We start from the raw sequence: 58,201 nt of genomic DNA on the forward strand, positions 1-58,201 counted from the left end.
TTCTCGAATACACGTAGTAGTCATCCACAATTAAGTGTAGCCGTGTAGGACATATGTACTAGGTACCTTTAGTATACATATAGTTATACTTGTGTAGTTTATCTTTTATAAAGATTTTAAAGTGATCGTCGACCATCGTAAAATTAAATATGTTCTATAAACATTTTTACACATTCCACGCGTGCAATTTTTCAATATTTTGTGACTTATGTGTTATGTCATTTCTCAAATAAGTACCGAATATCTATGACGAAACAACGTTTATTTTTGTTGAAATATATGTTTACAGTATAGTACTTACCTTGTAATGTCCATTATATAAATAGACTAATTATTTATCGACACAACTTGTATTACATTTTTTTTCGCCTGGACACAACTCATGCGTATCTCACAAAATTAACCGGTCAAAACTCGTGTAGGTAAGTAGTTAACTCAAAATATCTACCAGACACAACTCGTGTAACCTGAAAAAACCCGAGGGACACAATTCCGAGTTTGGGACACAGCGAGTTTCCAGATATTAGGCTCACTCGGAAGTCGGAACACAATTTAATGTAGCTAATCATCATAAATGAACGATCATACAATCTTCAAAATTTTTGAGGCTAGAATAGTTTCTTAAAATATAAGACAGAATATATTACAACGATAAATTGTTCATAATAAAACAAAGGTTTTTACTTTTTGTATTTTATTTTTTTTATTATATTAATTAAACGGTTATAATAAACACAAATTATAATCCGTTAGACGTTTTCAATATCGTATAAAGCATAAACAATACTTAGTAAATAATTAGGTACTCCAATTAAACTTTTAAACACCATTCAGTAGTTTTAAATTTCAATATAAAAATACTTTACTAAAAAAAATACCAATGGATCTAATATAATTATATAAATACCTACGAAACAAAAACATTTTTGTTATTAATTAAAGTTCAAAATAATACAGTATATTATACTTAAGCTTAACATTAAAATTTAAAAAATGCACATTATTTAGCTGCATAATGTTGAATAAATCTTGCAGATGGATCTTTTACTTGAGTCCACATGGGCATCCAAAAGTAAGGCATGAATTTAGTAGATAGTCCTTCGTAGTATTTTTCGAACATATCCCTAAAAATAAGACGTTTAAATTAATTTAATGCGTTCAGTTTGTTTAAAAATGCATATAGGTAAGGTACCTCGTGTAATGCTCATTGACGCATTGGTTATTCATTATAAACAGTCCGCAGGGTAAAAGTGCAGATAGTTTACAGTTTAAAATTAACTAAATTAATATAATTTCGAATGTACGTTGTACATTAATTATATATTTATATAATACAAACATGCAGTACGTATATTAATATCATATTATTTTATTAGAAACATAAACTCAATATGATGTAATTAACGTAATAAGGATCATTACAAAAATCAAAGTTCTTAACTTTGATGCAGGAATTTCCTTGGTCAATTTGTTTTATCATATTTATATAACTAGTAATAAAGAATTAATTCAATTTGAACATAATATATTAATATGTATAACTTAAAAAATGCAACATAATAATAATTTTAAACATGTAATTTGGCTATGATAAAATGAGCCCCTTTCAAATATGTGAATTACATGCCTACATAATATGATAATGACTAATAAAGTAATAAGAGTATTTTATTTATATAATTATACTATCGGAGGACGGATTGGCCGAGCGGACTAAGGCGTCGGTTCGAACTCGGCTACGGGCGGCATTTTTCTTCAGGCAGTCACGGTGTCCGGGGAGAGAGGCCACCATCCCCCACCCAGACAGGGCAGATATCTGCGGGTGCCCACTTAAAAATTCTGCCAAAACAAACACACACGTGTTTAAAACCTACAATACCCTCCCCCACAGTTCAATAGGCTATTGACCTCAGTCGAAGCCTCAACCAAAAAAAAAAAATTATATTATGTTTTAAATGGTACAATATTATATATTGTGTAGAGTGTTGACCATAGTATCTATTTTGTACACATAAACATAATACATATATTATTGGTACATACCTATAGTACAGTGACTCTTTTGAATTCGGAGGGCAATGTTGGTATTTTATTGCTGCTTGTTTTAAATCTTCATCCGTGTATTTCGGGTCAATCCATTCTTGGATAATATTGAACAATGATTTTTTGATTGTTGTAACTCCATCACTGTAACCATATATTTTAAGTTCATTAATTATTTTAACAGGAATAAAAAAAAACTTGTTCCCATTCAATTTAAGTTATACCGGATGATTCTTTTATCATTGAACACTCGTCACTCATTATTTGAAAAAGTATAAATGTCTTTGAAAAATAAAATTGTCATGGTTTTTAGTTGTAATTTAACAAGTTTAGTAAATATTATGTTTTACAATTTAAATACATGTGAACAAAAAATACGCAATTACTTGAATCTTAATTCACGTTCAAATTTTAGAGCTCTAGTTCAGAGTGAAAGATACAGAGTTATATGTATTTAAATTTTAAAGTTTAGAATGTTTAGATGCACGGAGTGGAATGGTACGCGGTCACCCCGCAAAATGTCGGTCCACTACTTCGCTCATCAAAACATTAAATACTTAAAAGTTATAACTCATCAGCTAGTGAAAAACTACTAGTCCTAAATTCGATTTTTATAAATTAAAATTCTCAGAAAATACTTTGTTGTATGTGGCGATTCAAAAAATTAAAAACTTAATTGTGCAACAAATTGCAAGTTGCAACTATGTAGAAAAAAATATTTTCAAAAACAATAATACTTTTTGAATAATGAGTGTCCTATACGTTAAATGAATCACCGGTATAAGGTATAACTAGGTCATCTATATAGAAAAAATCGAGTTACTTTTTATGGAATAAAAATCGTATATATATATATAGGTACCGGGTACATATTTATGTAAGTTCGGAACAATATGAGGGGCAACAAAGTAAAAATATTATTTTATGAGCTCAACTTTAAATACCATATTAAAGAATAAATATTATTTCACCCTCAATTTATTATGCATGACGCGACGTGGATATAAGGTCAATAATAAAAAATGTATTTTATTTAAGTGTATAGGTAGCCAGGTTGACTTGGTAGTCAGGTAGGTATACCTATTAATTTAGTTTACTATACTGCAGTATATATATATCAAGTATAATAGACACGCTCTTCTGATGGTAAATTATCTACTTAGGTACATTGTTTAAACATCGATGGTCAATGAATATCGATTACGTAATAGCTATAGTGTTGTGTTGATATGATATATAGGCACATTTTTTATAATACTCGTAGTTAGTAGACCGTAATCTATATGGCTGGCTTAAACAAACATTGTAAAAAACTTTTAAAAAAAAACTCAATGACTTGATGCCCGTAACCGGGCGTGACCTATAGGCTATGCACTACCTAATGCCTATATTTATAATATCGAAGCATCGAAGTAAAATAATGTAGTATTTAACATGATATATATCAGTGGTGAATTTGAAGTGTTGATGGATGGATCACCACACCCTCTTGGGAGTTATTTCTTACCTTTTATGTATTTATAATTATATTGATCTATAGTAATACAATTCTAAAATATCCATTTAGCCATCCGGAAACCGTGTTATAGGTACAATTGGGCCTATACGGCTATACCCAATGGCCATGACTCAGACAATGATTGATGCCATTACGATCCACATCTAGACATTTCGAACAGGAATAGTGCCACCGCCGCCCACCGGGTCGTCAGTTATGCAATTCGATAAAAAATGTTATGACATCTTCATATTTCTCTCTTAAAGACTTTATATGTAGTTTATACAGTCTATAACGAATTTATTTTACTTACCAACACTTTATAACTGTAGTATTTTTTTAAGCGTAGACGCCTATATTTTTAAATAAATTCTAACCTATTGACTAAATAGGACAAGCAGTCTGGTAGTCTGCATTCGAATTGCATGCCATCTCTTAGAGTGTCTGTTTTTTTGACTTAAAAAAAACCTATATGACTACGTCCTACAAAAGTATGTATAATAAATTAGGTAATATTATATTATACCTGAAAGCTTCTTTATGCCTCCACAACACTTCGTTCGGCAACAGACCTGTGCCGTCAAACGCCGAACGGAGGAGGTGTTTTTCAACTTGGTTTTGCGGCTGTCTCATCGTCTTGGGGAGGCTCAGGAAATACTGCGTAAAGCGCAAATCTAAGAAAGGCACTCTCAATTCGAGTCTGAAAATCCAATCGGCAGATGAGTCATTGACTCATTTGATAATTTTTTTTTTTTAAAGGTATATTATAGTTTACAGATAACTGATAAGTACTTATAATAATAATATTAAATGAAATATGTATCTAGCAGATATTACGAACCCGTGTGCGGCCGTTGTTCTGTCAGCGCGTAAACCGTCGTACATGAATATATCGCCCAGCAACCTGAGACTCTCATTGTGCGCGTGGTCTGGCGTGGGCGCGTCCCTGAAGTAAATATAACCCTGTGCCACCTCGTCGGCACCTTCACCACTACACAGGACCACCGTGTCCGTATTTTGACTTATGTACCGTGACACCAAGTACATCCCTGTAAGAATCAATTTAAGTATATTATATTGTGATGTCGTGTAGCGCATGTCATCATCAAGGATATGTACGTGTTATCCATGGGTAAGCTATATAGGTCGGTGCCAACTATATGGATACGATGGCTCAAGGGTGAATCCAGTGGGAGGGGGGTTTATAGACCCCTGTTGTTGTCGAAGCCGAAAAATAGAAAGGTTTAACCAATTTTCATTTTGACCCCCCCCCCCCTAATAATATTTTCTGGATCCTCGCCTGTAATGGGTGATTACTGATTAATTATTTAATTATTATTTTATTAGTACCACACGATGCTCTGATTGTTGTAATGTCGGCAGTTTCCAACGTGTATATCACTTTGTCAAGTACGCTCAGCACATCTTCAGCGGTAAAGAGCACTTCGTGGTGTTCCGAACCTATATGTTTGGCCACTTGTCTTGCCGCCAATATATCTGGACTGTCCGCCATCCCGACCGAAAATGTCTATCCTCAACAAGTTATTATGAGTATATTATACATAATTATCTTGAGTTCTAATTTAAATTATTTTATCATTTACCTGAATCGGGTACGGGAGACCTTTTTCTTTGGACAACTTAACCAATATGGAAGCTATTAAACTGGAATCCAACCCTCCGGACAATAGGCAACCAATACGACGATTCGACATCATTCTCTTTTCAACAGCTTGTGTCAGTAAATTACGAATATTAGCATGAACAATTTCTTCAGTCAAGCCTGTAGTAGAATCTTATATTAGCATCAAATCAAAATAGGCAACAAAAAATATTTTTTAAACGTGCCTTCTTCCAAAGGTACTGGCGGCAATATAGGTTCCTCAATTTTAAAAAACCGATTCATTGAGATCAACTCCAGTTTTCCGCCAGGCAAAATATTATACTCGGCCATGTGACCTGGGGGGAAAGGCTTCATTTCCCATTCGGTAAGTCCAAGTTCATCGACCAAACATGTCAAACCTGCGTATAAGTATTGAATTTTTATTGTAATATTATATTAAATACTATAATGCTGGGTTGCATGAACAATCACTAAATATATAATGAATCAATAGTGAGCTCATGTAGTAATCCTTTCAACATGATTTAGTGGCCCTTGATTGGTCAATTCAATTTTAGTGAACCATTATATTAATACATTTTTTATGCAACCCAGCATAAGTATACTAAAAAAAAAGGTGGGTAAGTGGATGTCGCTCTGCTGTACAGTAGGTTACAAGTGGGTCACTGTAACGGATGGTGTTTAATTTGAATTCAATGATATAATATCATTGTATAAGAAAAACGATTCTGAGCGAAAACGGTCAGTCAGCCTAATGATATTACCAAGTATATTTGATAATATTATTGTGAGTAAAGTAATTTATATATTTACTTATTTACGTGGAGCCTTGTTTTAAATTTTCAATCCTTAGCTATAAAAGTTGAACTTTTTATAAATTTTTAACTACAATAAATAATTATTAAATTATAAATTTGATAAATTTTGTCAAAATTTGAACTTTAAATGCTTATAAAAAAAAATTGTGCTTATGTATTTTTAATATTTTTCAACTGCTATTGGAACGATATATCAGGAGCCTTGTATTAAATTTTCACGCTTTTTTACCCGAAAAAAAAAATTATATTGATATTTATAGAAAAAATAACTAAACAAATTGAAAACTGACAATGCCCTAAACAGCTCAAAAAGAGTCAAATTATTTTCAAAATTTTATTGTGTATAGAAAATGCTAAATTAAAAATACTTTAATTACAACAAAATGAGAAAATCGTTACATGAGAAATCGAGTAAATATCAAATGTGAAAATATGAACCTATGAATTCTCAACTCAAAATAATTTGTTAATTTTCGTGATTTTTCCGTATTTTTTCAAGTTTTAAACTTTAAATGCTTATAAATAAAAACTGTGACTAAGGATTTTTAATATTTTTCAAATATCATTGTAACAATATAGTAGAAGCCTTGTATTCAATTTTCAAGCTTTTTTAACCAACAAATAAAGTTTTATAACATCTATAGAAAATATACTAATAGAATTAGAAACTAAAAATGTTCCTAAACAGTTCAAAACAAATCAAAATATTTTTTAAAATTTTATCGTGTATAGAAATTGCAAATATAAACAACCAGTGAAAATTTCATGTATATACGTTCTTTTGTTGTGAAGTTACACCAAAAACCAAAATCGATTTTCTCGAAAACAGATTTTGCTTAAAAATTCCCGTTTTTCCTTAATTTTTCTTTTGTTTTTAACGGCGCTTTTGAAAACTACTTGAAAATTTTTAATTTTGACCCCTTAAAGTACCAACTAAATTCACTTTCCTATCATAAAAGATACTGTTGAAGAAAATCCAAGCACTTTAACTAAAAGGTGACGATAGACACAAAAAAAAACACACATCATTGTAAAATCAATACATTCATCGTTCCACTTAGAATCTAAAACTTTTCCGTTATTTAAATCAAATGTTACTAACAAATCAATTAATTATCCAAACGCATAAAAAATAATTTAAATGTTATGAAAAATTGTGAAATGCAGAGAAATGGGATTGGAATTTTGTAATTACCTACTAATTTTAATCATACAATATTAGTACACTGAAGTGTACTGTGAAACTTTCTTAACTAACATTTAACGATTAGCAGAGAGCAGAGATAAACATATAAGGTACACTTATATATATACATAGGTTAGGTATAGGTATACAATTATACATTATACATATTACCTTGTTTCTTATATAATAATTAATAAGCTAATCTTCAACAGCGTATCTATGTGTAGATGTTATACTGTTATATACAATAATACATAATATAGTATTGTATAATACATAATATATCAGTAAAACATAAGTGAAAAAAATTTAAGAAAACGGCCTTTTGAAAATTAATTTTATAATTTAAATTATTTTGTTTTGCAAAGCATTTTACAGTTTTATTTATTGCTAAAATTTAGTTTTTTTAGCAATATTTTTGTATGTACTTAAAACCTTAACACTGCAATATCTTAAATGTAATGTAGTAAAATTATTGTTTATTAATTGTTAATATTTAAACATAGTAAACTATTATAATTGGTGATAATTAATCACAATTATTAAAGAAAGAATAAATTAATAGGAAAATGGATGAGATAAATAAGATTTACTGACCTTTGAGTGTTATAGGTTATTGCTTATTAATAGTATAGCGATTTCACTTTGAAAGAATTAATTTTCAAGAATGATTCTCAATAACTAGGTGAGTCTCATTAAAAGAACGATTGATAAAGTTAACATAATAGCTTTATATAGATGTACCTATTACTTTACAACAAAATTATATTAATTTTTGTTTCGACATAAAAAAAGTGATGAAATAATGATCTGGATTGAAAATCTTTACCGATATTACTAATTGTATTTATAACGTTATTCTTAAACTTTAAAATAAGTGTGTGAATATACCTTTGAGTAGGCACTAATTAAATAATTTTATTTGCTAGTGTTTTTATCGGATATATAGAGTTAGTCTTAAGCATTATAATAATCAGTATTTTATATCATTAATAGTTAAATCTGCATACACAATACTATCTGTAATTTCATATTTTTTTTTATATTTTTGAGTATTCCAATGTATAAAATATTTCAAATTAAATTAAAATAGCTACTGGTCTAATAAATTCGTTTTAAGTATACCTACATAATATATTTTTGTAAGTAATACATTTGTTCATCACTATAAAAATCATACCTTAAAAAATTGTTAATCGACAATCTTTTTTTACACATATTATAACAAACCAACAAAATAAATAAAATTTTTCATATAATATATGTGCTTAAATTTTAAAATTTAAATACCAAACAGCGCAGGACGATTTTTAAATATTTAAATAAACTAAATCATTGACGGTTACCTTTTGCTTCAGAAGATATTCCCAAAATACCATTGCTGGACGCCAAGTAAAATAATGGCCTCACACCGTATGGATCTCTAGCAACGAATACTTTTTTCTTTAGAGAATCAATCAAACAGAACGAATACTCTGCATCTAATTGTTTTAATGTTTCATCAATACCGAAACTTCCATAAAGTTGTAGCACACTCTCTACATCACATTGAGTTTCGTAATTGAAACCGTGTTTTTCTCCTAGCTATATAAATTACACGTAAATAAAATGTATTATGTAAAAAATATATTGTAATTTATATAACAAAACCCGGAAGTTCAAACACTTAAACTATAAAGGTAACTACACTAAGGTCTTAGGTATTATCATAATAGTTATAGTTATTTCGCATATTCAATTTTTAAACGTCAAAAATGGTGAAAAATATCAATAAAAAAAATATTGTAATAAAATAATAATAATTTGTGTCAGCTATTTATTTTTACTAGTTTAGGGTTTTTTTTAAATTATTGACCTTTGTAAACTTAAAGAGATTTATAATATACAAATATAAATAATTTAACTAAATATTAGCTTGTACTTTGTTTTGGTTAAATTATAACGATTACAAATGATAATTATAGACTTACGGTTAAACAACCAAGTAAATAGGTAGATACCTACATTTAACGACAGTTTTAATATTTTGCAGATTATTAATACTAATTTTTAATTAAATTAAACGAAAAAAAAAATGTCGACCACTTTTACTTACTTAAAAATTTAAAAAATAAAATAAATAGAGGTACTCGTAACATAAACATTTTAAAAATTAAAAATTAAATATTGGTATACTGTATAGGTAATATACTAATATACTATGATAGTAAAGTAAATAAAATTAAAATTTTGCATGCTCAAGTTTATTATTTTTCAATGTCTTCTAAACTATTAAATTATTTACTGGTACTTATTTACCTGTTTCCAATTGAAAATTTCTCCGTTGCAAATCATAGAAACAAATGGAAATTTGTGCAATTTCATTGGTTGCATTCCGTAAAGGCTGTCAATAATCGCGAGACGATGAAATCCAAGACAGACATTCTGGAAAAATACATTTCAAAAAATTTCAATAATAAATGTATATTGTTTTAATATCTATAAGTTTTTTTTTCTATAATTACTTTCACTTTCAAATCATATTCCAATCTCCATGCGTCTGGGCCTCTGTGTTGAATCTTTGAAAAAGTCTTGTCATATTTAGAAATTGAATGCACGTCGACACCGAAAAGTGCCCAAATTCCACACATATTTAAACCTTTAATAAATATAACACCAAGGAATTTATTTTTTATTTTTCTTCTCTCGCGAATGTTCCCTGCCAACAGAAACTAAGCGAGTGACTGCCGGATCGTCTTATATTTAGTTCACTCGCGCTCAGTCAGCAATAGATGTGAACGAAATCATGTGGCATTGACATTGAACACAACTCTAAATAAAACGCACACTCTTTTTTTAATTGGCTCTTTTATTTTACAACAGTTTAGATATCAAACATTTTTTTTTTAACATATATATCCAATCAATATAATATTATGTAAATAATATGGTAATTAATTATTATATACACATAATATATTATGTTATTAACATTTAAATAACACATTTTTTTATTCCTATTCCTATCATAGTTGTTTGTTTTTTATTTCATTTTTTTATAAACAACAAAAATTTAATACAATTAAATTTGTACATAATAAATAGGTATTCAATAAATGTTATATATACGTCATATATTTAACAATCATACATTTTTAATGCTTAGTATACGAAAACAAAGTTGATGTCAATAACACAGAAATACAGAATAACACTTTATAATATGCAAAACAGATAGGCTGTTGAATACTGCGTAGTGCGTGTAAATTATTTCTGGATGTTGACATTAAGTAAACAATAAAATTATACTAATATGACAGCCGCCAGCACTAAGATACTAATGCAGTCATATATACTATTAAATTTATACCCCACTCAACAAAATATATTTTTCTTTTAATTTCTTTAAATTTCTGAACTAGAACTTACTTGGTTTATACCTACGATCATTTTTATTGTAGATGCTCAATAATTCAATATGTATAGGTACTTACTAATGTTATACATTTTACTAATATTTACCTAGCTACTCATAATAATATACATAATATATAGGTATAATATACTATTTACTTAGTTATTGCCTTAAAATAATTGATTAGAAAACATGGTCAACATGGTTTTATTCGCATAGTATTTTTATAAATATTAGTTATTGATTTTATAATCAACATGTTCCATAATAAAAAATATACTTTTGAGTGTGGTGGATTTTAAACGGACGGAGGGAAGGGTAGATTAGTAATTTTTTGTTACAAGGAAAAATTTAAAGAGCCCACCAAATAAAAACAAATGTGCATATTATACATACATTTGATATGTTGTATTGAACTTAAAACTAAAATATTACTATAAGAGTATATAACAATAATGAATAATACAAATCATTTTCGATTAAGATATAAGAAGACGAGATATCAAAATTATACTTGGAGAAACCACTCTCACAGGCCACAGCTTACTAGACTACACGAGTAACTGAAAGAGTTACAAGTAACAATTGTAGTGATTTTAAGAAAGCAGGACTAAGCATTAGTTTATATAAATTATACTTTCCTAAGGAATAAAAAACATTAGACACTACACACTAGTTCACTAGTGCATTACACAAATACACAATACTTTCCACTATAGCCGTAGTATGGATGTCCGTAAAGTTGGCATCCCGGCATTATCCGATTCAAAAAATGTGCCAATGTTTTAAAATTAAATTCAAATAATTGCAAATATCGTTTTAGAATTAGGAAATAAATTGTTTTTTTTTACGTAATGTATTGGACATCACTATTGGGTCCACTGGGGGTGGAGCGGACTGCATTAATTTGGCAGACGGACTAAAATTTGGAAAAAATGGTTAATGAATGTATTAATATTACAATGATGTGTTTTTTTATGTCTGTCATTACCTTTTGGGGCAGTAAGACTTCATAGATTTTCTTCAACAGTATCTTGTTCGATGGGAAAGTGAAACTATAGTTGGCGCAATCGGGAGATCAATATTTAAAATTCCCAATAGTAGTATTAACTTATTACTAACTATTTATATATTAACTATTGAGTAACCAAGAATAACAGTTTTAGTTATTTTGTTATAATTCAAAAATATTATTCTTTGATACTTAAAATTTCTCAAGTATATTATTACATAAAATATTGAAATATGATTATACGTAAATAATATTAATTCAACTTACCAGCTAGTAGCTAAATATAACGATTTAAATATTATATGTAATATCCTAGGCTGACTAACCGTCTCCATTCAGAATCGTTTTTCGTATACAAAGAATGATATTATATCATTGAGTTCAAATTTAACAGCATTCATTACAGTAACTCACTTGTAACCTACTGTACAGCAGAGCAACACCCACTTACCCGCTTTCTTTGTAAATAAATTTGTTCAATACAATGCAATTTTAAGTAAATACTAAAATACTTTTAAATAATAAAAATAAGCCAAATAATTAACAAAATAGTTCATAGTAAGCATACAGTAATATTGATTCATTTCAATTTCTACAATGTTGAATGACAATAGTTCGTATTAATTAAATGTACGAATAACATAATGCTAAGTAGGTACGTCGACAAATTTATATTTTTTGTAATAGGTACATATAAAAATAATATTTGTATAATATTTACAATTTTTCTAACGATATTTAAATTCTAAAACTATATTATTTTTAAAATGTTATACTTACCAGACAGAATTTACCGACTAAAACAAAAATGTTATGAGCTCATGCAGTTGGACATTTCACGGTCACGGGAGTAAGTATACTACCTATAAAATAGTAATCATGAACTTCGTTCAATAAATTTAGGGTAGAACATATATTTACTTAACATATGGATACCTTATGGCAAAACTAGTCACTTCGACCCTTCCCTATGCCATGTACTAACCATGAAACAACGTTTAGAGTATTGTGTATATACTATAGTATATATGCTGTATATAGTAATTTACTCATTTGTCACTGCAGTGCAGTATATACAAACAAAAATGAGTCACTATAAAAATGAATCAAAACATTCATCTGATATTCTAATGTGCACATTCCGTTAATTTTCTATATGTTTCCAATATTTGATATTATGATGAACTCGGTCATGTACAGTAATGATTGTAACACAGTTATTATTTTAATTTTCTATAATATTGTATGAAATCGTATTATTTAAATAAATTGTATTAAACTTGAAATTTTTCTGAAGAGATGTTATGGGATTGGGTAACATTTTAATCATTTAATGCGGAAAAAGTAGCTATTACCGAAGACGGATCAGCAACTGCATAAGAGCGTTATTAAGATACCTATAGATGTCCAGAAGTAGTTGTCAGTTGATAAAGATTGCATAATTTATATGGTTTGAGGACGAAAATGACCCTTCTCCCCCTGGGAATTTTTAACTTAATTTACTATTGTCACCATCACTATAACTATTATTAGATTGTAAGTAATTCTTATATCTTGCCCCGGGTGGGATTTTATCCTGCGGACGAGCTTGACCTGTTGTTTTTTTTAGAATTATTATAGTTTATTACTTTGTATTAAAATACGTTTAGAAACAGGAAATTTAGCATGCTCGCAGAGTGAGCTTTTCTATCTTCTTTAAATAAAGACCTCAATTTAAAAAAAATTGAATATCAATTAGATAGAGTAGAATAATATTATTCAGTTTTATGGAATATTTATTATATGTATATAATTAATTCAAAATCATTATAATTTAAGGTTTCCAAGCACGTTTTATTAAGAATAAAAATCGTTGTATTTTTTTTACTACTTTTTATAATATTTTACGACTCTCATCAATTATTATTATAATTTATAACTATATTATTTATAAAAATTCATAACAACTGTACAATATGTAAATTATGCAAATTATGCAAATTAATTCAAGTGCAATAATATTAAAACTTGAAAAAAAACGAGTAAGCAACTATTTTGCTTAAAAACCAGTTCTGAAAGTAAAATTAATAAATATTAGTGCCTTACTATATAATGGCAAAAAAGTATGCATTATTTCGTTATATCAAGTTTGAATAAAACATTTATTTCTGGATTATAAAATATAATAATATCATAATTTTTAGATCCTTGTCTGTCCTTTTACATATTTAAAATGACAATTAATAATACTTATGTACATATTTTTGTTGAGATATATACTTGTTTTTTGGGGAATTTTGAAAAATACTTCAAGGCCTACTACATAATAGCATTAGGGTGACGGAGTCGACGCATATTGTGACGCGTCTCTCTCTCTCTCTCTCTCTCTCTCTCTCTAATCCATTACCGCCCATCTTCAGTTCTGGTGTTTTCGTTGACCTCCTTGATGCAATGTATTTATTATTTATCAGGTCCGAGGTTACCTTAAATGATGTATGGAACCTTTATCGCTATTTATATATCAGTTAGTTTATCACTCCTTTATTTATAATAACAATTATTGTGTTGTATTCGTCTTCGTCTTATTCCAAAAGTAAAGGACATTTTCGTTCCAATTTTGTATTGTTGGCTTCAATATTAGAGTACATTGAGATAATATTATAAAACTTAAAAATAAGAACGTTATTTATATATGTAATTTGATTAGGTTTCGATCATTCGTGATTTGGTCATGATATTTTTAAACTACTTTATAACCATATATAGGTAAGATAAACTTAAGAAGAATCTTATTTGAAATGTACAAATTGTTTGACCAAGCTATAGCCATTTTATCAATATTAAATGTATAAAAAAAAATTTAAAGCAATTAAAAAATTGCTAAAAAAAAGCTAAAAATTATTAGTCTAAATATTTAAAAATTTATATGTGTATAGGAATAATATAATTTAAGTAATAGTGGAAATGTTTTAAGTTCCTACGATTAATATTTTTGAATGATAATAAAAAGCGTTTGATCGTTTGCGGATAAACCGTTGTTATACATTTGAGTATCCAATGTCGTCAAAATTCAAAATTCAACTGCTATTATATGTAAATAATATGTAATATTCATTATTTTACATGATTAATTTTATTACGTATTAGCAATATGGTAAGTTAATTTTTACATTACACTTATATTATGTTATTAGGATATAGGTATTTATTATTGTTAACTTTTGAGTCAATACCGATCAACTTACCGTAGAGTGGCGTACCTAAATAAGTTCGTGGTATAAAATATAGACAATTGCTTAAAATTAATCGAAATATCATTGTGCAGATGTGTGTCAAAATATAATAATATATGTAAAAGTTTCAAATCCTCACGAAAAATAATTGCAAATTACTACAAAATAACTAAAATTGTTATTCTTCATTTAGGTATCTAATTTTGTCCAAATTTGAAATTCAAATGTATACAAGAAAAAAAATCTTATAGTTATATGTATCATTAATATTTTTAAAAAAACTTTAATAAAAACTTAAAGGAACCTTGAATTAAATTTTCAAGCTTTTTAATCAAGCAAAAAAAAGTTGATCGATATTTATAAAAAAAAAACTAAAAATAGGATAAAATGTAAAATGCTTATAAATACCTAAAGGCTCAGACCGTCAAAATATTTTGATCAAAACATATTTAATTATACCATGTCTAGAAAATGCTGATATAAATATTTGTTGAAAATGTAAAGTATCTACTGTTAGTTGTTTTTGAATTACAACAAAATAAGAAATTATATTGTCAAAAACTAGTAGGTACTATGAATTTTTAATACCAACTACTTTCACTTTCCTACCAGAAAAGATACTGGAGTTGAAAATCAAAGCATTTTTTCTACTATAAACCAAGTTCACAAATACAAAAAACCACACATCATTAAATCAAAATCAATACATTTGTCGATCCGCTCAGAATCTAAAACTGCAGTATTGGAAAGAAATATCCTTTGCTAAAATATCCAAGTAAAATATCCAATGGATAAAAATCCAGGGTTAAGAAAACCAGCAAACAGGACAAAAAACTATACAAAACAATTTATTTAGAAAATATTATCTTTTTTAGAAAAAGATTAATAATATTAACATTATTTAAATAAATTATAAATAGCTATGAAAAAATAATTGAATTATTCAAGTTCAAAACATTATATATATATATATATATGTATATTGTATTTGATCAAAATATGACGCCATCATTCAAATTCCAAAATCGCCAAATATTCACTATAACCCATTCGTTAAAAATAACGAGTTACGCATGTTATATATGTGGATAAATGGATAACAATAAGTATAGGTACCTGTAGGTATATGTACTTATTCTTGTTCAATTATTCTCATTTACTACTTATCAACTAATATTATAATCGTGTTGCTCTTCATAACACCATTACAATAATAATATGTTTTGATCTTTTCAAACAGGATGAGTATTCGATTAATGAATAATGAGCCTAATAGCCTTTAAATATTTTTACCGACTATCACTAATAATTGTTAATCGAATTCAGTATAAAAAAAAACAATATTTTCATTAAACTGAGTAGTGAGTTCTGACGTATATATCTAACGTACGTGTATACGTGTATATCTACTGAAAATGCACAACAAATTGAAATGTCAACTGTACCTATAGGTAATAAAATAGTGTAGGTATAGGTGAGCTATACCTATACCTACATTATTTTTGTAGGACAATTATATTATTTACGTTATTTTGTTAACCTTATAGATTATTTTGAACGTCAGAAATTAATAAATATTTTTTAGTATTGTCGCTATGACGTAGGTACCTATTTAATTTTGAACGTCAGAAATTAATAAATATTTTTTAATATTGTCGCTATGACGTAGGTACCTATTTAATAGTTATAAAATAAATGATTTAGATACGTCATTATCGTAGAACGGTGTGATTATTTTCTTTAACTTAAACACAATTATGAATTAAACATTGACGTTTATTATTATTTAAAACTGTTAATAATATTATGTATCAAAATACCGAGGTTATAATGTTTTATCCGTGTCCTGATTATGTTAACATAATAACATGTGTCATGTGCATATTATAATTACGAAAGTGATTAATTAGTCGAGATGATTATGACTATTATTATTTGTGGCGTTAGTTGAACTATGATTTCTATTGTAATTAATTAGGTAATCAATATATTTTAACGTTCGTTGAATTAAGAGGATGTCAGCGCACTATTTGTTTTCTCTCTCTGGCCCACGCACAACATAGTCAAAACGCATTAACGCAGAATTATTTTTTCTATGTTTTTAAGTAATCTTAGAGTAAAATTACCCATTACAAAAAAGATAGAGAATAACATTTTTGAGGGAATGACATATCGATTTTCATAATCGATTCTTCAACATGTTTAGGTAAGTTATAAGATATTTATACTAATTCAGTGGCGTAATTAGGTATTGGTTCTGGGCTGGGATATAAGTTTTTATAATTATATGCTATGTGCCTATGCCCCCCACGACCCCCTTGTTCGTTAACTTTCATACGTCATAATATTTATTATTATAAATTAAATAAGGTAAATGGTAATTCAAAGATAATAACATTTATCAAATTTATAATTTATTAATTATTTTGTAGTTAAAAATGTATAAAATGTTTAACTTTTATGGCTAAGGATTTAAAATTTAAAACAAGGCTCCGCGTAAATAGGTTATATATAAATTACTTTATTCATAATAATATCATCAAATATACTTGGTAATATCATAGGCTGACTGACCGTTTTCGCTCAGAATCGTTTTTTTTATACAATGATATTATATCATTGAATTCAAATTTAACACCATCCATTACAGTGACCCACTTGTAACCTACTGTACAGCAGAGCGACATCCACTTATCCACCTTTTTATTGCTATTTTTATGAGAATAATCAAAGCGTTACGCAATATCGGCTAGAAAAAAATCGGTAAGAAAAAAGTTGTATCCAGCCAAAATAAAAAATGTTAATAATAAAAATATTATATTCAGCCAAAAAACTCGAAAATATAGTAGAAGATCCCACATAAGTTTTTTTTAACAATTTTAAAATATTAAAAATACATGAGTATCTATTTTTTTTTTATAGATAGTATTGTTTACTAAATTAGATATTTAAACAAAGCATAACGATTTTAAATATTTTTTATTGTAATTCTAAAAATATTATTTGTAGGAACTTGAAACTTTTTGTTACTAAACGTAGGTAATTATTTATTATAAACAATAACATTTTCAAAATATTTAAATTAATTTTAAGCAAACCATCAGCCTATTCACACCGGTCTACGGAACCTACGAGCTACGTCAGCTGTAATAGGTATAAATTGTCCTTTACTTTATAACGTAATTACTAACGTAATATTATATTAAATAATATGTTCATATACGTATTAGCTATTATAATATTAGGTAGAATGCATGAAATTTGTTTTTGGCAAAGTTAGTTCAACTTACAAAAAACTAAATTACTAATATCAATATAAATATTAAATATAATATAATAAAATGTCTTTAGAAATATAGGCCATCATCGCATAGAATCATTTTTCATAAAAATATAGGTACAATGATTTATATTTATCATCGAATTCAAATTTAATACATCTAATTTTCAATGAAGTGCCTACTCAGTATAGTTAGATATATTATGCAACAGCGTGACTTTCCCGGTTCTTCATTTATAATGTTAAATGAGAATTTATTTATATTTGTTATTTGTTATTAGTAATATTGTTAGATAATTATAATATATTTGCACTAAATTAAAATAAAGTATTTTTTAAAATACATTTTTTTTTTATGTGGCTGTGTTTTTATATAATATGTATAATGACTTATATACATATATCTGTAGTAATAGCTATATATAATTTTAGAAAATACTCTTTCCCACCAACTACTAAAATCATAAATAACTTTCTGCTTCTTATAATGTTATTTTTATTTAACGTAATAATTTAAATTTTTCACCCATCAATTTGGCAAAATGTTATATTTGCGTCATGTAAACGTTGGGAATAGTATTGAAATTAAAAATAATTATTAAATTCAGTTGTTTAACAAAAAAAGTAAATACTTGGTATAGTTAGTTTTATGTTACCAATCTAATGCCTAAATGACTAATGATCTATTGTAATTTCAAATTTCAACTAATTTGCAAACATTTGTAGTGAACATTTACTCACCTAATATACGTTATACAATACAATTACTTTATCGGAGATAACAGATCATAATACCTACCTTATTATAAAAGAAAACAACGTCCAATAACAATTTTATAATAAAACTAACAAAACACAAACAAAAATATTGGCATAATTTAAACGATATGCTGGGATCATCATCACCATTCAATACTTAGAAATTAACTACATGCCTACATTATTAGTTTAGTCTATATACATATTAATGTACTTTATAGGTACCTTTTTTTTATATTTCTTATAAGGAATAAATGTTATTGGTAAATTTTTGTTTTACATTGGTACTCACCTGTATTATTCTCTAAAGCATGTACAAAAATTGTTTTGCATATTTATGTAAATATTACTACATAATATAACACACAATATCTTTTTATCTTTTTAAATTATTTCCACGCATAGATTTCGTACATATAGTTAAAAATCAAAATTTAAATGCATATTTTTTACATTGTTAGTGTTTTAAATATTGCATAATTTTGCATATTTTGGTGTTTCTAGAGCCTATTTTGTAAATTTTGAATGCATATCTAATAGTCTTCTAGTTCTTAAATTAAATTCATAGCTTTTTCGACATAATAATCATAATTAACTAATAATACTCACAGGTCAGTAAATCACAATACATTAATTATTTTGGCATTGAATGTAAAAGAAATAAAATATAATCTAAATAATTGATGAATGTGGAAACATATTTTGTGCCTATGAAAATGCCTATTTAAAAATTACAAACTTATTTAAATTTGTATTGATTTGAGATTCTGTAGAATTTTCACCAAATATTTATAATAGCATTTTCCAAAACTTGCAAATTATTTTTCAGTTATAATTTCATAAAAGTTTTTCTTTTCATAAATAACATTAGACATTTTCTATCAAAAATAAACCTCGATCAAAGAGAAAAAGTTATCGGAAATTTATAGCCATAAAATATTTTCGATTTTTATGAATTTTTTTTTTAACTATTTTTACTAGGCTGATACAACATCTCCATTCTCCGCTCAGAATCGTTTTTCGTATACAATGATTTATCATTGAATTCAAATATAACACATCTATTACACCGCCTACGTGCTCGACAACTACTATAGTTGTTCAACAGAGTCAAAAGTAAAAAATACCCGTAATCAAAAGCGTCAAGAAAAATAAACAAAAAATTAAGAAAAAATAATTTAATTTTTTAGTTGACTTAAAAAAAATAACAGAATATAGACGAAATTTTCACTTAATTTTTGTGTTAGCAGTTTCTATACACCATAACATTTTCGAAATATTTCAATGCTTTTTGAGCTATTTATAATAACAACATTAGTTCATAGTCCGAGTTTCAGTAGTTTTTTTTTAAATTATTGTCGATACAAGATTTTTTGGTCAGTCATAAAATTTGAAAATGAATACCTACAACGTTTCTCATAAGTTAATGTTAGTGGAAATAAAAAGTTGAGCGTAATCCACAGTAATTTTTATGGGCGTCTGAAGTTAAAATTTGACAAAATGTATCAAAAAACGAAAATTGGAAAACTATTTTGAGGTAAAAATTCATAAAAATATTTCTATTTATATATAAAAGCTTTGAAAAATTAATATAAGATTCCCGTTAAGTGTCCCTACATTCAAAAAAAAAAAGTTGTTGATAAGTCGAATTAATTTTTACGAGCTTTTGAAGCTAGTATTGGCAGTTTTGGTATTTTTAGAAGCCGTAAATAATTTGTTAATTATTAACAAATTCTAATTTACAATTTTAAAATAGGTACTCATAACTCGCTTTAAAATTAAAATATAATAAAAAGCCTGAGAGTCCCCTAGATAATAATCTTACCTTTAAATTTTATAAGAGTTAATTTCACTCTAATTTTAGAAATTATTATGAATATAATCATTATTGTGAACGGATAATGTTCTATGTTGGGCGTGGGTCAGAGAGAGGAAATAAATCGGGCGCTGACATTACAATTAGTGCCCAACGAATGTCACTGATCTTACAACGAACATCTTGTTATTATATTAAACATCCATACTATCATGCGAATGCTCTAGCTCAGTAGGTAGTTCACTAGTATTATGAACTTGAACTGAATAAAGCAATGTAGGTATTACATATTTACATAATATTATAATGTACTCATGTTTGATGTTTTTATAATAGTTTCTATGGAAAATTCCCTAGATATCAATGAATAAATAAACTCGAAACATACTGAGTATCCTTGTATATGCATATAATATGAGATACTCATTGAGGCTCAATACGAAATTGGCAAGTGTAAGTAAAATATGAAGGACAATAATTTTGAGAATTGACGTGTATCGCACATGATACACAAAACAGTAACTTGCTAAATAATATTATGTATAGGTATTTTTTATTAGATTTAAAGAGTAGATAAACGGAATAAAAATTCCCGACCCTTGAGGAAAAATCCTTGGACTACAAAAATTACTCAAAACCACTTGAAAATTATCGAACAAATTTAATATTTTTTAAACCTTAATTACCACATTAATACATTATTAATGTTTAATTTCAAATATATAGATAGATATATATAGCCAGGTAGACGGGCATTACGTTTCCTAATATTTTGACGATAGTCGATAATGTATAACACATAATGATAATAATATAAGAACTTCAAATGTTTCCTATTGGCTATTGATGTGTACGGTGTAATGTAACTTATATTGATAAAAATTAACAAAATTCAATTCAATTGTTTACAGAGTAATACATAATAGGTATCGTAGCAATGTAGGATGTAGCATAGAACAAAATATTGTTATTTATGAATGTTTGTAAATTATCATAATATAAATTATAATATAATAGACTGTAAAATATTATATTCAATATTTATTTTAAACTGAACATAGGTTGGTTCTTTAATTTAATGATTCTTTAATACTTGATTTTAAATTTGTTTATAATATTTAAACTCAGGTACGTACACAAAAAAAATGATATTATTATTATTGTTCATTAAATAATAAGTATACCTACCTCCTGGCTACCTATTTGTAAATAATTAATTAAATTAATTAAATATTTATAATGTATTATGTAGCAATATTAGCGTTTAAAAATATTTTTTTAATCATTTTCATGAGGTTGTATCACTGTATCAGTTGTGAAGTAATTTTGTTGTCTAAGGATTTTTTTTCCTAGGTTGGTGGATTTTTTTTCAGGGATTTTTTTCCTGGGAATCTAATAATTTGTTATCACTTATCAGGTGCTTTATCAAACAATATCATTATCGCTTAATGCTTACCATTAATTTTTCTGTTTAGAACTGTATTCTGTGTTTGAACCATGAACTGGAAGAAGATAGTGACTAAGATGGTTTGAATTTCAACGTGACTTAATAACTGAAACTGCTGCCTGCGGGTTTTACTCCAAAGTCCAGCCGCTCTTCAATTTTGTTGTTGATCGACAAGTGAGAACCGTTAATTAAATAAATGTATTTATTGGCTTGCTAGATTTTGTTTATCATCGAAAAATTATATGTCACTTATTCGTGAAATGGAAGACGAGGTTGAAATGTAAGAAAATTAAAGATACCTAAAGTATTACTTGTGCATTTATTTTGTTATTATTAAACTTTGGCTTTAAATCTAGACGCAAGCTCCAGGGGTTAGAACTAATATTGAAATCAATAAATTGTGAACAATATATATCCAAATTCGAAAATCATGGAATTAATGAACGCACGTTAATTCTTTTAACAGCGGATGATCTCAGGAGTCTGGATGTTGATAATAAGGACATTTATACTATATTGAGTGCAATAAATATACTCAATAAATCATTGAAGCACAGTGAAATAAGATTATCGTAAGTTTATTGATTATTGATTCAAAACAGAAACATTTAATTATTATTTTTTTTTTTAATGTATGCTATTTTATCAAACATACAATATCCTTATTGACATACAAATTTTTTTCATAGAAATGATGAAATTCAACAAATACAATCCAGCATTTGTGGGCAACTTGGATATATTGTTTTAGCTTTAAGTCATGTACATAATTCAATCACTAGCGATAAAAATAATTTAAGTGACATGTTAATCGATAACCATATATCAGCAATTGATGCTGCTTTAATGTTAAAGCCGTATATGAGAGCAGAAGAAAAAAACATTGAGAATACATTAAAAAATGTTTTTAAGGTAATACAAATGTTAATTTATTAGTTTTAAGTTAAAAATGTATGTATTATGCCACAGAATCTGAATTTTTAATTTTTGCTCTATCTCTAGCTTTATATTTTATAAAAAGATAACAAAAGAATAAAAAATATATTTTTTTAAAAACCTTAGTAATCTCAATAAAACTATCTAAAAATAATATTTTTGTTTTATAATTACACACCTATACCTATTATGCTTTTAACATGAATATAATAAAACTATCAAATAATGACCATTGTAATTCAATTGTAAGTTGTAGGTACTTACATACAATAATTCTTAGCAAGTTAAGAATATAGTCATTGACTCTTAAATATGAACAGTACATTGTTCTTCATCACCACCCCCTTTTGGGGAACTTTATTTTGTTAATTACGTTTATTACACAATAAATAATTTAAAAAAAATAAAAATAAAGTTTTTTTTAATTTGTTATTGTTTTTCAGATCTGTTGGTATAAATGCCTATGTAGAAAAACCGAACATTTTTTTAAATATTTTCAGACTCAGTACCTTAACACACATTTTAAAAACATAATAATAAAAATTGAATAATGAGCACAGCACATTTTTTCCACAAATTGAATTATCTAAAATTAAATAGTACAAGAAAAAACAATATTTTGAATTTACATAAAAAATTATACTTATTTGTCATTATTTGTGTTTAATTTTCTTACTTATTAATTGATTGTGTATTTTAGATTACAAGAAGAAGAAAAACTATCATGATTACTACAACAATGTGTATGGTCCTTGTATTTGGTCTTACATTTCGACGTCTAAATTATTCATTAAACTTAAATAATATTTTCTTAAAAGTAAAGAATATTTTATAAATCTGTTAACTTAATTCAATTTTTGTTTGTATCAAAAGTTTAACTATTAAATTGTACATTTAAGTTTCTGTCCATGAAAATTTAATAATAATAAATAATCTTGTTCTTAAAATATTTTTCTCAATCCTCCCCTTTTGGGTCTATACAAAAATTAATCAGAAAATGACAGGTTACTGAGGTTTGATATTTGGTACTTGTTTTATCTTAGTAAACAATAAGATGTACTGGTGTATTATTTTAATTTTTAAATAATAAATTGTTGCATTTAAAAATATTAATCTGAGTGGCACTGTGAAACCATTAGCTGGAATTGCTCTATAATCTTTCGATGACTAGATTGTTCTTTCTTAAAAATAGGAGTCTTCATTCTATCTTAAATAATGATAAATTATAAATGAAAAAACAAAGTATACAACTTAATTTAGAAACAAATATTTAACAGTTTACTTATGTACTGTACTAACATTTAAGTATTTGTAAGCAAAAATTTTAGATTTTTGTAATAAGTTAATGACCCTAGTAATAAAGTGTAACCTTTTTTTTAATACATTATAGTTTAATTATTTGTTATTTGTATTACGTTATTATAATATAAGGTTTTATAAATTGATTTATTTAGGCTGATTTTTCTGATCCAACTAAATTTTAAAATATCAGAATCTGCTGATTTTTATAGATTATTTAATATTATTATAAAGATCATATTTTATGACACATCCAAATAACTACTCTAAATTCCAAGATTTTTTTGTCAAAGATCTTTTTATACATTCATGTTTGGTTATAATCCATTTATTATGTCTTTCAACTCTTGATGAATATTGAGATTATTGTCACCTTTAATTTTACATCCTCCTCTTACAGAAAACACCTTCAGGCTTCAATCGCTTCTCTAATAAATTATGTTTACTTGAATACTTCTAATATTCCTTATATTATTGTATACTACTTTTATTAGCTTTCACTTTTTCATTAAAATGTGTTGTTATGTATTTGTAAAGCTCTATTACATTATGACGTACAAGTAAACAAATTAATTAGATAGACGATAATACCTACACTTCAATGAATGGAGATAATATCAAGAAAATATTTTAGTCAACAATGTTTGTTCAAATACTCAGCATCAGCAGTCAGTCATCTAGTGAATCTACTAACTGTATGAAAAGTACCCATACAATTAAAATATAATTTCATAATTAAAAACTAATAATTATGATATTTTAATAACTAAGGAGTGTTGCAATGTTGAAAATATCCTTCTATTATAATTTATTTTAAAATGATGCAATCACAATTTTTATATTACATGAAATTATACATTCTGTACCTTGAGGCACAATAAGCATATAAATTTGAACAATTTTGAAAAAGTAGCTGACCACTGATGATATAAATCGCTAGGTAAGTAAGATTGTTAGGTCATATATACTTAGACCCAAGTTGTTCTTAAAAATTATATAATTAGCAGTTAGCACAAAATAGTTTTTATTCGCTGAATGAAATCTGATATTTATGGGTACCTATAGGCCATAGAGTATAGTCGTATAGACATATAGTTTATTCATGTAGGATTTTTTTCCATACATTGAAATATTATACATGATAACTGTCAATATTAAAAGGTTGTAAGCTAGCCAAAATGTTTCTTGTTTGGTATGAAATTGCTTATAGTATTTTTCACACCTTATGAAAGACAAATATGATGACATCTGTATGCGTTATAGATTTACATAATTACATATACCCCCTGTCAAGATGTAAAATATAATATTAACACAAGACCCCCAGCTAGGAGACCACATTGAGTCCATATGGCAATGGCATATTATTAACATATAAGTATAAACGTTATTTAAAAACAAAACGAGATGCATTATTATTATTATTATCTGTTAGTATGTATACAATCGTTTCTGTTCATCATTTAGTTATGAACGTACAATCGTTCCGGATTTACTGGATAATCTCTCGACGAAGACTGAAATAGGTATCATTTCTGAATATAACCTGATAGTCGTGAATGGCATAGTATCTTTCCGTATCTAATTAATTAATACTAAAATTTGTTTTCACGTCAGAATTCGTGCAATGAAACACATGTTTAATAGCAATAACATGCTAGACAACAATGATGAAGATTCGTCGTGCTATTGCAAGTAATAATTTTTAGATTTTAATTTAATTAAAGAAACATTACAACTAAAATTGGTATTCCACATTATAAACTATTTTGGACATAATATTGATTTGCATAATAATGATTTTTATAGTACCTAATTAATTAATTGCAAATAATAACATTAATAGTGAAGTATCTGAGTATCTGGTACCTATAATCTCACTAGTTCACTAACCATAGTACTATTGTCTATTATACTAGTCTGCAGTACGTTTACAGTTTATATACCTACACGTAGATGGATACTTTTGGTTAAAATAAAAACTTATTTCTTTGTAACATGCTTTATTATTAGATTCTGAGTGTATTTTTAATTCATATTGATTAAGAATAACATTATTTTATGAAAGCATAAAAAATAAAATAAAGATATAAAACTAAGAAAGTACATATTGTTTAAAATTTTATAAGCTGGCACTTGTTAGTTAAAATCAAATATGGCTACAATTCATTTGCGCACAATTTACGAACAATTGAGACCTTTATTCAAAGAAATTTAAAAACGTATATATAAGGTGTACATAACCTACTTAGCTCCAAATTTTCGAATTACCTAGTAATAATTACCTATGATGGAAAATTATTATACCCATACAAAATTTGGCATTTCCCTTCACCCTTTTAAGGCTTAGGACTTTCTGCCTAATTATATTCTGCCATTCTTGTTCATAAACTGGCGGGCTTAAAAATGTTTGAAATATTTAATTTGGCTTTTTATTTATTACTATCATTATTCTGAACTTTGTTTATTAAAAAAAAAAAAAATTTATAAATCTAAAAGCCTATCCCCACGACTCGTGTTCTTTATAGCAACCACAGTAATCATGAATCGCGATTATAACATGACCAATCGATGCGATAACCGATGGGAAACCACGACTGAAAATAATCGTTATCTATAGTATGTCTATTGTCCGCAATTGGTGAGTGCTGTCAGTCACCGGTTAATGTCGTCGTATACCTAAGTCGTTGGCAAATAGATTAAATTTGTACTGTTTATAACATTAACTAGTGAATGTCGACATTTATATAACGATATTGGTGAATGTCGGTGATGATGATATTATTTAATCTGATATTCTGATCTAATCATACTATCTAGTATTCTAGTACATATCGATACAGTAAAAGGGCGATTGTAAACTCTGCCAGAATACCGGTCAAGATAAAAAGGTAATAATAGGTCTATGGTAAACTCGGCCAGTTTTATTTTCTTACCTATAATGGGTATATGTTAACTCCGCCAATTTTATTTTCTTACCTGGTCAGAGCTCACATTGCCACGTGCCTTCTCACATTAAATACGTTGACATCTATTGCGATGATATACGTAAAAATTGATAAAATATTGTCAAGGTTAGATCGATTCATTAATAATTATTAATAATTTTATCTTCATATTATCTGAAATTAGGATTTCCAATGATGATATCGGCAGTAGGTGAGGTAGACGTATACTTTGACGAGCATAATCATTCGTAGTCTGCGTGTCTCCGTGTATATTTCCGAACAAAATTTTGTAATTTCCGATACTTCCGATATTTGTATATGTCCGAACGAAATATGTCGCAAGAAAGTAATAATATAAAATTAATTACTGGTCAACGAGGCAATTTATTGGTTGTATTTAAAAATTATAAGTATAATAAAAATATAAAATACGCGTCTGGTGAAATAAAATGGAGGTGCAATAACAAAAATGAATATATATTACCTATGTTATATCAATTGTATACTCTTAGCTGTTAGATTAGTAATTTTTATATATATTTTGGCTTGATTTTGACATATTTTATTTTTTTTTACGTAACGATTATATTTTAATGTGAACGATTATTAAAATTATGAATTTTTTTTTAATAATATATTATATTCATTTTATAGTGCTACTTAATTTTCTTCAATGGCGGAGTTTACATGAACCTAATTTTACCTGTGTTTTTTTCTGGCGGAGTTTACACTAAAAAAAGGTACTCGTGGCGGAGTTTACATGCGCCCCAGTAAAGGTATTGTACAAGTCACGAATTAAGATGTATCTTAATTCAAGGTACAAGTTGATAATTTCGATGAAATGTTTCATTACCTTACCCAACTAGGTACTCTTATTATATCTGGATAACCGACATGTTATGCTGCTATTTAATATGACATTGTCATTCAACATAGTTATAGGTACCTATATTTTATTGTATACGATTAATTTGCAAAATAACTAAAACATTTTGACCGTAATAAAATGGATCCCCAAAATGTTTTAGATGTAGTAGATAATGGCTTTTATAAACTAGCTAGGTATCAAAAATGGTGTTACAAATCAATTATACACCAGAAACCAGTTTTCAGTGTATAAAGAAAATGTAATATCAATCACTAATGTACGAAGAGATCAACAAATTTCCTTAAGGCAAGCTTCTTCATCAAATTCATCAATTAGTTGGCAAGGGTATATGCGATGTAATTTCAAAACAAAGTACCTACACCACAGAAATGTTGGCATTTTATGTAGTACAAAATGGCATGACAGTTTGCCATGTTGCAATACGTAGAATATTTTTCCCAGTTTTTTTTTTTAAATCATAATTTTTATGGTAAAGTAATCATAATTTAAATTAATAATACAAGTTTAATGTTGTTTAATAATAATGAATTATAATTAACAAAATTAATTGCTTCTATTTTATATTATTTTAGATTCTGAGTGAAACGATGAATGTATTGATTTTACAATGATGTGTGTTTTTTTTTTTATTTTTTTTTTTATTTTTTTATTTTTGTGTCTGTGTACACGATAAGTAGTCGAAATAATGCTTCGATTTTCGACTTCAGTATCTTGTTCGATGGGAAAGTGAATATCGTTGGTGCATTGGGGAGGTCAAAATTTTAATTTCCCAGTAGTTTTCAAAAGCGATGTGAAAAACAAAAGAAAAATTAAGGAAAAACGGGAATTTTTACGCAAAATCGATTTTTAACAAAATCGATTTTGGTTATTGGTGTAACTCTAAAACAAATGACCGTAGATGCATGAAATTTTCACTGGTTGTTTATATTTGCATTTTCTATACACAATACAATTTTGAAAATAATTTGACTTTTTTTGAACTGTTTACGGACATTGTCAGTTTTCAGTTTTTTTAAATTTTTTTTCTATAAATATCAATAAAATTTTATTTGTTGGGTAAAAAAGCTTGAAAATTTAATAGAAGGCTCCTAGGTTATTGTTTCAAAGGCAGATGAAAAAAATTAAAAATCCTTAGTCACAGTTTTTTTTTATACACGTTTAAAGTTCAAATCTTGAAAAAATACGGAAAAATCACGAAAATTTGCAAATTATTTTGAGTTAGAAATTCATAAAAAATTTTCTTTTTAAATCTAAGATTTTAAAATCTAATACAAGATTCCTCATAAGTTTGTCTAACTTTATCAAAAAAAAAATTTCTACAAGAAAGTCAAATTAAATTTTTATGAGCGTTTTAAATTCATATTTTTACAACATTAGATATTCACTCGATTTCTCATGTACCGATTTCCTTATTTTCTTGTAATTCAAAAACGAATAACTGTAGATACATGAAAATTTCACTGAATGTTTATATTAGCATTTCCTATACACCATACAATTTTGAAAATATTTTGACACTTTTTGAGCTGTTTACGGGCATTTTCAGTTTTCAATTTTTTTAGTTTTTTTTTCTATAAATATCAATAAAGTTTTATCTGTTGGGCCAAAAAGTGTAAAAATTTAATACAAGACTCCTGATATATTTTTACAATAGCAGTTGAAAAATATTGAAAATACATTGGCACAGTTTTTTTTTATAAGCATTTAAAGATCAAATTTGGACAGAATTTATCAAAATCTCGAAAATTATCAACCATTGTAATTAATAAATTATAAAATGTTCAGTTTTTATAGCTAAGGATTGAAAATTTAAAACAAGATTCCATGTAAATAGATAATTCGGTTACCAAAAAATCTAAAAAATACACAAGCACAGTTTATTTGTATAGTCATTTTAAGTTCAAATTTGGACGAAATTACATAAAAACCTAGAATAACTATTTTAGTTATTTTGTTGTGATTGTATAATATTATTCGTGGGCACTTGAAACTTCTAATTTGTAATATTTTCATCGATATATTATGATGATAGTTTGTTGTTGATGTATAACGCGTTATATGTACCTAATGGATATTGTGATATGATTAATTTGGAATTTATTATAGGTCAATTTTTTTTTTAATACCATAGATAAGTGTATAATATGTCTTATACCTAGACTGACATATCGTCTCCACTCAGAATCGTTTTTCTTATACAATGATATATCATTGAATTCAAATTTAATACCATCCATTATACAGTGACCCACTTGTAACCTACAGTACAGCAGAGCGACATCCACTTGCCCACCTTTTTTTTTTTTATATATATATTATTGTCTATAGACTATAATATAGTATACCTAATATTATGCGTGAATACGTACTTACGTCAACATTAACACAAACCGTGTTGTGTATATCTATATTATTTTAATTTTTCAACATTAACTAGGTGATTGTCAGCACTAGCCAACTGCGGACATGCACAGTAACATATATATTATAGACTATAGTATTATAGTACTGATTATTACAATATATATAATACAAATTACAAACAATAATCATTAAATGTATTATATTTTAAACACATTAGGTGGGAAAATTGTGATTTGTACATGAATAAAACAGAACTCCCAAAACATGTAATAAACCATATAGCTCCAGAATCCCAAGGGTTGTTTTATTGCAAGTGGAAAAGTTGTACAAGAGGAGATCGAGCTTTTAACGCCAAGTAGATTTTTTTCTCATTACACTAAAATGTTATTCTTTCGGCATTGTATCTAAGTAGAATTATTTTCAAGGTACAAGATATTAGTCCACATACGCACTCATACAAACGACAAGCCGCATCAATGCTACATATGCGGTAAAAGCTTTACGCGGGCCGAAAATCTGAAGATCCATGCTCGTTCGCATACAGGTGCGTAAAATATTTTATTTAATTATTACTATTAATACATAAATATATTATACAATTATATAATATGTGTATAAAGGAATAAATATATAGATATATACTAACCAATATAATATGCATAATTCCAGAACAATTTAAGTGACCATCTATTAGTAGATACCATTATATTATCTATAAACTATATATATTATGTTACTGTGAATGTCCACAGTTGCTAGTTGGTAAAACAGCAAAATCATTGTGGGCTAAAAAATATTCTTAATCCGTATCCGATTTCAAGACATACAATCCGTATCTGTATATATGATATAACTTATAAGTTATATGTATAAAATGAATAAATATTATAATATACAGATTCACATTGCACATACACTAATACATTTTTGGTACTTAGTAGTTGTGTACTAGTCACGGTTACTTATTTTGCGTTTTGATGATGCATTGAAAATAAATAGGTAGGTATTCGAATTTCGAATCAATGTATAGAAGGTACAACTGTTCAAGGGATAATGGTATATGGCAGGAGTGAGGGGCTTCCAACCTTCATCCGCTGGCCGAATCCGGCATACCAAGGTTTTTGCACTGGCCCGCCAAGCTAATTAATGTTTTGAAAATAATATATTTAATATATTATTCTCATTTAGTTTTCATTGTTTTAATTTATTGAATTAATTAAATAAAATTAATTAATTAATTTTTCTTTTGATGTTATTCATAACAGCTTATAATAGTCACTCATAAAAATGTTGGCCCGCGTTTCCAAAGCGCAACTCAAATTTGGCCCACCGTAAAAAAAGGTTGGAGACATAGGCGCAAATTTCATGATGGGGGGGGGGGTGCTCGTTTGAAAAACTGAAAAACTTCATAAATAGTACAAAAAATCAAATTTTAAATAACTGCATTTTTGAAGAAAAAAGGGGGTGAGCATGTTTGGTGCACCATGTTTGGCTGTTTAAGATATAACCATATATTTACAAAACTGTAAAAGTTCATATTTCACAATATTATAAATTTATTTACGCATCGACTAAGGCGGCGGCTCTTCCTTCCAGTTATACACAATTCAATAAATAACTAAAATAATATTATAATGAAGTAACCATAATTCATTTCCATTTATTTCAAATATTTTATTTTAAATTAGTTTCATACTTAAATTTTATCATTAGCAGGCGAATCTATAGTAATTTCCTTCATATAAACAAGTACAAACTTATAAATGCACTTCTTTCCAAAAGAAAAATATCTCCTTTATTTTGTGTATTGTATTTATAAATTCATACATTTAATTTGTAACCAATATAAAATATGAAATTTGAAGTTTGATATGTATATGCACAGGCGAGAAACCTTACGTTTGTTCAGTGAACGGATGCAACAAGGCATACTCCAATACGAGCGATCGTTTCAAGCACACCCGGACGCACTTCATCGAAAAACCATACGCTTGTCGAGTGGAAAGCTGTCTGAAAAGGTATACGGACCCCAGCTCTTTGCGAAAACATGCAAAAAGTCATAATCATCAAGTAAAGGTGATATTGAGTACGTATACATTACTAGTTACTACAATTAATAATTTACGGTTATCATAATATTCATCTATCAATTTACCAAACTTGAAAAAGTACTCTAATAATCAATTAACTACGACGTCATCGTTTTAAATTAAAAACCGTTAGATAATTAGGTACTTCCAATCTAAGTACGTATATATTAGTAACTTATTATGAATAATGAATGTATCAGTAATGTAAGACTCATTTGACAGCCATCAGCATTCAGCAATTGGCATTTGAAGGGTTAAAAGACGAAGGGAAATTTAAGATCTCAAATGTATTGCACTAAATGTTAATATATTGTAATGATGTTACCTATGCCATCGAACTTGTATTAAAATTATAGCAAACCGTAATAACATTATATTATAAATATTTATAATACATATATATATATTTTTTTTAATTGGTCTTAAAGCCCGGCAACTATGGCCATTAGCTGTTTTTGTTTTTGTAGGGGAGGAAATTGTAGGTTTAGAAGACACGTGTGTTTTTGGTTTAGCAGATTTTTTGTTGGGTACCCGTAGGTATCTGCCATGTCCGGGTGGGGGATGGCGGCACTTCTCTCCGGACACCGTGACTTGCCCGAAGAAAAATGCCGCCCGTGGCCGGGGTTTTGACCGGCGTCGGTGCGTGTCGCAATCGACGCCTTAGTCCGCTCGGTTACTTCGTCCCCCATATATATAATACATATAACCATTGCGTAAATAGCTTAAACTATAATAAAAAAAAAAAAAAAAAACTATAAAAGCTTAATTTTGTTTGGATTTTACATATTATACACTAAAAGGTTATATAAAATGTTTCGTTTACGTTTACTTAGATCCTGAGTGCAGTGATAACAAATTATTTTAAATATTTTATCGTAATTCAAAAAATATTAATTGTATAAGCTTGATAGTTGAACTATTACAAAAGTTATCATTTTTTCTACACAGTTACATTTTCAAAATTACCACCACACGGCCTTCCGCGTATCACAGCATTTTTGAGGTGATTGAAATTTCCAGGGTTTTAGAGGCTCCATCTAATAATGCCTACATAATATGTTTGTACCCCGAAGCATAAACCTATTCATACCGTTGTACCTCTACGATACGTCGGTATATTGCCATTTGACTTGTAAGCTCCTACCTAATAACAATACAATATGAGTTGTTTTTTGGTAAAAATTAGTTCACCATCAATCTATGGTTTAAGTATTATTATCTATAATTAAATAAATTATAAAATATCCTTAGAAACAAAGGCTGACGCCTGACATCGTTTCTGATCAGAATCGTTTTTCGTATGCAACGATTTATAATTGAATTCAAATTAAACACATCCATTACAGTGATCTACTCAATGACCAAACTCGAAAAGTCGAAGCCTATTATACGCAGAGTAATTTCTCTGTTTTATTTATTATTTATTATTTGTTATTCTTAGTTATTATTCTAATTCGTCATTCATAGTATTTTGATGATTATATAATTTAAAGGATCGTACAATATAATATTTATGTAAATATTTTGTTATGTTATACAATGGTTAATGATTAAAGGGATAAATATATAAACAATATATACATTAATACCTTAACTTATAAGTTATAACGTTATAAGTAATACTACAGTAATACTATTAAATATTACATCACCTCAGTCATAAATTATTAACAGTAAGTAAAATGTTTGTGATAATTAAACTAATCTTTTGATTTTTTTTTAAAATATTTTTTATTAATAAAATGTTAGTTACGTATAATTCATACATATACGATATGCATACCTATTATACTGATTATTTGTATAATTATGTACCTACGTCATATTTAATATTTAATATGAAACAGTAGTCACCAAAAATATTATGATTAAAATATATATGTATATACAGTTTATATATACGTATAAAATATAAATTAACATACATTTTATGATAAATTTTCAGCACAAGATACGAATCCATGTTGTTCTTCGTCGGTCTTCATAACACCAACTTGTTCTGCGTATTCCATTCCCAACGTTATTGACCAACCATTAGATTTATCAATTCGTTGGAAAAAATAAAAATTGAAATTGAAAATTAAAAGTAGTATTCAATAAAAGTGCAAATGACAATATTATTCAACTTTGTTTATGAATTTATCATAATAAATGTACATACTTTTACTTATATAAATATTTTTTTTTATTATTGTACACGGATGTTTGAAATTATCGATTTGAATAAAAGTTTTAAAATCATTTTCCTCAGTTTCATTATAATTACTTACCTATAAATAATACTATATAGCAGCTAGTGTTGCAATAGTATCATAAATATTCGATTACAAATGAATACCAAGTATAATTATAATAGTAGAGTAATGTTGCATATTTTATGTGTTAGAAATTAGAATACATAATTTAAGAATCATATTTACTATACTCAATCAATTTTTTTTTTGGGTATACGACATTCAACCAATGTATGACCTACAAATGTAGTAATCTTTATAGTGTTGTCCTCCGGGTCACCATAAAGATGCGACCTACTACTGCTATACCGATACCCATATTATAAATAGTTACTTTTTTTTATGATTTTCATGTTAACCTTAGTTTAAATATGCTTTAACATATTATCATCACATGTTTTTGACTACATAAATTCAGATATGCCTTCATTTGCTGTAAGTTAGTATAATATAATCAGTATTTACTATAAATTAATATTTTAAAAAGTCAACATTAACGTATATATATATATATAGGTAGGTAGTCCACTGTCGGATAATGCAGTAGATATTATGGTATATAATTACTAGTAAAAATATTTCGTAATCAAGACTTAAATAGCATTTTGGTATAAACATAATTATTCAAATATAATGTTTATCTAATCATTTAAACGAATTAAACACTTGTATTTTAATAAGGTAATTTTAATAAGGTATTATTATTTAATAGTAACATTTACATGTTTCAAGTACCTGTCTACTATCAATTATTAAATAGGTACAAATTTATTCCTTCGATGATCTTTCTCATATTTCATAATTTATGCCGAGTTGCATAAACAATCACTGAACATTCAATGAATCAAGTGAGGTATTAATCAATTTTTTTAATGCAATTCAGCATTAATGTATTATGTTTTTACTCTAAGCATTTCTTTTGTACTTTCGTCCGGTATCTTGGTATTGTATTTGCCTAATCTATCACATACCTATTGTATTGGATAAATACTTATATATTCTTTTGAACCATACCCTAAAAGTATTAATAATTAATTTCTAGCTTATAAATGAGAATTTGTTTGAGCCCATTTTGTTTAAACTGTTCAAGTATATGAAACACTAATTAAATACATGAGTGGTTACTGGTTACTGGTCAATGGTCACTTATAGTGCTGCAAATGTACGACTGTACTAGTACTTGTAACATTATTGAAATATTTAACCACTAACCATAAACAATAATAATTGTAGATTTCAATATTATAATTAAATAGAAGTAAACAAGCATGTTAGTTTCTAAGTAATTGATTCAATTATATTTTTATAGTAGCTATAATCATTAAGCGATTACAAGTTACAACAAGGTTCCTGTAGATTTTACGTGCTGTTGCAGTGATTAAGCATACAATTTATATAATAAAATTATATCAATATGTTTTTTTAATTTAAAAAAAATAAAGAAAACGATTAAATTATTTTAAGAAAGACATTCGTAACTAATACATTTTTTTTTATTATTATTGAATGTTATTAATATTAATACTTATTAATATTTAGCATGGGTAATGGGTACACCTACTTCAATTACATATTTTCTATGCGTTGGCATAAATTATATTACCAAGTATTTTAAAACTATAACCCAATAATAAGTAATAACTTTTTTTTATTTTTGAGACTCACGTCCATCAAAACAAAGAAACATCATTAGTGATAGACGATGCAGCGTAACAAAAAATAATAATAATTATATCATGTAAATAATTTCAAAACTGCTACATAAAATATTTATTATTATTATTATTATTATAAAAAAAAAACTGATAACAAAGTAAATAGTTAGGTATAGGTTTGGTGTAGGTACCTATACCTTAAGGGACCTTTAGATCATATTCATATACTAGGTATATACCGCGATCCAAGAGGGTACCATAATATTAATGTAATATTTTGTTATAGTTAGCCACGACTCACTTGTACCCTACTGTTCAGCAGAGTCACTTCCAAATTTTATTTTTTTTTAATTGACCTCCCTTCTTATTTAAATTCTGACAAACGAGTTTTAGTTAAGTATATACCTACATAATAGGTACCTATATAACTTATAATTCATATTTTAATTTAATTTCCAAAGAATTATAACTTCCCAGGCACGCCCGGAAAACCGTCGTCTGTCGAACTTTAGTACATAGTGTACAGTGATGAAAGAACTGTAATATCACGCGTCTCTTAATACATTTATTTTGGTCACTAATGATATTATTATTAATTTCGTTAATCCATAGACATAAAAATACATTTTGGGGGGACGAGGTGGCCGAGTGGTCTAACGCGACGGATTCGGCACAGCCGGTCCGAGTTCGATCCTCGACCACTGGGCGGCATTTTTCTCCGTGCAAGTCACGGTGTCCGGAGAACAAGTGCCGCCATCCCCCCACCCCGGGGAACGGCAGAAACCTACGGGTGCCCCATTAGAAATTCTGCCAAACACAACACACACGTGTACCAACCTACCCAATATAAAACCTACCAAACCTACCCAATATAAAAAACCTACAGTGCCCTCCCCACACCCAATGGCCTATGTTGCCGCGAGTTACCCAATAAAAAAAAAAAAAATACATTTTTTAATTGTCTTATATGCCTACGGTTACATGTTATATTATACTATAATTTATTTCTTCTTACTTAATAAGAGTTTCTTATTTCGCATGAACAAAAAACTGCTGCAATAGTACCTAGGTATAAAAATAAATTACAACAAATTAGTCATATATTTATAAATCTTAAATTACGATCTAACTATAAATAAAATAAATATGAAAACTATGATAGTATAATTAATAAAGAAATGATTTTCTCTTTAATTCTAAAATTTAAAAATAAAGTTTTCTTATAATTATAAATAAGTCTTTAAACATGATTCAAAAAAAAATTTGAAATTAATTATATTGTGTGAATACACATTACAAACTTCAAACTAAAATGTCCAGAATCTCAAACAGAAAAAACTATTCAAAATATTTAGTTCGTTAAAGAAGGATTATTCGTATGGCACCAGGTTATCAATGTTTAAAAAATTCGGCTAGAGTTAAAATCATAAAAAAAATTTGAAGGGAGGTGTTGGCGCCCTCAAGCAAATGCGTTTTAGAAAAAAAAAAAATTTAAAAAAAAAATATTATTGTAGGAATACACATTAAAAGTCTATACAAAAAATTCAACTAGTAACATAAAAAAAAAAAATTGAAGGAGGGTGTTGGCGCCCGCGGGCAAAAGCATTTTAGAAAACAAAAAACCATTGAAATTAAAAACTTCAAACTAAAATGACCAGAATTTAATCAGAAAAAAACTATTCAAAATATTAAGTTCATTAATGATGGATTATTCAAAGTGCACCAGGTTATCAATGTTCAAAAAGTAAATACAAAAAATTCAACAAGAGTTACATAACAAAAAAAAATTTTGAAAGAGGGTGTTGGCGCCCGCAGGCAAATGCATTTTAGAAAACAAAAAAAAATTTAAAAAAAAATATTATTATAGGAATACACATTACAAAGTCTATACAAAAAATTCAACTAGTTACATAACTAAAAAAAAATTGAAGGAGGGTGTTGGCGCCCGCAGGCAAAAGCATTTTAGAAAACATAAAAAAAATTAAATTAATACTTCAATCTAAAATGTCCAGCATCTTAAACAGAAAAATCTATTCAAAATATTTTGTTCATAAATGATGGATTATTCAAAGTGCACCAGATTTTCAATGTTCAAAAAGTAAATACAAAAAATTCAACTAAAGTTACATAACAAAAAAAAAAAAATTGAAAGAGGGTGTTGGCGCCCGCAGTCGAATGCATTTTAGAAAACAAAAAAAATATTAAATTAAAAACTTCAAACTAAAATGTCCAGAATCTTAAACAGAAAAAAACTAACCAAAATATTTAGTTTATTAATAATGGATTATTCCAAGTGCACCAGGTTATCAATGTTCAAAAAGTAAATACAAAAAATTCAACTAGAGTTACATAACAAAAAAAAAAATTGAAAGAGGTTGTTGGCGCCCGCAGGCAAATGCATTTTAGAAAACAAAAAACCAATGAAATTAAAAACTTCAAACTAAAATGACCAGAATTTTAAACAGAAAAAAACTATTCAAAATATTAAGTTCATTAATGATGGATTATTCAAAGTGCACCAGGTTATCAATGTTTAAAAAGTAAATATAAAAAATTCAACTAGAGTTACATAACAAAAAAAAAAAATTGAAAGAGTGTGTTGGCGCCCGCAGGCGAAAGCATTTTAGAAAACAAAAAAAAATTTAAAAAAAAAATATTATTGTAGGAATACACATTACAAAGTCTATACAAAAAATTAAACTAGTCACATAACTAAAAATAAAATTGAAGGAGGGTGTTGGCGCCCGCAGGCAAATGCATTTTAGAAAACAAAAAAAATTTAAAAAAAAATATTATTGTAGGAATACACATTACAAAGTCTATACAAAAAATTCAACTAGTCACATAACAAAAAAAAAATTGAAGGAGGGTGTTGGCGCCCGCAGGCAAATGCATTTTAGAAAACAAAAAACCATTGAAATTAAAAATTTCAAACTAAAATGACCAGCATTTAATCAGAAAAAAACTATTCAAAATATTAAGTTCATTAATGATGGATTATTCAAAGTGCACCAGGTTATCAATGTTCAAAAAGTAAATACAAAAAATTCAACAAGAGTTACATAACAAAAAAAAAAAATTGAAAGAGGGTGTTGGCGCCTGCAGGCGAATGCATTTTAGAAAACAAAAAAAAATATTATTGTAGGAATACACATTATAAAGTCTATACAAAAACTTCAACTAGTAACATAACAAAAATAATATTGAAGGAGGGTGTTGGCGACCGCAGGCAAAAGCATTTTAGAAAACATAAAAAAATTTAAATTAAAAACTTCAAACTAAAATGTCCAGAATCTTAAACAGAAAAAAACTATTCAAAATATTTAGTTCATTAATGATGGATTATTCAAAGTGCACCAGATTTTCATTGTTCAAAAAGTATATACAAAAAATTCAACTAATGTTACATAACAAAAAAAAAAAAATTGAAAGAGGGTGTTGGCGCCCACAGGCAAATGCATTTTAGAAAACAAAAAAAAATTAAAAAAAAAATATTATCGTAGGAATACACATTGCAAGGTCTATACAAAAAATTGAACTAGTCACATAACAAAAAATAAAATTGAAGGAGGGTGTTGGCGCCCGCAGGCAAAATCATTTTAGAAAACATAAAAAAATTTAAATTAAAAACTTCAAACTAAAATGTCCAGAATCTTAAACAGAAAAAAACTATTCAAAATATTTAGTTCATTAATGATGGATTATTCAAAGTGCACCAGATTTTCAATGTTCAAAAAGTATATACAAAAAATTCAACAAAAGTTACATAACAAAAAAAAAAAAATTGAAAGAGGGTGTTGGAGCCCGCAGGCGAATACATTTTAGAAAACAAAAAAAATTGAAATTAATTATATTGTGTGAATACACATTACAAACTTCAAACTAAAATTTCCAGTATCTTAAACAGAAAAACCTATTCAAAATATTTAGTTCATTAAAGAAGGATTTTTCATAGAGCACCAGGTTGCCAATGTTTAAAATATGTATACAATTTCATTACCTAAAGATAAATTCATAAAAAAAAATTGAAAAGAAGATGGGTTGCCAGCAGCAAATGCATTTTAGTAGGCAAAAAAAATTTTAGATGGCACTGGCTTGTCAGTGTTTAAATATCTATATAAAAAGATCAACATAATGTTTATACAAAAAAATCTACTTGAGTTCAATGAATCGAAAAAAAAAATTGTTTGAGAAACCTGGGTGAAATAACACTAACCAAAAAAATACGATGGAAGCTAAATACTGCAATACATGTTAACTACAATCCAAAAACTAGGTATTGTTTACATTATAATAATACGAAAAATTATTATGATCAGAGGTGTATCACCGTAATATATGTATAAGAAAATGTATGAAAATGATTGTAATTTATAAAGGATGCAAAGAAATTAAACGAGAAAAAGGTCCTGTACGGACTCTACTATGTGATTGTTATTTATGAAGGACATAAAATAATGTTAAATTTAAAATAATATTGTATGTGGCTGGGTCCACAGTCAGTATTAAATTACGAACTATTAAGTCTAAATGCAAATAAAAACATAGTCAAATATCTATCTACATTTTATAATTTGTTGTGGTAATAAAATCAATAATTAATGTTGGCTGTATTTAAGTTTTTAATAACTATACTGGTACAACTCTAGCTGACAGTCTTTAAGACGTCTAGTTTCCTGTCCTATCCTCACCTTACCTCACCTAACCAAATTAATAATATTTAAATATTTTCTCTCATTGTTATGTTTACAATATCGAATACCTTGATAATTAGTAGGAAAAGATCATGGCAAAGCTCACGACCAGTGATGATAGTCATCTATCATCACCATAGCTTCAACTAACCATAGGTTTACCTAACTAACCTTCGTATGACTTATTAGGAAACATTGAATAAAAAGACCCTGAGTTGCAGGTTGCTGAACTTAAGTGTTTGATTATCAAGTTGATCCTTTGATTGTTGACACCTTAATCCATACTATGGATGGAGCCCATAGATAATAAAGATATGGATAGGCCACGCTTATGCTCAATACATTTGAGGCCGCGTTCCCAGAGTGGAAGGCAATTGAGGCTCCTTTATATTGATAGTCGATACTCGAGTTGGCCTCAATTGTTCCCCTCGAAGATCAGACCACTGATAAGACTATTATGTCCTATCCATTATATTATATCTTTATTATCTATGATGGAGCCATACCCAGCTCACTCGTGTAAACAATTTGAAGCACATAAAAGCGATCAACGAATCTCTATTATTATTTAAATATTTCAATTCATAATATGAATTCCCAGCCCTGTCCCCCATACTCTGATATTAAAAGCCCGGCCCACCTTCATATTATTTTCTATGCAAAAAGTAAATTTAAGACAAATTTGTAAATCAATGCACAGTCTCCCTATTGTACTAATATTTGTGATTTCATTAATTTTCAGTATTTTGTATAATTAGATTGGGAAAACATAAGACAATATCATTTACACAAGACTGTGGCTAACACAATCATACTTTGATAAAAGTATATGATATAAGTACCTTCTATATTTGAATTAATCGTTTTTTTTTCGGGTACTTTATTGGTGGACAGCACTACGGTCCCTCAACTTACTGAGGCAATCTTGAGGCATTTCCTTTTAGGAAATCAATTAAATCCTCACACATAACTCTTAATCCAAGAGTTTGTAACTAATACAATCATAATATAATATGAGTATAGTACATTTCGTAATATTTTTTTATAATATTTACTGTTAGTGAAATATTAAGTTTGTATTTCTAATATAATATATGTTATGATATTTATGGATGACACTTGCACCATGGCCCCTCGATATAGTAATGTGGCGACCCGGCACATCTCTTTTAGATAAATGATTAAATACTTAATCAAGTCTTCCAATTTACTAAACATTTATATTTTGTAGATAATTTGAAGAAAAATTTAAAATTGTAGAGAGACTGTGTGAATTAACAAAATTTTTGGTATGAAATGTTTATTTGAACACCTGTTATAATGTATTATATTGAACCTAAGTTAATTTTTTATAATGTACTATAGTAAACATTTGAACATTTATTACAATATACGTATATTATACATAGATTTCAAGTAAGATTTTTTTAGTTACCTACCTACTACAATACAAGACACTTAATTTTTATATTTTGAAGTAATGTATGTTTTGGATTATTTAGATCTATATTAACTAAATTTCAGACCCATAGTTTAGTATTTAAAGTTTGTATGATCAAAGTCGTGGAACCAAATTTTATCAGACTCTACTAGAATGTTGTAGTTAAATTAAACTATAATAAGTATGTGGAATAACAGTACCTAACCTTCTATGATAATTTGTTATGAATATAATATTTTAAGTAATAGCTCAAATTTAGCACTTTTACGGTACTTAATACATTTTCCTAATATTTTAACAGAAATTATGGAGCTAATAATATAGAAATACCTATTTTATGTCACGGTCCATACTTCATAGTTTTGTTTCATTTATAATAATAATGCTTTTTAATATACTTTTTCATAAATTAATATTTATTACAGTTGGCCTTTATGATTTGTTTGAACTATTAGAACGTATTTTTTTTGGGAGATCCCTATTATTACAACACCGTTACCAATATGCGTTTTTTTTTGGGTTAGTTAATATAATTGCATGTTTTCATGATTTCTTCGTATTTATGCTTATTTTCTTAAAATGTTTTTATATTTTCGGTTCATCCGTTATCTACCTACATACCTACCTATATTATAATTTATTAATTTAAAAAATGTTAATAAAAACGTTTTCATTCAGTATTTTTTTGAATTTTAAGTGCATACTTTTGAATATTTCAGTGCATATATTTGTCTGTTTTTAGTGCATACATGCAGGCAAATATTTAACACTTTTTCATTGCATTAAATTCACAGCCCTGCTAATTACTTTTACTTCCAATCATAATACCTACCACAGTTAATGTTAAATGTAAAATTGTCAACAATCAACTGCTTCTTCAACTTGATAACACTAAGAGGATGTCAGATTTTTAGCGCACCATTTATTTCTCTCTCTGACCCAATCATTTTAGTGTTTTCTTAATCGTACATTTGGTATGCTACGCGTGGGTCAAAGATGGAAAACAAATAGTGCACTGACATCCCAACCGGCAACAAGTTTACACGAGTGAGCTCGGTATAGCTCCATCATAGATAATAAAGATACGGATAGGACATAATGGTCTTATCAGCGGTCTTCGAGGGGAACAATAAATTGAGGCCAAATAAAGTATACTTATATCGAGTATCGACTATCGACTATCAATATAAAGTAGCCTCAATAGCTTTCCCCTCCGGGAACGCCGCCTCAAATGTATTTAACATAGGCGTGGACTATCCATATCTTTATTATTTATGGGCTTCATCCATAGCATGGATTAAGGTGTCAACAATCAAAGCATCAACTTGATAATCAAACACTTAAGTTCGGCAACCTGCAACTCAGGATCTTTTTATTCAAAGTGTCCTAATGAGTCATAAGAAGGTTAGTTAGGTAAACCTATGGTCAGTTGAAGCCAAAGAGTCAATAGGGCCTTTGCAATTCAAGATCTTTTCCTACGTATTCGGCATTGTTAACATAACTATTCTACCTTTACACTTTTTCTTCCCCCGTCTCTCACAGCTATATACAGGTTTAGCCACTCTCATTCCACACCTCCATATGATCGGTATTCTGTCTATCCATCTCTTCTTCAGTCTTCTCGTCCATCATTTCTCCCCTAAATTAACTTCTATAGCCACTCTCACTATCTCTTATCATACAGTGACCGAACCACCTAAACCTATTCTCTCTTGTTTTCACTACAATATGTACACTACCCTATACTACCCTTAATTAATTAATTTCTTATTCTATCCTCTTTTGTACCTTAACACCTTACTTATTATTCTCATATCTGCTACTCTCACTCCACTTACCTACCCTAACCTTACATTTCTTTTTCATCTTTCCTTTTCATACACCAAACATTCTGAAATCCTGTTGACCCATTTTCTTATCTTCGCCATATCACACACTTCCTAATTCCTATTCACTCAGTCTCTAGTTACCTACAAGTCATCGTACTTGATTATCGGTGAAAATATTTAAATATCATTGAGCGAATTCCCTACTCGAAAGAATTGCTTAAAAAAATATCATACCTCACCAATTTTCTAATTTTGAACACGACTTTATTGATAGCCCGAATAGTGTTATACCAGTATAGTTACAATACAAATATTGAACATTTTCGGGTAATACATCCCCTGATCAATTAACTATAATAAAAAAAAACCTACTGAGAAATAAGAAAATACATACCCCGTGACGGAATCGAAATCTGCACGAAACTTAGTCTTCGAAACACTGAAACGTTCACGCATTTCAATCTGCTTATGATATATTATTCCCAGTTTGAAAATGTTCACTGGCGAATACCATTTCTGAAATAACACGCATCTTATGCAGTAAAATGTTCTACAATATTCTAATGACCTAGTTACAGTCTACAGATATTATATAAACCTACCAATAAATACCTAATATTAATTTTTATTACACAGAGTTTGTATTTTTAAATGTTGTATTTAAGGATTTATTAGTTTTATTTTTATACCTAACAAAAATTACATTTATTCACAAGTCAGTTATCAACTAGAACTCGACTACGAGTAAGACAGCGTTTGGATTGTTCGGACTGGCGTATAATTTATTATTATTATACATTGCGCCTTTAGTAGGCAGTAGTAAACGTATATGCTTCTACGTTACTTAGTTAACAGATTTTCCGCGACAATAAATATTTAATTCAAGTCTAAAAAGTAAATGTAAGACCAAAATAATATAAAAACAAACTTATGCATAAACATCGACTCTTCCAGTGAAACCTAGCTGTACTGCAGCACACGCTGTCGTCGAAGAAACAGCTATCTTCATCCGTCTACATCTCGCTCCATCTCCATCTCTCTCTACATATCGCTAATTGAAACTTATCTAGTATACAATACTAGTACCTTTATGATCTGTAATATATTCTGGTGTTCGATGAAAAAGATTGAAATAAGATAAAAATACATATTTTTTTGGTTTTGAATATGAAAGCTGTGAGATGATCGATATGAATTTTGTGAGAAATCTAGAGGTACTAGAAAACTGTGACGAGTGTGTTGAATGAAATAAATTAAAAAATTGATTAACACAACAATCGGTTAAAAATTAATTTAATTCAAATAATGAGATAAACCTTATTAGATCATTTAAATTGTCCAGAACAAGCCCCCAGCTGTTGGTCGCATGCCAATATTAACCATATACTAGACCACAAGTTTATAGACATTCTATTATGTATTCTCCTGCAGGTGACACTGTTGGGGAAAATATATTTTTTTAGTAATTAAATTACGATACGAATTATAAATAACGTAGGTACTTGTCCAATACTCGAATACCAGAATTAAAATTAAAGAATGTGATATACCTAGGTAACCTATCGATCGATTCTAAAACAGAAACTTAACCTAGGCACAAATAATATCACAATATCAAATAGTGAAATGTGAAAATTTGAAGAAAATTTCCCTTAGGTATATCCCGTAAAACCCCCCCAAAAAAACGTACGTTTGAGGTGTTCTCTAGGTATGATCTGCTATGTACTTACAAATCATATTAAATAACATTAATCATTATGTATTTTCTTTTTTTATTAGGTAGGTATAAAAACCTACTTATAAAAGTATTGCCTAATCATTGATTTCAAATTTTAAAAATTATTCTACTATAACAATAAATTAACAGTTGTAGGCAAAGTATTATAATTTAAGGTATTTTTCATAATTTCTGTACACCTATAAAAACTGGATTTTAAAAATTACTCTACGTCTAGCGGTTATATAAGTTTGTCTGACAATAAATATTTACATTAGGTCTACCGCCTCAACAGAATAGAAGGACAAGACTTACGTAATTATTTATTCTTCCGGCGAAACGCGTTCCCTTCGAGTGTATAATATTGTATTGACTTCATATCTCCGATCCAAAAGTTCAGTCTGGAAGTATTGAGATTAATGACATTTATAAAAATAGGCACCTAGTTTAATAACCAGAATGGAACGAAATATGTGAGTACGTATTGGAATCGCTGTTCGTCTCAGACGATTGTCATTTGACATAGATTATTTATAATTATAACCTCACCGTCCTAATCATAGAAAATATATATATGGTCCTAACCGATGGATGATGGATATTTTTACACTATCTTCAAAAAAACATTTATTTGTTTCTACTAGACACAAATGCGGTAAATTGAATTCAAATTTATAATATAGATAACGGTTTTTTTTTACTTGGTAACCATTCATTTATTACTTGGTTTATTAACAAATTCTAATTGATATAAAATAGTAATTGAATAAAAATAGTTTTATTGATCCCAATATTTAAAAATAATGTTTCGAATAAAATAATAAAAAAAATTTAAGAAATACCTATTAATTAATATATTGTATTACCTAATTAACAAAATAACTAAATAAATTCGTAGCTTAATAAAATGTCCAGAAAAATTAAAAGTCCAATTTAAACGAATATAAAATATAATTTAGATAGGTGTATAGGTAGTGTATTCGTTATATTTTGAGTTTCATTATAGCACATCAGTCGATCAGATGCTATTTAATATTTTAAAATAAAAAACTTCGACAGTAATTCCATATTGGCAAGTGTTGTTTTCTATAACTGAAGACCGAAGTTATAGTATCGAGCATAATGGGTACGTAAAAAAATAGAAATATAATTTAAAAATATTACCTTTATTTAATTGTATTTAATTTTTTTTTAATAAGTTTTTATAATATTGACTTCAACCCATATAAATGTTCTTATTTAATTTTTTCAATTCGTTGATAATATATGAAACGAATTCTTTGCTTGGAAACCAATGTTTAGAAAATTCAGAAAATGCAGTTTATATTTAAATCCGTGGCCTAATTATAAATAATAATTTCTGATGCATTGATGAAGTTAAAATTTGGACGAAATTACATATTAAAACCAAAAATAACGATTTTAGTTATTTTGTTGTAATTTAAAAATAGTAAGTATTCGCGGATTTATGAAACTTTTAGAGTATATTATTATAATTTATAGACACGATGACACTTTCAAATGTTATTATTTGGGCAAAAATGACTTAAACCTACTATTGTAGGTGCTAATGTCTAATAGTAAAATAAATTACTTTAATCTCAATATTATTTATTAGTTAACGATGTCTTTGCTCAGAATCGTTTTTCGTTTGTTCGTTTTGTATTTTAATAATTTATACATAGATATATTATTATTACTAATAATTATAGTAGGTGTGTTTGTTTTATTTCATTAATTAATTTAATACTATGCCAATAAATTATATATTAATTAATAATTTTTGAAACATTGTGTTCGAAAAAATAAAAATAAATGTGATTTTAATTAGTCTTGTAATGTACCTACCTATATGTAAAAAATAAATAAATATAATAATAACTGTTGAACTTTTAGGGACATAATAGGTAACACATTCGTGTATGTAGTATTGTAGTATTGTAGTTATATAGGTATATTTATATACCTATACGAGTATATGAGAAGGTATATTATTCATAAGTGCGCACACGTCAGGATAGGCAGTTGACCATTCCGTGAATATACTTTTATGTGTACATGGTTATACATCCCTAATCCCTATGATATAGAATATAGATATTAGGTGAACAATAGAAGTTAAGTATGTGACACTAAATTAATAGTTACCTATAACTTATAACGTTGTATTTGGAAAAAAAATCACCAGTTATTAATTAAAATTGTATCTTATGACTATTATCAGTTATAACTTATAAGTCATAACATATATTTCTATAAATTAAACCAAAATATTTATATATTTATATTAAGTACCCTGTATAGGTATGCATCTATTAATTATAATTATTCTACAAACAGGGACTGGAAAAACGACGACGGCGTTTATATCTCGCGTATTTTATACATTTCTAGTCCGGAACTAAAATATGCGCCTACAACACTTGGATAGCACATTTTTCGTGACATTAAATATTTGTTTTAAGTCTTAAAAGTAAATTTAAGCCCCAAAAGAATATAAAAACAAACTTACTTTAATTATCGACTCCTTCGGCGGAATCCGTGACGTGTGTGAACTGCGACGCCCATGAGGAAACGCTCCAGAATACAGCCAGAACTTAGAATATTGTGATTTATGAAAAATAAAATTATACGAAACGCAGTAAGTTTTTTGCTCATATCTTCTTTGATTATTGAAATTTTAGAATTTTTAGTCGAATGTGTCTTCTCCAACGACTCTGAGATTTGCCATAGATAAATAAATAAATGATAGATATTATACTAGGTACATCAATATGATGAATCCACGGATATAATAAAATGCAACTTTTTATATCAAAAAGTTCTGTGTTAAGGACCAATTTGTTCATTGAAATTTGATATGACAATAAACCAAAATAGTTTATAATTTTGAATTTGAATTATAATAAGATGATATATGTATTATTTAAATTATTATTTTCGTTTATCAATTTAATTATTGATTAAGGTGGTGAATAGATATCAGAAGCACAAGAATATTTTTATAATAGCATATTGTATTTTATGAATTATTAAATAAAAATGTGATTACTGGATTTTAGAGTTAACATAAAGCCATAAACGTATACAGTAAATTCATCAATGACGTGTGTGTTTTTTTTTAATATTTTTAATTATTTTTTCTTGTGGTCTGTGTAAACGATAAGTATTCGTAATAAAGATTCAATTTTCATATATAATATTATATTATAGGCACTCAGTATGTAATCATATGTTTATTTTTAGTTTAATTTAATTGTAGGTATTTAGTAAATAATAATAGGTATACGAAATTGTGTTTTCGAATAGCAATTTATTGTTTGTATTAATACCTACACCATAATAGGGAACTAAAATTTTGTAAATGATGTACAAATGTATTTTTGTGTTTTAAGGCTGCTGTAAGATCAATTTATGAGAATCCTTGCATTAAATTGTTAGGATTATTTGATATGAATAATTATTTTATTACATATAGGTTTATTACATATTGGTAAGTCGATCAGACACTATATTTACACTGAATGTTAATAGTAAAAAGCTATTAAAAAATCTATTATTTGTATTTATTTGTTAATAATAATTAAGACTTAAATATTAACAGTAATCTTGTTCCTTTCACAAAATGTTTTTTAATTATTTTTAGTTTAATTTACATTTATCCCAAATTGATCTCTGAATAATCATTCAATGATGAATTTAATAGTTACATTCTCGGTTACATAAATTTGATTATAAATTAAAATAAACTACAGTTTCCAGCTTCTACTACAACATTATATTATATTTTATTTTATGTTTTTAATTTTTTAAACGCAGTCTGCACCTTGTGTTGGTGATTTTACACGTAATATAATAAAATTGATACTAGTGATGAGTAGGTAAGTACCTTATTGTTTAATCAAATTATTTACACGATTATTAACTAAAAAAATATCCATGAAGTATAAACATCCGCATTTCCATTAACTATAAATTCATAATTGTATGAGCTATACATGTTACATATATTTTTCGAAAAAACTATTTAAAAAAACAAGAATAATTCCTATTTGATGTCACACGGGTTGATCTAGCAACTGACTGCTACGACAACTGCGCAATTTTTTTTAAGCATAATACGTTTTGAAAATGTCTAGAAAAGAGTTTGTTTTAAGACTGTCTGTCTTGATAACAACTAATTTAATTTAGAGTGTATTGTTATATTATATTATAATGAAATTAATAATTATAGTAAAATTTATAATTGCAAGACATTTAATACCTATATCTATAGCCATCTAGGGTATAAACTACACTAAAAAAGGTGTAAGTATGCTAATAAAATATATGAGGTGTATAATGTATTTATGTATATAAAAATATAAAATATAAAGATTAATAACATTATATTGTTTTAAATTCTACGCGCAAACCTAAGGGATACCCGGCGTATAGTATAACATGCAAAAAGGTGCGTATTAAACTTGACGTGGTGAAACGAAGACGGTCTCGCGTATTTTATACATTGCGCTATTGGGATTAAACTTATAAATGCTTCTACGTCGCCTAGTTAACAGATTGTCCGTGGCAATAAATATTTAATTTAAGTCTAAAAAGTAAATGTAAAATAGTAGGTAATAATATGAAAACAAACTTACTCGTAAACATCTACTCTTTCGGTGAAACGTAGCTAGAGTGCCGCCATCGCCGAAGAAACAGCTATCTTCATCCATCTCCATCTAATCATCTCACTCCGATGAACTGAAACTTGAAAGTATCGAAATACTTTATGAAAATAACCTGATCATAATGAAATTTGCGAGTTTGTATTAAAACTTACATTATAATATGTACGGTTTAACGAACTGTCCGTTTATATTAGTGGCTTATTATTTTTTTGTTCACTGAAATCAAAATATACAATATATTATATTTATAATACAATAGTATTTGCTGAAATTATTAGAATTGTTAACCGTCGCCGACGAATTTCGACAATTGACGATTGCCATAGATATTATAAAATATATTGTTTATTATGATAAATTCATAGAACTTATATATTATAGTATTATCTAGTACTATCAGTATTATCATACGGTATATTGATAAATCGTATGTTCTTTTACAGAAATCTTTGTCATCTGCAATGCACCTATTCTGGTTTTCTATTTCAATTATAGTTCGCATGCCAAATTTAACTATACAAACTGGTCCGTACAAGTTTATAGACATTCTAATACATTCTCCCGGCAGTGTCAATAGACACAGTGTTTGAGAAGTTATATTTTTTTGGTACCTAATTAATTTACAATATGAATTATTATAAGTTACCTATGTAGGTACTTGTCCAAAACTCTACTACCGGGAAGCCATTGGTATATATGGTACAGCCTTACGAAGTTCACGATTTTCGGTGTTTTACGCATCCGTACAACGCTTAAAGTTTACCGAGCTTAAGTACAACAAATTAATTTTTTTTTTAATCTAGGTAAATCAACGTTTTAAAATTGATGATGCAAAAATAATTCTGACACCCACCCATGGTGGATTTACATAACAAGTCGAGGGATGTTTTTGATTTTAATTGTTCGAGCAAGCGCAGTGTGCGAGTGACTACACCGGATATATTATATGAAAATACCAAAAAGTTCAATTAGCTATAATATAACTTAAAAATAAGACTGACCGCCAAATTCAGACTTCTCTGTCGTTTTCAGTTAAAAACTAAGATTTTCGGCAATTCATTTTTGAAATACCGTTCATAATTCGTTGTAACTTGTAATTTATATACCTATTTTAAAAATATTATTCGTGGGTAATTGAAACGTCTAAAATGTATTATTATATACAAATATGATAATAAACAAATAATAATAACTCAACTTAACCGGCTACGGTATTAATAATATTTAATAATATCAATATAAGTATAGTATACAATATCCTAGGCTGTCAAATCGTCTCCATTTGGAATCGTTTTTCGTATACAATGATATTATATCATTGAATTCAAATGTAACACTATCCATAACAGTCACCCACTGCCCACGAGGTACCTATATGGATGCTACTGATCTCCTTTTCATGGTTTACATTCAATCCCATTTATTTTTTAACCGAATGTTGATAATTTTGTTTTATGTTTTCATCTGAGTTTGCATTCAAGAAGTGGAGTTATTCTTGATTGTTAGCATCAGTGGCGTCCGCAGGGGAGGGCTAACGGGCTGAAGCTCTCCCCATTGCCTGTATTACTTAAAAAAACTAAATATTTATCAAGTTTTAACTGTCAACTATAATAAGCAAGACGTACATTTCATGTACGTCTTACTAGAATGAATTCATTTTTGAAAAACATTGTATTTGCATACCAAATTTCCTAAAATGATCTGTAATTTTTCGGTAAAAGTATGAACTGTTTGTATGAAAGACTTTATTTTAAATTGTCTAGCCTTAGCTCCACACATTTAATATAAGTTTTATATTAAAGTTATTTTAGTTATGTATTTTATAAGTTTTGTACTACAAATTAAGTGTGGTTTTGACGAAATTTGAACTTTAAATGCTTATAAAAAATATGATGCCTATGATAATATTTTAGCTATAATAAAAACTTACGTATTATATTTTTAAGCTTTTTGACCGGATAAATAATTTTTTATAAACATTATTAAAAAAAAAAAAATTTAATTAATCAAATACAATCCTGCAAGTGAGGACGGTATAACCAAGCTGGTTACCAAACAATTTTAATAAATTTTCATTTTTTTTCTCTTTTACTTTTACTTTCACTTTTTTTTCAATTATTTTAAAAAACACTGAGCATTTTCAATTTTGACCCCTAATAGTACAATTTCCTTGCAAAAACATACATCGAGCATCGAAATTTATGATCAGAGCATTTTTTCTACCAGAAAAGTTGAGAAGTTACAAACATTTTAAAATACCTCGAATAAACGTTTGAAATTATTAGACTGGACAAAATAAAAATAAAATTGTAACTAATTTTGAAGCCCCCCATTGAATAATCCTGCGTACGCCACTGATTAGCATTCCTTTTGGAAAATACGTACGCGTCCACTCTTTCGTTTGCGATTAGGTATGTAAACAAATTATTAGCGTGTATTTGTATGGATTTATTCAAATAAAATAATATTATATAAAACTATAAAAGTAAATCAAAATTGTGTGTAGTGAAATTTTAAATTTGAAACCCTTTTAAGATCTCGTATAGCGACGTAGCATACCTACATGTCTTACGACATGGCATTATCGCATAATGGTGGATACCTACATAATTTATTTTGAGATGTTTTCTATTTTTAGCTGGATAAATATTTAACTGACAGTTCCCCAATTGTATCCTATCCATTATTTTATTAATTTAGAGTATTTTATTTTATTTTTTATTTTACGGAATAAATCCATTTACAATAACATATAGTGTACAGTATAACAAAACATATGATGAATATTTATTTTAGTGATTACATATTATTTAAATATATATATAGTACAAGAATAGTTTACAATATATTAAATATAATTAAATTTTAACTGAATTAACAGTGAACAATTAAAAACGCATTAAAACAAAACAAAAAATACATTTTAAATGATCATACATTAAATGTTGACTTAATATTATTTATATTACAAAAAAACAAATCTAAATTAACTGAATTTGCAATAGACATCATTGGATTTATCGGGGAGGAAAAATAATAATTGATACGTATATTTTTTAAAGTAAATAGATCGTTATTTCTTGTAAAATTAATTTTTGCTTTAAAATTTAGTCTTTCTAGTATTTCTTGGCATTCAATTTTGTTATTTAATAATTTAAAAATAAAAATATAAGATAGATATTTTTTACGATTTCTTAAAGTAGGTATGTTAAAAAAACCGGATACTCCTTCATTACTACTTCCTTCAGTATATATGATTCTCAGACGATTTATTCATAAACTTGGTCCAAGAAAAAACATAATATTATGAAATTAATATGAATTTTTCATGAATACCTATGCGAACTTGCACATTTTAATATATGAGAATATACAGATGGATACGATAGAACGAAGGTATAGATTTTTAATCAGAAATTTTCCAAGTCAAATATAAGTACACTTATATAAAAATTTGCATTTTCATATAAATCCAAGTCCTAATCATAATCATCCTCTCTACAAAATGCTACGTGACACTGACTACAACCTTCAGTGGACACTGGACAGTGACTAGCAATTCTAAGAACTTTTCTTTTTCTCTTTTTTTCATTAAATTACCGATCTGTAATCATTGTCATATTATATTAAATATTTTTAATCGGTTCGTAATCAGTAATAATAACTATGTGGTATGTACACAAAATTCCCAGCTAATATTCGTTTGTTGAATTAATAAAAATGTATTCATACAATCATACCAGTTAAATTCAATTTAAATATGATAATGTAAACGAAGTGTATTGCGCATACACATTTTATTTTAAAACCTTGAGCAACTGAACATACACCATGGTTTATTTTATAATTTTCTGTTTTTGTGAGAAATAGCTTTGTACGCACACTGAAGAATTTTTATTCAGAATTCACAAATTGTAACCTCTCTCGGTAAGCACGCACATGAAGTAAACATTTTTTTTTTAAATATATTAAACCTATATTTATTGTTACCATATTTGAACTTATTTCTATGATTAATAAGTAATTACCTGTATAGGTACACATTAGCATAAATTGTATTAAATTCTTGTTCTAGGCAGTAATGATTATAGTTGTATTATAGCTATATATAATACGTATGACGTATGTATATAATATACATACCAAATTAAATGAATATAATAAAAATACTTAAAAGAGTAATGAAATTAAAACCATTGTTTTGTACATGCACAATTTATTGTTAACAATAAAATACTAATAAAAAGCTATTTCCTTAAACTGAGAAATATTATATTTCTTAGTGATAAGGTAAAAATAAATCGTATTTAAGAAGTGTGCATTACGAGATGGGAACACATTGTTTTTTCTTGTTCGTGAAACAGTTGAAGAAATCCAAGCTAACCAATATTTGAATCTACGTTTCTTAACTACTCTCATTTCATCAAAGGTTAGTCAACATTTAATAAAATATATTGATTGGCTTACGAATAATATTCTATTAACTTTTTATAATTTACTATTTTATTTGATTTAATCTTATATACTATTGATCTTGACTTGAATAGTTAAATATTTACACGAAAATCTACTTTTGATTTTCAATGTCAAACTATACACCTATCTGTTTTGTACCTACTTGTTTTGTAACTTCTCTTAATAATAAGCTCCGAAATTGAATTTCCCAGCTAATTATATTTGTATTTGTATTGTTTTTGTCAACAGAAATGAATAATGGTATGCATTTACTTCTATTTCTATTGACCGTCAAGGCATATTCACAGTCTACGTTAACATCAGGATTCGTCATCAGACAGTCTAGAAATAATGATTACATGGTAGTAGCCACCACTGCAGATGCTACAAACAAAAAACCTAAACCAAAATTATCGCGTTTGATAAGAAGACTTTGTAAATTATATCCAGATCACGCATGGTGTCGACCCAATGACAGTCCTAACACAACTACTTCCCCTACTACTACTTATCACTTGGAAACTATAATTAATGTCAATAACACGACGCCTAATAAAAACGAAGTCATCGAAGTCAATACCAATTCTACATCAGTCGAATTTGGAAACGAGACAACAAATGGGAACCTATCCAGTACAGAAACGTCACCGACGACAACTATTATTAACAACTGGCCTGCTCGTGATAATGAGTCGTTTGAATCAATTACTATTAACTCAGCTTCAGAAACAACTCTGAACGATTATGACGAGTTAACTATATTGCCCGTGACGGATTACACCGACGACGCGGTAAACACTTCTACAACTCCGGAACCAACTACAAACTACGAGCCCGATAGCACAGCGTCTACTACTACTAAAGTTTTGTATAACGCGACTCTTATTGAGACACCAGCATCAATTCCTACACATTATCCGATCACCTCCACTGAATTTGCAACCACTAATGAAGTTGTGGATAACGTGACTCTTATTGAGACAACAACGTCAGTTTCTACAAATTATACCAATTCTGCAACCAACACCACTAAATTTGTAACCATTACTGAAGTTTTGAACAACGTGACCCTCATTGGGACAACGACGGTAGTTCCTACGCGTCATACTCATTATCCGATCACCTCCACTGAATTTGCAACCACTAATGAAGTTGTGGATAACGCGACTCGTATTGAGACAACAACGTCAGTTTCTACAAATTATACCAATTCTGCAACCAACACCACTGCATTTGCAACCACTAATGAAGTTGTGGATAACGCGACTCTTATTGAGACAACAACGTCAGTTTCTACAAATGATACTAATTCTGCGATCACCTCAACTGAATTTGAAACCACTACTGAGGTTTTGAATAACGTGACCCTCATTGGGACAATGACGGCCGTTCCTACATGTGATATTAATATCTGTCGTCTAATTTATTTTATTATTAGGAAGATTATTAAGTATTTTTGCAATTGTTCCAAATTAAATGAAATTTTATTTTATTAATTTAATTTATCGTTTTATTCATGTACGCTGAGCTATAATAATATCTGTAATAACTAATAAGTATTTAAAACTTACGAAGCAAACCTATTCGTTTTACCTTAACTTTTAACAACTATTATGGTAATCTAATCCCTGTACAGGCCCACAAATAGATAATCAGCGAGATATTCAAGCACTGGCTATTAGAATGTTTAGGTATAGCGTATAGGTAAGGTCAATACAAATCAGCAATCACTAACCAGTACTGACATATTAATATAATTTAGTATTATACTAAGCAACATGACGTCGTGATGATCTTTAATGCCAACATACATGGGAAAAGTCTGGTACATATTATAATAAGGTAAAAGAAGAAGAGTTTATTTAAAATAATTAACTGATATGTTGAACAATTACTAACGATCTTATCGGTATTAATTAGTGTGACCTGACATCCTACATTAGAATTGTCGTACTTGTGAGATCTGCGCCCCCATTTATGATAATACCCATTTCAAAATACCTATTCATTTCTTTTATATTATTTATACAATAATAAATTTATATTTCTATCGAATCTAGTTATAAAATTAACACCATCGAAGCATTAGCCACTATCATCATTCAATAATCAATGATAAATTATAATTATATTATAAAAAACAAAATATATATATATATATAATATGTTTTATTAAAAGTAGTATTCAAATTTAAAATGTTATTATTTACTATAAAATATTCGTTCAAGTTCAGCTAAGACAAAACAATGGAAATGTAGTATGAAAACCAAATATAAATGCTCGGGAGTACTGTTTTTCATCATTTTTTATTACAAAATAAAATTGTTTTACTAAGCATCTATATAAGGATTTTTTATGTTCATATGTTAATTATAAATTATAAATATGAAATTATTCAAATACTTTTGAAAAGTAATGAGAGTGCTTGACCTTTATTACCACGGATTTTTTTACAATGGACTTTTTATGCTCGGGTTTTTTTTCACTCGATCTTTGTTTTCCTATAACTCTTTTACCTCGTATTCTTTTTGCCGAGTTTCGCTTGCAACGCTTAAAATTTCAACAGTAACCACAGTACTCATATAATTGGTTGTAACTTATATTACCCACTATTATTTTCCCAAAACAATAAATATAATAATGGTTTTAATATAAAATTATAAAAAAATACATTGATCTTTTCTATGAATATGTTTTTATTTTATTAATTACAGAACGATAATATATTATATGATCTGGTATGGCGCGTTGGATTGCCTCGGTCACTATAACGTGTTCTGAGGTCATGCATCAGCCGATGTCGCTATTATTCCCGGATGGGTGACCAGTGACAAATAGTCTAAATTGCTCTAAAAACAACCTATCGATTCCCCGCCACCTACCAATGTTT

The 58,201-nt window shown here is 27.7% G+C and overlaps 4 protein-coding genes across 8 annotated transcripts; 3 read left to right on the forward strand and 1 right to left on the reverse strand.

Annotated features, from left to right (window-relative positions):
- Positions 1-677: 677 nt before the first annotated feature.
- Positions 678-9,951, reverse strand: LOC132942873 (asparagine synthetase [glutamine-hydrolyzing]). Its single transcript, XM_061011554.1, has 10 exons — positions 9,674-9,951; positions 9,468-9,593; positions 8,516-8,753; positions 5,390-5,563; positions 5,146-5,324; positions 4,892-5,069; positions 4,383-4,590; positions 4,068-4,241; positions 2,044-2,187; positions 678-1,124 (listed from the first exon to the last, which is right to left on the reverse strand). The coding sequence occupies exons 1-10, from the start codon at positions 9,797-9,799 to the stop codon at positions 1,001-1,003; spliced, it is 1,671 nt and encodes a 556-aa protein (XP_060867537.1). The 5' UTR covers positions 9,800-9,951; the 3' UTR covers positions 678-1,000.
- Positions 9,952-21,650: 11,699 nt separating this feature from the next.
- Positions 21,651-24,470, forward strand: LOC132942874 (uncharacterized). 4 transcript variants are annotated; one of them, XM_061011556.1, is made up of 5 exons: positions 21,651-21,770; positions 22,118-22,369; positions 22,446-22,661; positions 22,779-23,001; positions 23,726-24,470. In XM_061011556.1, exons 2-5 carry the CDS (start codon positions 22,332-22,334, stop codon positions 23,858-23,860), a joined length of 612 nt encoding a protein of 203 aa, XP_060867539.1. In that variant the 5' UTR covers positions 21,651-21,770; positions 22,118-22,331; the 3' UTR covers positions 23,861-24,470. The 4 variants fall into 4 exon arrangements, with proteins under 4 accessions (XP_060867539.1, XP_060867540.1, XP_060867538.1 ...); XM_061011557.1 differs by lacking the exon at positions 21,651-21,770 and adding an exon at positions 22,039-22,059; XM_061011555.1 differs by lacking the exon at positions 21,651-21,770 and having other exon boundaries at positions 22,076-22,369.
- Positions 24,471-25,758: 1,288 nt separating this feature from the next.
- Positions 25,759-34,856, forward strand: LOC132943128 (zinc finger protein GLIS2 homolog). Of its 2 annotated transcripts, XM_061011953.1 has the most exons (6): positions 25,765-25,850; positions 25,942-26,019; positions 30,743-30,880; positions 30,951-31,069; positions 32,411-32,611; positions 34,561-34,856. In XM_061011953.1, the coding sequence occupies exons 2-6, from the start codon at positions 25,952-25,954 to the stop codon at positions 34,677-34,679; spliced, it is 645 nt and encodes a 214-aa protein (XP_060867936.1). In that variant the 5' UTR covers positions 25,765-25,850; positions 25,942-25,951; the 3' UTR covers positions 34,680-34,856. The 2 variants fall into 2 exon arrangements, with proteins under 2 accessions (XP_060867935.1, XP_060867936.1); XM_061011952.1 differs by having other exon boundaries at positions 25,759-26,019.
- Positions 34,857-55,144: 20,288 nt separating this feature from the next.
- LOC132943828 (uncharacterized) lies at positions 55,145-57,129 on the forward strand. Its single transcript, XM_061012948.1, has 2 exons — positions 55,145-55,284; positions 55,560-57,129. The coding sequence occupies exon 2, from the start codon at positions 55,562-55,564 to the stop codon at positions 56,804-56,806; it is 1,245 nt and encodes a 414-aa protein (XP_060868931.1). The 5' UTR covers positions 55,145-55,284; positions 55,560-55,561; the 3' UTR covers positions 56,807-57,129.
- Positions 57,130-58,201: the final 1,072 nt, after the last annotated feature.

The sequence above is a fragment of the Metopolophium dirhodum genome, chromosome 4 (assembly GCF_019925205.1).
Source record: "Metopolophium dirhodum isolate CAU chromosome 4, ASM1992520v1, whole genome shotgun sequence".
NCBI lineage: Eukaryota > Metazoa > Arthropoda > Insecta > Hemiptera > Aphididae > Metopolophium > Metopolophium dirhodum.

Bases quoted from the DNA above. Each gene is read 5' to 3' on its own strand.
- LOC132942874 (XM_061011556.1), top strand. From the start codon at position 22,332: ATGTCACTTATTCGTGAAATGGAAGACGAGGTTGAAAT. The intron at 22,370-22,445 runs GTAAGAAAATTA...CTTTAAATCTAG, and splicing joins ATGGAAGACGAGGTTGAAAT to ACGCAAGCTCCAGGGGTTAG. The intron at 23,002-23,725 runs GTAATACAAATG...TGTGTATTTTAG, and splicing joins CATTAAAAAATGTTTTTAAG to ATTACAAGAAGAAGAAAAAC.
- LOC132942873 (XM_061011554.1), bottom strand. From the start codon at position 9,799: ATGTGTGGAATTTGGGCACTTTTCGGTGTCGACGTGCATTCAATTTCT. The intron at 5,325-5,389 runs GCACGTTTAAAA...ATTCTACTACAG, and splicing joins GCCAGTACCTTTGGAAGAAG to GCTTGACTGAAGAAATTGTT. The intron at 2,188-4,067 runs GTATAATATAAT...ATATGGTTACAG, and splicing joins AGGCATAAAGAAGCTTTCAG to TGATGGAGTTACAACAATCA.
- LOC132943828 (XM_061012948.1), top strand. From the start codon at position 55,562: ATGAATAATGGTATGCATTTACTTCTATTTCTATTGACCGTCAAGGCA.
- LOC132943128 (XM_061011952.1), top strand. From the start codon at position 25,952: ATGAAACACATGTTTAATAGCAATAACATGCTAGACAACAATGATGAA. The intron at 26,020-30,742 runs GTAATAATTTTT...TAAACACATTAG, and splicing joins GATTCGTCGTGCTATTGCAA to GTGGGAAAATTGTGATTTGT. The intron at 30,881-30,950 runs GTAGATTTTTTT...ATTATTTTCAAG, and splicing joins GATCGAGCTTTTAACGCCAA to GTACAAGATATTAGTCCACA.